At 32.8% G+C, this 72,089-nt stretch overlaps 4 protein-coding genes across 4 annotated transcripts; all 4 read left to right on the forward strand.

Moving 5' to 3' along the window:
• The first annotated feature begins 19,416 nt into the window (after positions 1-19,416).
• LOC25483011 (DNA repair protein RAD5B) lies at positions 19,417-25,856 on the forward strand. Its single transcript, XM_013611651.3, has 18 exons — positions 19,417-20,381; positions 20,589-20,722; positions 21,017-21,152; positions 21,236-21,283; positions 21,456-21,605; positions 21,692-21,843; positions 21,934-22,012; positions 22,104-22,313; positions 22,422-22,565; positions 22,655-22,807; positions 23,021-23,088; positions 23,200-23,322; positions 23,490-23,589; positions 23,747-23,859; positions 23,941-24,592; positions 24,688-24,759; positions 24,852-24,950; positions 25,443-25,856. Exons 1-18 carry the CDS (start codon positions 19,476-19,478, stop codon positions 25,563-25,565), a joined length of 3,462 nt encoding a protein of 1,153 aa, XP_013467105.1. The 5' UTR covers positions 19,417-19,475; the 3' UTR covers positions 25,566-25,856.
• A 6,036-nt stretch (positions 25,857-31,892) lies between these two features.
• On the forward strand, positions 31,893-32,204 carry LOC25483012 (uncharacterized protein At4g14450, chloroplastic). Its single transcript, XM_013611652.2, has one exon. The coding sequence runs from the start codon at positions 31,893-31,895 to the stop codon at positions 32,202-32,204; it is 312 nt and encodes a 103-aa protein (XP_013467106.1).
• An 11,191-nt stretch (positions 32,205-43,395) lies between these two features.
• On the forward strand, positions 43,396-43,773 carry LOC25483013 (60S acidic ribosomal protein P0). The gene has a single exon (XM_039833391.1). It carries the CDS (start codon positions 43,447-43,449, stop codon positions 43,690-43,692), a length of 246 nt encoding a protein of 81 aa, XP_039689325.1. The 5' UTR covers positions 43,396-43,446; the 3' UTR covers positions 43,693-43,773.
• A 14,271-nt stretch (positions 43,774-58,044) lies between these two features.
• On the forward strand, positions 58,045-60,849 carry LOC25483014 (protein PSK SIMULATOR 1). The gene has a single exon (XM_013611654.3). It carries the CDS (start codon positions 58,730-58,732, stop codon positions 60,557-60,559), a length of 1,830 nt encoding a protein of 609 aa, XP_013467108.1. The 5' UTR covers positions 58,045-58,729; the 3' UTR covers positions 60,560-60,849.
• Positions 60,850-72,089: the final 11,240 nt, after the last annotated feature.

The raw sequence follows: 72,089 nt of genomic DNA on the forward strand, positions 1-72,089 counted from the left end.
AAAAATTGCAGCAAAGAGGATGCAACATCTCTTCCATGTGTTCACTTTGCTTATCAAATGTGGAATCCTCTTTTCATCTTTTCTTTGAATGTAAGTTTTCTTTCATGATATGGTGTTGGTTTGCTTCTATTCTTGACACATCTCTTCATTTCCAGTCTATTGAGGATATCTGGACTATTTGTGATCGTCAGTGGTCTCCACAGTGTAAAATAGTGATTCAAGCCACTATTGTTAATATCTTCAGCACAATTTGGTACTCAAGGAATCAATGTAGATTTTATAATGCAAAACCTAACTGGAAGTTAGCAATTAACAACATTATCTCAGCTGTCAATATGTCAGGAAACAACACCTCCAAATCCTCAAACTCTTCCGTTAGGGACTTGATTACATTGAAGAAGTTTAATGTCATTATCCACTCTCCTAAGCCTGTTAGCATTAAGGAAGTTATTTGGTCCCCACCCTACTCAGGATGGATCAAATGCAACACTGACGGTGCAGCCAACACAACCACGTCTTCTTGTGGTGGAATTTTCAGGGACTCCAATGCCAATATTCTTTCTTGCTTTGCAGAAAACCTAGGTGGAGGAAGTGCTTACCATTCAGAGTTATCTGCCATCATGAGAGCCACTGAGATTGCTTTCAGTCGAGGTTGGAGGAATGTATGGATTGAAACAGACTCTTCGTTAGTGGTCATGGCTTTTAATAAGGATTCAATGATTCCTTGTGGCTTTAGAAACAGATGGAGAAACTGCAAACACCTTCTTTATCAGATGAATTTTCTGGTCACTCACGTTTACAGGGAGGGTAATAGATGCGCAGACAAACTAGCTTCTATAGGGCTGGACCTTCATGGGATCACCATTTGGCTTTGCTTGCCTGAGTTTCTTATTAGTCTTTTTTTGCATGATAAACAAGGGATGCCCAACTTTAGGGTTTCCCATGTTTAGGAGGTTTTGGCTTAGTCCCCCTCCTTTTCTTTGTATTTCTCTTCTCTATCTATATATCGTTTTGAGGTAGTAGCACTTTGCTGCTCCTCTTTGTGTTTAAAAAAAAAAAAAACATAAAAGTTAACACAAATACGGTGCGACGCCGTATAACTTCCTTTTTTGGAACATTATTTTGCTTAATAATAAACTTTTTTTTCTTAAAAAATATAATTTAGATAATCATGGAGGGTTACTTTTGCAACACAAATATGGATTTATTTTAGGCTTAATTGCATTTTTGGACCCCTATCTTTTCAAAAGTTGCGGTTATGAACCCCTAACTAATTTAAATACAAAACAGCCCCCTATGTTTTGATTCTTTGACAGTTTTGGACCCCCAAGGCAAAATAAAAATAAAAAATTTGACACGTGGCACCTCACTTAGGGTGCTACGTCAGCGTTGACCGAGTCAACACTGGACTGAGGGTTCAAAACTGCCAAAGAATCAAAACATAGGGGACTGTTTTGTATTTAAATTAGTTAGGGATCCATAACCGCAACTTTTGAAAAGATAAAGGTCCAAAAGTGCAATTAAGCCTTTATTTTATTAACCACTAATATGCAAGTTAGTAACCACTTATTTAACAGTGTTACAAAACGACTGGAGTATATAAATAACTCATTACCTACCTAGAGTACTTCATTAACCACCAAAATACAAATCATTGACCACTAAAATGAAGTATTCTAAGTTGTTAATAACTTATGTTATAGTGGTTAATGAAGCACTCTAAATGGTTAATGAAAAATCAATATATTTTATCATCTTATAACTATGTTAAATAAGAGGTTAGCATTTACATTTTATTGGTTGATGAAGTAATCTATGCGATTAATGAGATGTATTTTTTTTTTTTAGATAGACGAAATGGTAAAGTCATTATAAACTCACGAGATGTATGTTAAATAGGCAGTTAATGACTTATATTTTAGTGTTTAATAAAATATCTAGGAGGTAAATGAGATAACTCCATATTTGTGTAACAAAAACATCTCTCTATGATTATCTAAAAATAGTTTTTTTTTTATTTTATTTTGCTAAATAAAAGAGTGAATTGTGCTGCTAAAATTACGAACACTTAAACAAATAAATATTCAAAGCAAGAATGACATATCTGATGCTACCCTTACCTCGTCAATCACAAAAAGAGGTTGATACGTTGAAATATTGAGCTCATTATTTCGGAAACTTTCTTGTTGTCTCAAATTTTTGGACATTCGAACAAGTAAGTGCTTTTCAGTGACTTACATTGAAGAGAATGTACACCAACAAAGAATGCCTTAAGTTTGGGTAAATGTTCAAGTCTAATGGATGTTAAATGAGAAAACACAAACTGTACTATCTCATCTGTTCCTTCTTCATTGGCGACAATTTCTTCAATTCCAGAATCACTTACTAGAAGATCTTGAAGTAGTATCATATCTCGTGCTACTGAGTGCGGAAAGTTGCTTATCAAGCTTCTGTATTCCTCAACCGATACTTCATTTAAATTTTGAAACCTCATTGTGCTATGTGGATTTTCCTTCCATACATGCTTCAGTTTTGGAAGATTAGATAGTTTTAATTTCTTCAATTGACTAGAATTCTTCACAAGAACTTCTTTTGCAAATTCATCTTCATAATAAAAAACTGCTTCTAATGAATTACAATCTTTGATATCTAATTCTTCCAAGTTCAATAGCAGTTCTAGCAAATTTGATTGAAAGAGAACCTCGGATAAAAAGTTGCATTTATGAACCACTAGACACTCCAAACTCCTAAACATATTATGCTCGAGTGGACCATACCATAATTCTTTTAATTCGGGATATTCAGATAGTTTTAAATGCTTGAAACTACCAAATGCCACCTACAATTGTGTCGCGAGTTTGTTCAAACAGAAGTAGTAATGGATAAAGCATTATCAAATCTATATACATGGTAAAATTATTTGCAAATTTAAAAAAGTATTATTTTCACTTTTATCAGTCTCATTCATTACACTCTAAATAGAAGAGTTTATTGAATATGCTTTTCATATCTCTCACTTTCTAGTTCTATCATGAACACTGCACATTTATCAGTCTCTATTAGGTAAATATCAGAGTATGTTATAGTGTTAAACTTTAATGCATAGGGAAATTAACTTATGATTAAAGAGATAATAAATTTATTTTTTAGAAATACACCAATGAATATATATTATACTTATATGTATTAGGATCTTTATAGCTATATAAAATTTGTTCAGAACTTCAATCTCTGTAGATTCTAATTAACTAAAAATCTATAAAAAAAATTATTTCTTAATCGCATAATCAGTTAAAAACCATTGTAAAAAAATGAATAATTTTGATAACAAAGACATTGCGGGCGTACCTGTTCCACGAACAATTGTTCAATAGTTGTGTTAAGATCATCTTTCCATCGCATATTTTCTTCTCCCTCTCGCACTACATATTCTGCCAGGTATGGTGCTATTGTGACTCCTGATGTGAATATCTTCATTCGAGGGCATTTTTCAACAAGGAAACATATCAATGATGGGAAGATAAATGTTTGTTTTCCATAGCAGAAGCTTCTCAAACTTGGCACATTGTGAAGTTCCAAGTATTCCAAGTTTTTAAACATGACATCTTCCTCTACTTTTTCTTCGTCAATCTTCACAACATCTAACATCAGCTCACAATTTCTTATCTTCAATGTTGTAAGTTGAACTAAGCTTTTAGCTGTGGAAGATGTTATCAAATAAATAAGCTCTTTGCAATTGTCCACCGACAAATTTTTTTATTTTGTGAAAGATGTTGACGATGGAACCAAGTTTATCAAATTTGGACAACTCCACGCTTCTAAAACTTCAAGATCTTGTAGTAGAGGATGATCCAATGGAAAGTCTTCATGCCAAATATACTTGATATTTTCCAATTCATAAAGGCACAAATGTTTTACTTGCTTATAAATTTTCTTATTGAGATTTCCAGTAGTTGCTTTTGAAGTGAATAATATTTCGAAATAACTATTATGCACCATAAGGCTTTTGAGATTAGGAAATAATGCATGGAAATCATTCAAAAAAATAGTTGGAGTTTCATCGAAGCATTGCAAATGAAGAAGTTCTATTTTAAGAAAGATGTTTTCCTGCAAAGAACCATTCAACATTCTGAGGGCATCCATGCCATTTATTGCCACATCCTCCAAGTTGATGCTTAACTAAAAAGGCAAACATCCAAAGATTAAATAAGTACCAGTTTGTGATAGAGAAAAATATATTAAGAAACATGACAGAGATAAGGGTTGATGGGATTTACCTTTTCAATAAAAAACATGGCTTGTTTAAATTGCATATCATGATTTTCATCCACCGGGTCAGGCTGTTGGAAGTCTAAATGGTTATAGGAAAACATTTTTAATTCTTCACAACGATATACATCCAAAATCTTCAATGAAGGGCACTCTAGAGTATGTTTTCTTGGATAGAAACTCTTGAGGTTTGACAAATGATCTAGTATATCAATTTATTCAATTGAGGAAAACAAAAATTACTTTCCATTGATCTCTCTTCCATGGCAATAATTCCCTCAAATCCACAAGAGTCTATTTCAAGCATTTGTAGAAGTTGGAGATCTTGGCAAAGTGAATATGGAAAGATATATGACAAGCTTTGACACATGGAAACATTCACTTTGCGCAAGTTTTCAAAGTTAATAATTTCATAAGGATCCTCATTCCATATGTGTTTCAAGTTTGGTAAGCTAGACAAAGACAAAATTTTCAATTGAGTTCTTTGTTTTATTTGTATTTCATCTGACTTCATACCTCGCACATCAAACACAACTTCTAATTAATCACAATCTCTTACTTCTAGTTCTTCCACTCCATGTAGCGCTTGCAGTACATTTGATGGTAAAAGTACATGTGATACATAATCACATCTTTCCACCACTAAATGTTTCAAATTGCAAAACTTGTGATCAAGTTTGCCATACCACAAATCCTTTAGCTCTAGGTAGTCGGATAAGGCTAGATATTTCAATTCACGAAATGCAACCTGGTCATTGAAATTAATTCATAAACTATATATGAAGTGACAAATCAAAAATATTGAATAATATTTCATATATATAAATATCAATGTTTATTGTGATCCAAAAAGGACTTCAAATCCTTGAAGTCTTTGTTTGGGTATACAGGCTCCATTATATCCTCTTGCAAGGAAGAAACATTTAGCATAGAGATATCCTTAAATTACCAAAAAGTGTTGCATTTAGCATATTTCATTTTTAATTTGATAACTCCAACAATTTGAATTAGATTATACTTTATAATGAGGATTTGTGTTATCTCTCTTTGGTGATATACTTCCAAAATCTAAAAAATAGTTGTTTTTCCCCAAATTTTTAACATTGTGCATTAAAAATCAACTATCATGCTACTAAGTAAAAAACAACAAAAGCACTAATCATGTTATTGTTACACAAGAAACAAATTGGTAAATCAAGTATACCTTATCCTCAAACATGTCGTTTATTGTATCATTTAGGTTTCCCTTCCAAAGCCATTAATGCATCATCATTTTCAGCAATTTTAGTTTTTCAAAGATTTGGTGTACTTGTGTTTCCCTTTGAAAAAGTTTTCATGCGAGGACATTCCCTCACGATTACTTCCTCCAACAACGGAAACTTCAATACGCCATTACTTGAGCAAAATTTGTTGAGGCTCGGCAAACATTCCAACATCAATATTTCTAAACTAATAAATGTAATGCCAACATTTTCTACTCCAGTAATTATTTCTTCAAGTGAATTGCAATCTTTTATCTTCAGTGTTGTGAGCTTGTCCAAACTCCGCGCTGTATGAGATGTAATTAAATATTTTAGCCCATTGCAATTTCCTATCTCGAGATACTCCAAATGATTACGGTTGACGGAGGAAGGAAACAAATTTTTCATACTAGAACAATCATAAACACCTAAGCCTTCAAGGAATTCAAGAATTGGGTCAATTGGAGATCCTTTCTCACATATATGTTGAAGTTTAGGTAATTTGTTCAATGATAGTGTTTTGATCCGTGTATGAGTTTTCTCACTTATTTGTCCCTCACCTTGAAATATTTTCTTGAAACAACTCCATTCAACAACTAGACTCTCAAGAGTATGCACATTTTGAAGATACCAATAAGGAAATGTAGCCTCTTCATTCTTAAAATTAGACAAACGAAGAAATTTCATTTTGCTGAATAAAGAATTTGTGTTATGGACTTGCAATATCATGTTAGCATCCCTCTGGTTTAATGCCACATTCTCCAATTTTGGAATCACCTAAAACGTTGTTAAACAACAATGTTAAATAATTCAACATTATGTAATATTGACATAAAATAAGTATTGTTGACTAAAATTTGTCTTTTTCTTTCTTGTCGTTACGTCTGTACTTTCACAAATATCTCACCTATTGATATTGTCATATATCTCTATAAAGTAAATTTAATATGTTTATGAATAAATTGCTCCAAACATTTTTCTGTCAATCTGGTTTTTCTATTATATTTTCCTGTCACTTTGTTATTTTCATGTTTTTGAATATATTTGCAAATATTTATTTTTTAATTTTTACAAATTTGCAAACAAAAATAGGTTTAACTGCATATTTGATCTCATACGATTATTTGTTGTTTTAAGTTAGTCCCCCACGTTTAAAAAGTTTCAAGTTAGTCTTTCATGTTAGTAACGTTATAATAAGTTAGTCTTTTTAGTCAAATTTTTGTCAAAAACATTGATGTGGCAAATAGAGTCACACACGTGAATAACTTTAAGGATGGCACTCGAACGTTTTAGACGGAAAGGATGAACTTATGTTGACTTCAATAATGTAAGAGATCAACATAAACTTTTTAAACGTAAGGGACCAGCATAAAAAACCTAAATAAGTGTACGGGACAAAATGCAATTTAACCTTATTGTTATCTATTGTTTAGATGATTAAACTCAAATATGGGAGCTGCACTCACCCTATATTCTTTCTCCTCTGCAACAATTTCTTTCATGCTCGCACAATTATTTACACTAAGTTCTTTGAGATGAGAACAACGAGTTGCTATAGAAAGAGGTAATAGATACTCCAATCTTGAACAACTATTTAGTTCAATCTTTATGAGATTTTCAAAATTAAGAATTTCTTGAGGATCTCTACTCCATATCTTTTTCAACTTTGGCAATTCATCTATAGTAAATTCCTTCAGATGTGATGTAACTTCAACATTGCTATTTTGATTGAAATTCAATTCAAATATCTCTTCCACAAGATCACAATATGTAACCTCCAACATCTCTATCATATTGTAGGTTTTTTGCATTGAAGAAGGAAAAACCACCACAATTTGCTTACAATTGTTCACTTCCAATATCTTCGATATTTCAAATTGATGGTACCATATTGTCTTCAAGTTGTCCATGTCCTTCAATATGATTTTCTCCAATTTGAAAAAATGATCCTATGAATTCATAAACAACCATTATCATCATAAAAAATTATTTAAATGCAAATTTAAAATTAATTGGATTGTTTCAATGGGAGAATTAGCATACCTCTTTCAATGCATTGTTTCTCTCTTCTTTAGCTATTATCTTTTCCAAATTGGAGATTGTATCTAAAGAAGCTTTATAACAAAATAACATACTGAGCATTGAAAAATGGTGTAGAAACATAAGGCTCAAAACCTTGATACTTTTGCTTACTTCCAGAATGCGTCAAATAATAATAAGAGAAGAAATTATCAAGTGTCTCCAAATGTTCTAAAGTTAAAGATTGCAATTGAAGAAACTCAATTTTTTCATCATTATTTGCACTTAAATTGTTGTCTTTGAGCACTATCTCCTTCATAGAATTGCATCCACAAACTTCAACCTTAGAAAGGTGGAAAAGTCCTTTAGCCATTGTAAAGGTGAAAATATATTTTAATTGGACACAATTTTTGACTTTGATAGAACTAAGATTTCCAAAAGAAGTAATTAAAAGTGGACCATGACATATATGCTCCATGTCTGTAAGATTATAAAGTACTAGTTTTTCCAAAATGGGAAATGACACGTGGATTTGATTCCTCTCTTTAGAGTCCAAAATTTGCTTCATGTTTGCATTATTTTGGATGTGAAGATGCTTCATCAATGGAAATACCTCCCCATTTAGTTGATAAAGCACATTTTGAATTCCATCTATTTCATCCAAATGAAACTATATAATGAATATTCTAGAACTTGATTTATCTTTGACACATACTTTCTCGAACAAGTAAGCCTTTATATATCATACATTGTTTTTTTCTTTCAAGATAGTATTTAGGCAACACAATATCAATACAATATCTTTTCCAAAGTTTGACATAGTGTATATTATATATATAAAATCACGATCAAATAAATTTAAATAATAAGAAAATATACATATCTGACATGTAATATTTTTGAAGAAATAAAAGGAAATAAATGAAAATTATCAGTCAAGCATTCTAATAATCTTATGGAATAGGAAAGAAGAAAATCAAAATCAAATGTTTGCTCACAGAATAAGGAAGCAATCTTGCAAGATTTGAATTTTGTGACCTTGACGCAAGGCTTCAGTCTATCCTTGATTGAAACTGAAAAAGAGGGTTCACCCACTTATTGAAGAGTATGGGTGATATGATAATCTCTACTAAATCAATTATCATAACCACGACAATGGTTATATAAAATAAATAGTATGATATCTCAATTTTGCTACTTCAAGAGCATATTTGACCGCCATTCACTTTATTTGATTGGATTGTGAGGCTCGAAAGGGTAGTTTAGCTTGTTGTTATTGTTGCAGGGAGTTGATGGTACATGAACTGCCTCCGTCTTGACCCGTCTTGACCAAGGGTTCAATCACTTCTCAGTTGGTTAGAGCGTGCTGATAACGTGTTATAAAACTATGGAAATAAGAACAAGAAAAGAGAATGAGAAGAAGAGAGAGAAATATTCTATTATTCTCTTGTGGTATGCAATTAGGTTACATATGAGCTCTATTTATAGAGAGATACAATGACTTGGAAAACAAGCACCAATGACTTGGGAGCAAGCACAATATGGCCCAATAAGCTAATAGTATAACCTAATAACCCAATTGCTATATGGACATCCACTCGGATTATGAGATTTGATTAATGACATTTAAAACTTTGTATTTTGTCCTTAAAAAAAACTTTGTATTGTGTACATGTACGTATAAATTAATTAACTTATTATTTAAAGCTTAATATATACAAAACATCTTGCTTAACATATAAAGCATCTTTGCTTGTTGTGTTTCATTCACTTCCATTTGTTGTATACGCTGATCCATGTGTCAAAAATATTATTAAAATAGCCGACAAACTTTGATCAAGTTGATAAAAGAACTAATGATTCAAAACATATTTCTATGACATTATTGATCAAGTTGAAAAATATTTGTTTTTTTCCCGAATTCAGAAAATATTCTGTGTAGGTAAGTCCAAATTCCAAAGGCTATTCCAATTAAAAAGGAAATCATAGGTCACTAGTACTACAAGTGAAAAGTAAGAGAAAGGCATGGCAGATTCAGAAAGAGTAAAAGAACTCAAAGCTTTTGATGATACAAAACTTGGTGTTAAAGGACTTGTTGATGCAGGGATTACCAAAATCCCTCATATATTTTATCATCTACCTGATAAAATCAAGAAGGCATCAGAGTCGAGGGAGTCGAGGGACGCATCAAATTATACTATTGCTGTGATAGATCTTGCTAACATTGATGAAGATCCATGTGCATGCAAAAGGGTTGTTGAAAGTGTTAGAGATGCATCAGAAACAATGGGATTTTTTCAGATTGTGAATCATAGCATCCAAGTGAGTATTTTGAAGGAAATGAAAGATGGAGTGGTGAGATTTTTTGAGCAAGATAGTGAGGTCAAGAAGGAATTTTATACTCGTGAGCAAAAACCTTTTATGTATAATAGTAATTTTGCTCTATATACCTCACAAGCTTCAACTAATTGGAAAGATTCTTTCCTCTACAACATGTCTCCTAATCCCCCTAAACCAGAAGATCTCCCAGTTGTATGCAGGTAATTTTTAGCTGAAGTTGTTTTATGTGTTTGATTGTGCAGTGCCAAAAATTTATTTTGAATTGGTTGATTTTGTATAATTGATTCTGACGAAAAGTAAATTAAATTTAAATGGTTTATGTTTGAGATATATACATTCATATAAAATTAAGTTGAATAGCGAATTCAAGTCAAAAAAACAAATTCAAGGCTCAAAATCGCTTTATGTAGAAGGTCAACAGCCTCTAATGCTAGGAAGTCAAAAGTGTCAAAAGCAAATAGTATAAAGGCATGTTAATTGTTAGAACATGTTTTCTTATATTTGGCCACTTTACGTGACGCAACTTTTAGGATTGTCTGTCCTACCGTAAAAGCCCCGGGCCCTAATATCACCTATTAAACATGCACAAAATTTGACTTCAAGTTAGAATCAATTTTAAATGTAAAATAATTTCTATTTCAGAATATTCAAACATATTAAAATCAATTTTACATTTCTAGAATAAATTTCGTCTTCACTAAAGATAGACTTTGTCTATATGCTAATGAATCCTTAATTTATCTATGAACATGTGGAATATTTGGTCACGTTGCTATAATTAAATAAAATATTAATTTTTCTGCCGACTTGGACTTGCCAATCAACATAAAAATGCCACTTGACGGCCACATTGGTATTTTTTAACGAATACTTACCGTAGGGGTAACAATGTAATAAATTAACAACTTAAAAGATTTATCTCAAACTTAAAGGACTAATCCAAGATTTTTGTCAAACTTAAATGACTAAAAAAGATATTTGACTGTTAAACAATTATGCCATTTGTTACGAAGACGCCAAGAGACTAAATCAAAATTCCTGAATACCAACAATGCACCGGTAGAGTCTCCATCAGTCCATAAATTATTCCAACCATGAATAAAAGCATGTTCCATCACCCAAGTTACTAGCAAAAGAGCCAAGTAAAGGTCTCGTGTGACCATGGAAAATACCTCCAGTCGAGGCATGAGAACCCAAGACCAAGCCATCGGTATTAGCTTTTGTCGAGGTTGACGTAGGTGACTGCCAACAAACAGGAACGATGTCCTTAAAACAATGATTCCTAGGGTTAATATGGGATGTATCTAACATTCTACGATCAAAATTGGAACGCAAACAACAACCGTGAGAGTTGTTACTAGTCAAGGCTACATCATCAATAATTCAAGTCTTGGTAGCATGAATAAAAGATTTAGAATTATTGCATTTTATACCATTCATGGAGATCCAAATATCACGAAGAATATGAATAATTATAGAGATGAAGATATCACAAATATGAGAGCTGCAATTTATGGGAATGCAAGAAAGAAGAGTCGCCACATAGGTGGTATCGATGGAACAACGCGATAAACAGCCCAACCATATCCAAAGAGATGCGACAAAAGAACAAGTGGGAAATAGATAGTCGGATGATTCGACATCAGCAAAGTACATAACATAGACAACACACAATAGTGCAACCTCTCCTGCGCAATTGCTCATCTGTTTTAATAGGTTTCTTTGTCTCTAATCCTATAGTATAAATAGGACGACTACCTTGTACTTGAAATATTCATTCAGAAAATATTCAAATGTCTATTCAGTATATATCTTCCTGAGTTTCTACATGGTATCAAGAGCTTAGGCTTTCGATTCTTTTTTTCTTCCTTCCTGTGGGGTTTACGTTATTTTTCTCTCTCGTTCACCATCTCCGCTGTTTCGTCAATTTGTGTGATTCACTCCACTGTTCCACTTTTGTAAATTGCAAATTGGCTGATTTCATCCCATAGCATCACATGTGTGTTTTATTGAACCTTGGTGAGAACTTCTCATTTTGTTTTCTTTTCTTTTCCCGTTGATTTTTTCAATTCAAGTCGAGTGGTTTACCTTCTTGAATATTATTGTTCTATAATGGAGAAATATTGTCGAGGTTGTTGTAAGTATGGACATTTTTTCTCTAATTGTCCGACCGTTGAATGTTATAATTGCTTGAAAAAGGGTCATATTGCTTCAAATTGTTGTCGATACTGCAAGACAGCCAAACATTTGATTCAAAATTGTCCCACTCATCCTCCACGATTTGATCAAAATAGGAATCAACTTCGTCCCGACTCTTCAATTGCTGCTGCCAATGGATCTCTAGAATCTTCCCAGCCTACATTTTCTATCACAAACATTGAGTCTCTTCTCAGACAACTTCTTCCTTCTGGTAATACTCTGGCCGCTCTTTCTACCACACCAGGTAATTCTAAATGGTATTTTGACTCTACATGTTGTAACCATATGACATCTGCGTCTCATTTATTTAACTGTTCTATCCACACTGCTGATGGATCTCTTATGCATGTAAGTCATACAGGTTCTATCTCCCTATCTAATTTAAGCCTACCTAATACATATCTAATCCCTAAACTAAATTTTAAACTTATCTCTGTTGGCCAATTATGTGACCTTGGTTATGAAATTATTTTCTCTTCCTCTGGATGTCGTGTGCAGGATCCACGAACCAGACAACTCATAGGGACTTGGCGTAAGATCGGGAGGTTATATGAGCTCACTGAACTGCATATTCCTCATGAGTTAAACATTTGTGCAGCTTCCACACATTCGTCAATTCAACTCTGGCATCGTCGTCCAGCTCATAATTCAATTGGTAAGTTGCGTTCTCTAGTGTCTCAAGGTTATCTAGGATCTGTCGCCAGTGAGTCTTTTAATTGTAGTGCTTGTGAAACTTCTAAACAACCAGCCTTGTCTTTCAATAAAAGTACTTCCATTTCAGTTTCACCATTTGATCTTGTGCATTCTGATATTTGGGGTCATGCTCCCACACCTACGATGGGAGGTTCTAGATATTTTGTTATATTTATTGATGATTATTCTCGCTTTACATGGATATATATGATGAAAAATAGACATGAGCTTCCTCAAATTTACATCAATTTTGCCAAAATGATTCAAACATAATTTTCTAAAGTCATTAAAGTTTTTCGGCGAGATAATGTCATGGAATATCGTGATTCTAAACTCTTGACATTTCTTAGTGATCAGGGTACCTTGTTTGAATTTTCATGTCCATATACATCTCAACAGAATGGTCGCGCTGAGAGAAAGCATCGTTACATTCTTGACTCAGTCTGTGCCATGCATATCTCAGCCTCATGTTCAGAACGCGCTTGGGGTGAAGCCGCTCTTACCGCTGTCCATATAATCAATCGCCTCTCTTCCTCTGTCCTTGGTAATGTCTCTCCTTTTGAGCGTCTTTATTTCACTACACAAGATTATAACTCACTTAAGGTGTTTGGTTGTGCTTGTTTTGTCCTTCTTCAGACCCAAGAGTATACTAAACTTTAGCATGGTACTCGTTTGTGTTGTTTTCTTGGTTATGGTACTGAACACAAAGGTCATCGATGTTGGGACCCGATATCTCAACGCATTCGTGTCTCTCAACATGTTGTCTTTTGGGAACATATAATGTTCTCTTCCTTGTCAAAGTTTAAGTCAATTCCGTCTACTTCGACTCCTCTCTTTACTAACCCTGATTCTGACCTTTTTCCCATTGACACACATGCAGGTTCTAAGACATATGCAGATTCTTCTAGTGAGCTTCCAACCTCTTCTGATGTTCAACCGACCCTGATGTTGTTCCAGATGTTGATCCTCCACCGCCCACTATTGAGCTTCCTGAAAGTGTAAGAAATCCACCTCCCTACCTTCGTGATTACCATTGTTATTCCAATATGCTTCACTATCATGTACCACAATCCTATAAGGAAGCCTCCGCAAATCCTCATTGGCAGCAAACTATGCAGGAAGAATTACATGCATTAGAGAAAAGCCACACCTGGGACCTTGTTGATCCTCCTTCTAATAAGACTCTTGTAGGATGCAAGTGGGTTTATAAAATAAAGACTCTCTCTGATGGATCTATTGAGCGATACAAAGGTCGTCTTATGGCAAAAGGGTTCACTCAAGAGTATGGTATTGATTATGAAGAAACATTTGCTCTTGTTGCTCGCATCACTTCTGTTCGAACTCTTCTTACCATTGCCGCCACTCGCAAATGGAAACTCACTCAAATGGATGTTAAAAATGCATTCCTCAATGGCGAGTTAGAAGAAGAGGTTTACATGCATCCTCCTCCAAGATATACTTGTCAGGATAACAAAGTTTGTCGACTTCGTAAGGCTCTCTATGGTCTCAAACTAGCACCTAGAGCTTGTTTTACTAAATTCCACATAGCTATCACACAGTTGAATTTCTCTTATAGTGGTCATGATTCTGCTCTTTTTACTCGAAAAACTGATAACGGTACCGTCATCTTGCTTCTTTATGTCGATGATATCATTATCACTGGATATGACTCAGTTGGAATTAAAGAGCTCACGAAATTCTTGAGTCAACATTTTGAGATGAAGGATCTTGGACCATTAAGTTATTTTCTAGGGCTTGAAGTATTATCTTCGAGTGATGGTTTGTTCCTCTCACAGGCTAAGTATGCTTCTGATCTTGTCTCTCGAGCAGGTTTCATTGATTGTAAAATCGAACACACTCCTCTTGAATCCGACGTTTGATTTACTCCTCAAGATGGTACTTTACTTAATGATGCTACTCTTTATCGGCAACTCGTAGGTAGTCTGATATACCGCACTGTTACTCGGCCGGATATTTCATATGTTATTCATCTTGTTAGCCAATTCATGGCTTCTCCACGTACCACACATTATGATGTTGTCCTTCGGATTATATGGTATATCAAGGGTACCTTATTTTATGGTCTTCATTACTCAGCTACATCCTCGCTGATTCTTAGAGCATATTCTGATGTCGATTGGGCCGGTGATCCTAGTTACCGTCGTTCCACCACTAGTTTTTGTATTTTTCTTGGAGATTCTCTTATATCGTGGCATAGCAAGAAACAAACCTTGGCAGCTCGCTCTAGCACTGAAGATGAATATCGTGCTCTCGCTAATATTACTTCAGAGATTTTGTGGCTTCGTTGGCTTCTTGAAGATTTAGAGACATCACAGTCTTCACCAACTGATCTATATTGTGACAATCGCATTGCCATTCAAATTGCCCACAATGATGTTTTCCACGAGCGAACCAAACATATTGAAATTGATTGCCACTTCATTCGTCAACATCTTCTCCGTGGTGAACTTCATCTTATCTCCATTGGCACTCTTGATCAGCCGGCTGATTTGTTCACAAAACCTCATTCTCCAGGACGTTTCCGCACTTTAGTTTCCAAACTCAAGTTGGTTGCAGTTCTACCCACTTGAGTTTGAGGGGGGATGTTATGATATATTATTGGTCAAATGCATCTAAAGATCCTTTAAGTTTTTAGTTTTTCCCGAAGTCGTCCTATAAGTTTCAAAAGTCCCAAACAAGTCCTTTTAGTTTTTGAATTGTTTCAAACTCATACTTTCCGTCAGTCTCCGTTTTTGAATCGTTAACTTGCTTTGTTGGTTCAAAACGCATCGTTTTGCATTGCCAGCATGTTACAACAGTGTGTGTCTTCTTGCATCACCCATTTTCCCCCAAATTGATAACCCTAAACGCTATTGTTCCCCAATTTCAAATTTTAGAACTTCAATCCAGTTTCCATGGCCTCCTTTCGCTCCAATTCTTCCAATTCTCGTAACAAAGTAGATGGGTCCTCTCACAGTAACGTTGTTCTTCGCAACAGAAGTGAGGATCAAGATTTGATAGAATGTTGGTGCAAAGAACCATCTATTCTTCGCACAGTAACAAAGATGGGGCCAAATAGGGAAAGGAAATTTTGGGGATGTCGAGAATGGATGGTAAGTCTTGTAACTTTGATGTTCTGATTGATAAATTGTTAAGTTGGTTACTAACAAGTCTGTTCAATTTTTTATTTTTTAGCCTAACGATGATGTTGTTGGGTGTGGCTACTTCAATTGGCTTTCTAAGTCAAAGAGTGATGAAACACAAGAACAAACACAACAGTTGGGGACACAATGTGTGGAATGCTACAAGAAAGAAATGGTATTAATGAGCATTACAAGGAAACTATCCAAGAAAAAGAATGAAGAAAAATCAACCAAATATATGTTGAAAATGGTTGTTGTTATCTGTTTGTTTTTAGTTGTGATTTGTATCATCACTACAATAGGTTTGATAGTCAATAGTCTATAGTGATGTAATGTGTTGTGTTTAACTCTAGTGTTTATGTATATCATGTGTTTTGTTGAAGAATCAAGTTGATGTAATGTGTTGAATTGTGGTTACTTAATTTGTTGACAAGTTAATGAAAGTTGTTCACCAAAATTTGGCAGCATATAACTTAAAAATTTGGCAGCATATACCTTAAAATTTGGCAGCATTTGTTCGTTTGGATCCCTGCCAACAGCTGCAAGAATCATACCACCGTAATATCCCTTCAAAAAGAAACCATCAAGCCCAGTAAACTATCTGCACTTTGAGAAACTTTTTCTACACCCATCAATACATACATAGAACCTATGAAAGCTAGGCAACAATGGTCTATGAATAAACTCTTCTTCATTACCTTCTTCACTTTGTTCAGTTGGTTGAACTTTGATCTGCACTGTGCTATGAGGATTTGATCTAATCAACTCATGACCATAATCATGAAGCCTTCTAAACTGCTCCTTAAATGATCTATCAACCAGTTCAATTGCAGCCTTTCTAGCCCTATAAGCTTTCATTTTACTAACCCCAGCATTCCAGTTGTTATGTGCTCTTTCACTTATCTTTCTTCCTCTTATATTAGGATTTTCTCTAACACTAGGAACAAGCTTCTTTCCCAACCAATCTGAATGCATTAATCTTACACTGTACTCTGTAGTGCAATTATGGAAATCTACCAATTTTCTCAACTACCATGTTTCCTCATCCTTCCATTTTGAACACATTGCAACCCAGGGACAACCAGTTTTGCAACCTACTCTGAATCTTTCTTTGTCATCTTTTATATATCTCAAATCTCTCGCATTGTAGATAGCATAGTTGGTAATTGCTTCCTTGAACTCAACCTTGGTACCAAATCTGGCTCCTAACACCCACTTAAAATCAGCCATCTTTTTAAGCATGGCAAATGGTGGATAATGATCTTTGTTGCTATCATCTGAATCATCACCATCATCCTCTGTATCCAATTCACTTGAATCATGTTCTTCATCTGAACCTTTCACATTTCTTTTTCTCTTTTTTTCAATTGTCAGGGACATATCATCGCTAGACTCATGATGAATTTGAAGCTCTTTAGATGCACTACTTTGTCCCCTTTCATTTGAAATAAGCATAAGCCTTTTCCTAGGCCTCCCTCCTTTATTTTTCTTTTTTGGCTCTGATTGAACTTCCTCATTTATCAACAACTCATCCTCCAATAAATTCTCATCATCAGAATCATCAAACCTATGATCACTAAAGTAATAATCCTCTTCAAATGATCCCCCATCATTGATTACATCCTCATCATATTCATTAGGTATAGTTTCTGGCTCAACAGCTTGGTGAATAATTTCTGGGTCAACAGTTTCTGACTCAACATCATGGGCCACAGTTTGTGACTCAACTGTTTGGTGAACTATTTCAGGTTGAGATATAGAGTGCATTAAAAACAACTGTTTGGTCATGCCACCTGCTGTAAAGTAAAATCCAACAAGAAAAAATTAAACAATGTCCGACATGGGGACCATATACATCCGGGACCACAGACAAAATAACAAAAAACAATTCATATTCTAAAACCTAGCCAATCTCATTGGATGTGGGACTTCAAACACCCAATAAACAAACAATAATCACTACAGTAATGGGACAAAATATATGTAAACACACATATAAAGCATGGACACTTTTCATATGAACAGGAAAAAGAACAAAAAGCATGAACAGGTAAAGCATGAAGGAAGCAGCAACCTTGTAAAGCAAAAACGAAATTTTTTTAACAAACTTTGATCCATTGTATTGCAGAAGCCTTGCGATTTTGTTTCCCCTATTCGTGTTTCAGATTGTTGATTTCGTTTCCCCCAATTACATAACCCTAATTGAACCTGCGTTTTTCGTTTTCCCCAATTCTAGAACCTTAATCGTTTTTCGTTTTCCCCAATTGCAGATTGCTAATCGTTTTCCCCATTTTCCTTGCGCTAATCGTAAGTCGTTTTCCTTTCTAATTGAGTTTCTACATGAACAGACGTTGCTAACCGTTTTCCTTTATAACACGTGCAAATGCAAAATGGTGCGTTTTGAACCTACAAAGCAAGTTAACGGCCGTGTTAAACGGACGGAAAGTATGAGTTTGAAACAATTCAAAACTAAAAGGACTTGTTTGGGACTTTTGAAACTTAAAGGACGACTTTGGGAAAAACTAAAAACTTAAAGGACCTTTAGATGCATTTGACCTATATTATTATTCTCTAATTTTGTAATTGATATTGTAATTATGCTAGGAGTAATTAGTCTTTATGTGTAGTTATTTAATATGTTTTTTTGTCGCTAGTATAAATATGACTACCTTGTACTTGAAATATTCATTCAGAAAATATACAAATGTCTATTTAGTCTATATCTTCCTGAGTTTCTACAGCACTAATGACGAGTTTTCTAGTAGTTAACATGCTTCGTCGAAAGAGTCCCATTAGTTGAACGCCTCCACAAAAATTTGTCCGACAGTGGAGTCGACGATAAATATAATTAATGAAATAAACTACACGGCATAAAAATTAATCTCATCAAATATATATTTAAATTGTATGCATCAACAATATATTTTTATTTATACATGTATCAAAATAAATACTACTAGTATCACTTTTTTAGGTTAATTCCCATTTCTTCCCATTGATTTAACTATAGAATATGTTCCTCTAAAAAAACTTTGGAATATGTTTAATTAATTAATTAATACGAAAAATAGTTATCGTGATTTAACTTAGTCGGTAGAAATATTGCATGATACATGCAATTGCAATATCTAACAACTAGATTTTTTTCTGTTTACATTGTCTAACGACTATTTATTTTTTTGTTTGAAGGAGTTGTCTGGCACACAACAAAAAAGTTAATGCGAGAAAGAAATGGGACGTTACTTATCAATAAAAAACGGAAATGATTTTTTTTTTCTCTATAGAATCATCAATCACGGTGTTTTCGTCGTATATAAAATTAAAACTATTCCATTTTCAAAACAATTACATTAATTTCCGAAACGAAATTTACACCACTAATTATTACAGTTACCGAAACATCAGAACCAAAAATATTAGCGCGTAAAAAATGAAACATATTTCGCGCCATTCTCACTGAAAAAACTCGCGCTTCTTTCACCATATATAAACCCCCCTTTCACTCTCTTCACTTTCTCTTCCTCAAAAGTTTTCTATTTTTTTTTTCTTTTTCATTAATTTCTTCCGCAAAATGGAAAACGACAATGTCGTTTTTAGAAACGGAAACCCCGTTCTCGTCGCTCAGCCTCTCACCGTCGTCCGCGCCCGAACCAGCACCGGCGGCGGCGCTCGTGTTCTTGCAACGCCGCCGAATCAAAACCCTAACTCCGACGAGTCTGATGCATGCAAAGCTTCGATCATCAAAGTCAAAGACGAACCGCGCGAATTTGAAGATGAGGCAAAATCTGTCACCGTCGCTTTTCAACCTCCGGCGGCGGAGACGGTGGTGGAGTGTAAGACGGAATCTGATGAACGACGTTCGATGCTTGCGTTCGATGATTTTTTGAAAGCTACGAACACGAAAGTTGCTTCTGTTGATGAATCGTTGAAATCAATGGAAGCTGAATCAACGATTCAAATGAAGGTAGAAAGTTCTGATGTTGATGTAGTTTTTGAGACGCAAGAATCGGTGAAATCAATGGAAGAAGTTCCTAATCTCAATGTGGTTTGCGATACACAAGAATCGGTTATGGCTGAACCGGTTAAGGTTGAACCGGTTAAGGTTGGACCGGTTAAACAACCAACATTGGCTGAACCGGTTTGTGCAGAGAAGAAAACCGTTTGTGATGATGAAGTGGAAGTGTTGAAGGTGGTGAAGGGGAAAGAAGCTGTGAGTGATGAAGTTAGGGTTTTGAAGGTGGTGAAGAAGGAGGTAGTTGAAGAGAAGAAGATCCAGATTCCGAATCTTGAGGATGGTGAGTTTCCTGTTGAGCCTGGGTGGTCATTGTTGGGAAGGAAGATTGAGATTGCTACTTCTACTGCTAAAGGAGTGAGAAGATTGGTGGATAATGAGATTATTTATTTTGATTTTCCGAATCCGCATACGTCGTATAAGTTTCAATGGATCGTTCGTGTCTCCACAAAGCGTTCTGGAGTGGTATGAATTTTATCCATAAAAAGTTACATTTTTGTTATGGTTAAAGTTTAAAGTATGTTATTTTCTTGATTGCAATGTTTAGAATTTAAAGTATTTTATTTTATTGATTGCAATGTTTAAAATGCAATGTGAAATTATTTTGATGTTTTTGTTGGAAGGAATTGAAAGTGATATATTTTTGTTATGTTGGTGTGTTTAACTCTAAAGGTTGGGAGGCTGCCAATGGAATGGGCTAAATCTGTGATTCCCCTTGTGCAATCTGGAAATGTTAAGGTTCGAGGACGATGCATTGCTACACCGTATAAGCTTGAAATGATGCAGGAAATAATGTTGTTAGTGAGGTATAAATTTCTGGTTTATTTTGTCAGTTTAGTTGGAATGATATCGATGAAAGCTTTCACTTTTATTTGGTTTTTTGTGTTCTTTTGGATATTTCATTTGAATTTCGTGTCTGAGTTTATGACAAAACTCAAGTGCATTCCCTTAAGTGCTTTTTGTATGGTTAAATGAAACAAACTTTTGAGAAATTTAAGGATTTAAAAAATCATAGCTAGTTAATGACCATAGGTAATGCATCAAAGTTTTGTTTGATGAGTTTATTGGTTGATGAACCTAATTGATACATTTTTTGGCAGTTTTTATGTTCATCACTCTGTATTTTCCGAGTCTGTTGATACCTCTTGGAGACTAGAGGCTTGTGGTAATGTTAACTCTGCTGCATATCCACTGCTTACACTGTTAAATATGCTAGAGATTGAGCCATATAGGAAGGTAATGAATCTCTATTTTGAAATTGTTTTGCTCTGTAGGTTTGTTAATGTTGCATTTGTAATGAGTTTGTTATTTCTAACTAGGCTGATTTCACCCCTGAGGAAATGAAGGCTCGAAAGCGGGTGCTTAAAGTATGTTCAACTATTTTCATTCTTTTTTCCCTTTTTAATAGTTTGTAGCTTTCATGATATTGCTGTTTAAAATTGTGTATTGAATTGAATGTCATTATTGTAAATGTTTCTATATTCTTTGTTAAGCAATATGTGCATATTAGAGGACTAATTTTTCTGTTCATATTACCAGCTTGACTCAGATGAAGTTTCAGTAATTCCTGTCAATAAGCGAAGAAAAGGTGTCAGTGAGCCACTTCCAGCAACAACTGAGGATGAACAAGCACTTTCGGAGTCAGCTTTGAACAAACTTGTTGGAGCTGCAGAAGTCTTTGACCTGGAGGTATATAAAATGTGTTCCAATTTCAATTGTTTGGCTGCGACTTCTCTATTGTGTAACTGACCTTTTTATGTCTTTCACATCTTTAGGAGAAGGAAGCCCCAAAGACACTGATGTGTAGTCTAAAGCCTTACCAGAGTCAAGCTCTGTATTGGATGACAAAAATTGAGAAGGGAGGTGATGATGAAAATGCTGAGAGAAATCTACATCCTTGCTGGTCAGCCTACAATATATGCAATGGGTTAGTACAGATAGTACATGGTTCTCCAAGCAAAGTTAAGCTTTTACCTGGATTTCATTATAGAACTAAACTTGCCATACTTTTTAACAGGAGGTCAATATACGTCAACATATTTACTGGAGAGGCAGCAAAGAAATTTCCACAAGCAACACAGATGGCAAGAGGAGGAGTGAGTTTGTTTAAAGCCCTCAAATTTTTGAACTCTACATGTTACATTCAGTTTGAAGAGTTTATCTAATTTGTATTTTTTTTCATTATAGATTTTGGCAGATGCAATGGGACTTGGAAAGACCGTTATGACAATTGCACTGATTCTTAGTAATCCAGGCAGGTTGAAGTCAGAAGACAGTGATGGAGAGAGCGTATATGACAATATTTTTTCAGCTAAGAGGAGAAATGTTGACCCATCGTCTAATTTAGAAGGTGGCACTTTAATTGTTTGTCCTATGGCGTTGTTGGGTCAGTGGAAGGTAAGATTCCTCTCTAACTAGGCCAATTAGAAAAGCATAGTTGTTTTTTGTATATATCTCAACTAATATTTATGTAAAAGGTAATTTACAAGTATTCAAAATCTTCAGGATGAACTTGAAACGCACTCAAAACCAGGCAGCATATCCATATTTGTTCATTATGGTGGGGGAAGAACCAGTAATCCTGATTTGCTGTTAGACTATGATGTTGTCTTGACAACTTATGGTGTCCTATCAGCTTCTTATAAAAGTGTAAGGAAATGTTTCACTGTATTTTATTTTCGTCGTCAATTTGCACAGTGAAGTTTCTTTACATTGGGTTTCCTGTTTTTTGAAACCAGGAAAGAGAGAATAGCATCTACCACAGGGTCCAATGGTACAGAGTGGTACTAGACGAAGCTCATCATATAAAATCCCATAAAAGCCAGGTTGCTGAGGCTGCTATTGCTCTATCGTCGCACTGCCGCTGGTGTCTAACTGGAACACCACTTCAGGTTAATTACCAGGAACAATTGCGTGTAAATTATAAAATTGCTATGAGAAAAGTACTCGCCCCCACAATCTGAAAATATTTCTTTCATCAGCATTTTAGTACTAACTAGTTTATTACTATAACGAACTTATAGTTTATTAAGCAAAAGAGTTAATTGTCTGGAACTCTCGTTTCTGGAACTATCATTCTGAAATTGGGATGCTTTCTATTCCAGAATAGCTTGGAAGATCTATTCAGTCTCTTGTCTTTCTTGCGTGTGCAACCTTGGTGCAGCTGGCAGTGGTATGTCAAATGTTATGCTAATTTGTAACTAGTCTAAATTTGATCATTGTTTATTTAAGACCTTTATTTCACAGTTCTGATTGTTACTTTTTTTAATTTGCTTCTATATAGGTGGACTAAGTTGGTTCAAAAGCCCTATGAGCAGGGTGATCAAAGAGCCCTAAAATTGGTCAAGGGAATTTTGAGGACATTGATGTTAAGGAGAACTAAGGAAACAAAGGATAAAGAAGGAAGGTAGTCATTCTCACTTCATGTGCACTGTGTCTCTTTCAATATGCATGCCTGAATTTATTTATAATGATATATATCAGTTATAATGATATTTAGGTATTCAATTAATTGTGTGTGAATCTATTTATTTATTTATAGTGATATTTATCGGTTATGCCATGTTATTATAGGCCTATACTTGTCCTGCCACCAACTGATATTCAATTGATTGAGTGTGAGCAGTCAGAATCTGAACGGGACTTCTATGATGCTCTCTTCCTGAGAGCTAAAGTAAGTTGTCATTGCTATCTGTAAAAAATATTTGAATAGCAATTTATTTCACTTTTGTCGTAGGTTTTACTAGAAACTTGTTCTCCCTTTAATTACTGGGTTTTTATAGGTAACTATTTGTGTTTGACATATAAACCGTTTTATACAATTCAAACAGGTCCAATTTGAGCAGTATGTTGCACAAGGAAAGGTTCTTAACCACTATGCAAATATCCTTGACTTACTAATGCAGTTGAGACGGTGCTGCAACCATCCGTTTTTGGTCATGAGGTCGGTGTAGCAAACACATTAAACTATTCTTTCCATTCCTAATTCTTCTACCAATAATAATTAATTTTGCAATGTTTGCAGTGGAAGTGATACTGCCAAGTATGCAGACTTGAGCAGACTTGCAAGAAAATTCCTCGAGTCTCATACTGAATCATCTGATATGTGCTGCGAAAGTGATGCACCACAAAATGCAGAATTGAATAAACTTGCTAGTAATTTCCTACAGAATTCTGCTTCTACTTCAAACCCTATCCAATCTCGTGGATACATCGATGAGGTTTTGGGGCATATTCAAAAGGGTGAAAGTGTCGAATGTGCTATATGCATGGAATCACCAGATGATCCTGTTTTTACACCATGTGCACATCAGTTTTGCAGAGAATGCCTATTCAATTGTTGGGGTACCTCAATGGGTGGTAAGTGCCCAATCTGCCGTCAAATACTCAAGAAAAATGATCTTATTGTACTTCCATCGGAAAGCCCGTTCAAGGTTGATATTGAGAATAATTTGACGGAGTCCTCAAAGGTTTCTAAGCTCTTTGATTTCTTAGAAAATAGTCAGAAATATTCTGATGAAAAAAGTATTGTTTTTAGTCAATGGACTTCATTTTTTGATCTGTTGGAGAATCCATTGAGGAGGAGAGGGATAGGATTCTTAAGATTTGATGGAAAGTTGACTCAGAAGCAGAGAGAAAAAGTTCTGAAAGAATTTAACGAAACAAAAGAGAAAAGGGTAAGTAAAATCAAGTTGAACTGTATCATTTTCAATGAACTTTAGCACAACCTGTGTAGCTGATGTTTTCACTTTTTCCCATTGATCTTTTTTAGGTTTTGTTGATGTCACTAAAAGCTGGTGGTGTAGGCTTGAACTTGACTGCAGCCTCAAATGTTTTCCTAATGGTATGTATACTCATTACATAATACCCCCACTGATCAACTTTTGAATGTGATGTGGGACTACAATTTTCTGAGTTTTTGTAATGAAAATGTAGGATCCATGGTGGAATCCTGCAGTTGAGGAGCAAGCAATAATGAGGATTCATCGTATTGGGCAAAAGCGAAGGGTTACTGTAAGAAGATTCATTGTGAAGGTTAGCTAATTCATTTGCTCATCTTCCCTATAACTATTATAGCTCATGCAATAATCCTATTCACCTTCACATGCTCAAAACACTACATCTTTGTTAGTAAAATGTTCTTGGATTGAACATGTTAATTAAACATTATTTTACTAGTTTTCTTATCAAACTACATGGCTGGCTGGCTTCTTACTAGTTTTCATATCAAACTACATGGGTGGCTGGCTTCTATGATATTTTATGCTGCTTATCTTGACTTTGCAACAAAAGTTCTTGAGCAGCCATATTTTATGCACTTCTCATTTATTTTGTATTTGATGTCTTTAGTTAGTTTGTTGGATAAAAAAAACGCATTTTTCTAACATTGACCACGTTTTTCTTAAGCAATCTCCTGTATCCTTTTAGGGGGTCACATGTCCTAAAAAAAGGTCCTCAAATACTGTTTTGTTGACTTCCCCTTATTTCTGGTTGACTAATGAAAACAATCGTTGGTTTTGTGAACAGGGAACAGTGGAAGATCGGTTGCAACAAGTGCAAGCCAAGAAACAGAAGATGATATCTGGTGCTCTCACTGATGATGAAGTTCGAACTTCCAGGATTCAAGACCTCAAAATGCTTTTCTCATGAAGCTGATCTATCATTTAGTATTTTTTTTCTTAATTTATTTAAGTCTTATTGTCTTTTAGATCTAGAACTAGAATGAAGCTCACATTGTATAGGTGGTAGCATTCAACTTAATGGCTTCATTATCATTTTGAGTACTTTTTTATGTTATGGTGTGTGATCCAAATTCTGGGAAAAAACAAAGCACACAGTTTTGGAATTTTGGCGGTACTACCGGTTAAAGTAAAAGCGGGTACTTTTGCTTGTTTTTGTAAATGCAGCCTATCGTTAATGAAAGAGTATGTTTTGGTTTAAGAAGTTTTTTTTTTTGGCAAAATTACATTTTTAGTCCCTTAATTTAATTTCAGGTAATAGTTTGGTCCTTTATCTTTTTTTCATTTCAATTTGGACCTTTTTGTCCATTTTCATATGAATTTTTAAGCTTAAAATTCATGATTTTATTTTCTTATGGTCTTTCAGTTTTCAAATCTATGATCCTCGTCTATATTTGCATACGAATATTAGATTTGAACCTTGAAAATGTATATGAAAATGGACAAAAAGGATCAAATTGAAATGAAAAAAAGATAAAGAACCAAACTGTTACCTGAAATTAAGTTAAGGGACTAAAAATGTAATTTTACCTTTTTTTTTTTTTTTTTAGAGAATGTTTTGGTTTAAGACGTTAAAGAAGTGACTAGATCCTCTTTGGTGGAGGGTGTAGCGAAATCCTATCCATTGAAAAATAAATACATTTGAAAAATTAAATGTTACAATCAAGAGATAAGGTGCTTAATGGCTTAGATTTTTTTTTTTTTTACGGAAGACAATCTATTCTTGTTAAAGAAAAGGTTGAATGCATGTTAAAGCCACTAAATTAATTGTGAGGGATTCAACATAAAATTTCATCTTTAGATTTTTATAACAATTGACTTCAGATGTTCGTTGACATTTTCTCTTTATAAAAATTAGGATTAATTAAGTTTTTAGTCCCTATAAATAAATATTCACAGCTTTTTTTAGTTCCTACAAAATAAAATTATATTTTTTAGTTCCTGTGACATTTTCCTTAAGCATTTTAAAGATAAAAAATATTGATGAAAATTTTTAACAAAAACTTAAAATGCTGATGGAAAATTTTATAGGAACTAAAGAGTAGACTCCTCTCTTGAGAGGAGCCGATACAAAGTTTTAGTAGAAAGATGTGAACATTCTTAATAAAGAAGAAAAGTGATGTGCTTGAAGTGTTCAAGAAATTCAAGTCATTGGTTGAAAGGCAAAGTGGTCAAAAAATAAAACTCTGAACATATGGTGGAGGGAATATGTATCACATTAGTTGGCTAAGTGAATAAGTGTTTGTTTTCTTTCTTCTAACACAAGAGTTTGTGTGTTCATAAAAAGAGGGTTGCAACGGTTATTGATATTTGTCTCGAACAGAACACTAAATCTAGTAATATAGTAAGGGTCTTATTAACGAGTGCTCTAAATTTGGTTAAGAAATCTTTTAATAGAAAATTTGTCTTTGAAATATAAGACTTTATTTTTGTCTTTACAATAATTATACCAATTTTTAATACAAACTTACTCATTTTAAAACTTTAATCAATGCTCCAAAGACACCGGTTAGCATTCCCCGTATAGTAGTGTAGTGGTCATCCAATTCATCACACTAAAATATGCTCTAATATGTCACTTTATTTGTTAAGGAAAAAAAGAGTGTAAAAACTAACGAGTATATGTTTATGAATTAAGAGTATGTTTGGTGGCCACGATAAGAAAAAGAATGTTATGTTAACTTATTATGTCATATCTCTATTTAGTTAAAATTTCACCTTGAGGTAAGATTTCAGTTCAAAATTAGCAAACAAGATGTGAAATTTATTTCTAATTTACACTCAAACGTAATTTTACATGTATAAATAAATATATATTTTTTAAATTAAGTATATTTTTTTTAAAAAAAAAAAGGGATCATTAGTGATCGTACCTGATCAGAAGATGGTTGTCGGCGCTGGATTGAATGTGGTGGTTCACGGTGGTAGTGTGTACTTCCGGTGAGCGTTGGACTGAATGGGGGGTGTGCATCTGTAGACATTCTGACGCTCAAGTCAGTAGAGTTCAGAATGGGGGTTTTAGAGTAAGAGAGATTCTACCTTGGAGGTAGCGAGGAGCCTCCTATTTGTAGAGGTGGGTAAATGCAGAGCCGTTGTAAGGCACACGTGTGACCAGCGGTTACGAAATCAGCAGAAGTGTAACCGCCGATAAGATATTCGTCGGAATGTGGGTAAAGAGACGTTACTGTTCGTTTGAACAGGTCTCAGTTGCTCCGAGCCCCCTCGCGGAGAAGAGGTGTGTTGCGAGTAATTTGTCAAATGTAGCATTTGGGCTTGGTTTGTTATTGGGCCTAAGCAGTTAACCTCAGATCTTTGATCGGTCCAGAACAATTAATATTCTTCACTTCTCTCTTTCATGACTCGACTCAAACCCATATCTTGGGGGTAAATGAAGGGTTTTTCCGACAAAATTGTGTATAAAATTGAATCATTCCTTTTATGTCAGTTTACCTAATTTATTACCACACATTAAATTAGATCATCAATTTTTTTTTTTTGACAAATATATCATCAAATTTTTTAAAATGGAGGATCAAAACTGCACAATTAAAATTGTGGAAGCCAAAATTGCAGCTTGATTAAAAGAGGAGGGAAAAAATGCCTAGTATTTTTGGATCCTTCACTCGTAATGAGCGAAAAAGATATGTAAAGGTAGCATATTCTTTTTTGACGAAAAAGGTAAAGCATAAACAATATCAAATATGGTCAAAAGCTCAAGGTTTGGGTAAGGGTTAGTCAAGTAGAATCCTATCCGATTTTGATATAAAAACTTCCATTCATTTTTTAAAAAGTGTTTCTATAAAGTAGTAGGCTCCATTCAAAATTAAATATTAGATTGATAACTTTAAGTAATTGATATTTATATATTTTTTTAAAACACACAAAACTTAGGTGCAATTTCTTAGGTGCTTTTGGTATGGTTTTTAACTAAATATTCACCATAATTTTCTCAATTACATAATTTTCTCATAGTTTGTTGTATCCAAAAAAGATCTATTTTTTTATTAAGAACCATACGAAAAGTATCTAAAGAATTGCACCTAAGTTTTGTCATATATATATATGAGGGGATATATTTTGACTCCAAGAGTAAGTGTAATAACTTACTCCAAATCTTGACATTTAATTACAATTTTGATTGATGACTTAGATTAATTGATATGGTAGGCTTTAATTCTATTTTCTATTGTAGTCAACACTTATCACCACAAAATAAGAAAACAATAATTGTCATTAAATTGATTGATTTTTTTTTTTTTTGCTCTTCTCCCATTGCTTGTTATGTTATGTTGGATTCACATGTTGCTTTACTGTTATGTTGAACTCCTAAACTTTTTCTCAAATAACTTCATCATCTATATATGTTCATGACAACAAAAACTAATTAAAATGGAGATGATTATTTTAATTTGTCTTTATTTATATAAGAAAATACACCAATTTATTTATTTTTTATGCAATTATTGTAAATGAATTGGATATAAGAAAAGACGGGGTTACTTCCTCAATCGATTTTTTTTTTCATGACAGATTAGTACAAAAATGTGTGTTTACAAAAAATATAAGAAAAGATTAGGATTATAATGAAGAAACCAAATAAAATATGTCGTATAAAAAATAGTAAAGAGAGAAGAATAAATATACAATTCTTTAAATTTTACAATTGTTTTCTTTAAAAAAAAAAATATGCATTTTTTTAGCGTAAAAAAAAATAAAGGGTGAAGAAAAAAAATTGTGGTCAAATTACAATTTGATGCTTATTTTACCATTAACCCTAAAAAATTCTTTTAACGTGAAAAAAAAAAAGCAATGGGAGAAGAACAAAAAAAAATCAATTAATAAATGAGAATTATTGTTTTCTTATTTTATGGTGATAATTGTTGACTACAATAGAAAATGGAATTAAAGCCTACCATATCAATTAATCTAAGCCATTAATTAAAATTGCAATTAAAGGTTAAGATTTGGAGTAAGTTATTACACTTACTCTTGGAGTCAAAATATCCTCCCTCTATATATATATATATATATATATATATATATTAATTAGGTTACATTTTTATTTAACATTTAGTTAAAAGAAATATTATTATAATATATGTTTCTTAATTAATTAGATTTAACTTTTAATAAATATTCATTAATTAAATTGGGATAAGAAATATTTTTAGTCTATATTTTTTTTTGTTCATTAATCCCAAAATAATTTGTAAAAGAAAAACTATAATCCCACAAAACTGTATTAAATTTAGTTTTTGTATTTAATAAAAAAATATGTATTTTCTTAGTATGTGTTTTTAGTCTATATTCGATTTTAAAGATGAGCACCAGCAACATCATGCATATGAGGGTAATAATAATGCACAAGAAAAGGAGCAGGAGCAGAATCATGTATCTGAAAGCTCTGTTGAATTTGTATCTTTACCAACAACCCAAAGTCCATGACAACATCCTCCTGGCTTGGTTTTGCAAAGAGTGATTCTAAAAGATATAGAGAAAATTTAGAAAGTTTGGGCAGCGCCTAATGGATCATCTTCGACTCTGGAAACAGATGGGGGGAGCATCCTTTTTGTATTGAAGAAGATGCAAGTTCGATTGGCGTGAGCTGATGGGACTCACAATACCCGTTCTAAAGGTCGCCTCCCTTCATGTTCTCAATGAAGTTCTTTTATTGGAATACTTGGGGGATAAGCAACCCCGATTTCAAGATGGATGACGATTTTTTTTATCAGGTTCAATATTGATTTTGGAGAGATATTCGCAACAGACGGAACAATAGTCTTCTATTCTCCCACATTTATAACGAACGTAATGTTTGTGCTAACAAATTTGATGACATGGTCATAGTTCTTTAAAATTTACCTGGTGGAAAATTTATCGCCCTACTTTGTTTTTCTTTTGAGATAAGGGTATGCTCCTCCGTTTTTTGTATACTTTTTCACCTTTTTAATCTATATATGAACTCTTGACATAAGATTAAAAACTACAATGAATGCCAACATATTTGAAATATCTTATATCTTTTTGATGTCATTATTATCCTAGTTTAGCAATAAAAAAATAGTCACGTAGAATATCTTGCATATATTTGGCTCCAGATCTTGTTGAGGTGTCTCTTTCCCCCAAAATTTTAGTTATGCTTTCTTTTAATCTTTTTACCCTTTTACCCGCCTTAAAACTAAAAAAATGCTTGAATAATTTGTTTTTACATTTATAAGATAAATTTTAATTAAAAAAATGAAATTATGATAAACGTGAAATAACAAGTAAATAGAATAAAAATTGGTCAAAAGAACACTCTGTATGGTCAAGGTCACTTTTATGATTCTGCATCTAATTGAAAGGTGCATGGCTCATGATGATAGAATAGCCTTTTAATTATTTGAACTAATGCTTTGTGTTGTTCCTGTCTCCTTCTCCACCGCTAACCCCTCGCACTGGCTACTCGGTTTGGCTCCTGCTTCCTTTATTTTATTAATCTATGTTTCAAAAATATTAATTTTTTAAGATCAAGTTTCTTAAATTAAAAATATTAATCTGATTGAATCGAATCAAATTAATAAGTTGAATATACGAGAAAAGTGACGGAGATGATGCATTAACTTCTTTTATCTGCAGAAGTGACAAAAATCACATAAAATAAATATTTTTTAAAAAAAAAAATCGCATAAAACAAACATACAACTTTAAAATTCTTTGTTCAAACTCGAATGAATATGTTCAACTAACAATATCACTATCATTAGTTTTATGGCAAGAAAAAAATTATAGACTATTGTTAATTGCTATTTTTTATTTTTTATTTTGGAAAGAAATAAACTAATTAATTCCAAAAGATATTTTTTTACTTGCTATTTATAAATCCAGAAGATATTTGCTATTTATTTTTGTTAACCGTTATTAATTTTTTTGGCAACTTCATAATTACAATAATTAATTCCTTTCTTAAAAAAATAATTAATTCCCTAGAAAAAATAACAAAAATTAATATGAAATTAAAAAAAGATTTGGAGCCTTTTAGCCGAGCCACAAAATGAAGCCATTCAAAATTCAATAATTTCAGATTCCGAACGTGTGCACCGCACGCCCCCTTTGCTTCTATTTATAATCAACCCCTCATACCAACCTTCTTATTTTCTCTCACTACTTCTCTCTCTCTCTCTCTCTCTCTCTCTCTCTCTCTCTCATAGTCATAACCTACAACATTTTCTCTCTCTTCACCGTTAACCTCCGTCACATGGCAGACACTCAGAGAAACAGAAACCGTCCCACCGCCGTCACCAACCACCGGCAGCCAAATCGCCTCCAAAGCCGCGCTCCGTCGTCACTTCAAATCAACCGCACCGTCGAATGGAACGTTGCGATTCCGCTTCTGTCGCCGGTGGCTTCGTCACCGCCGCCACCTCCGCAAGGGAAAAAGGAGGAGATGAAACCGCAGCAGCAACGGCGGCAGATCGGAGAACAGGAAAAGATAGTTTTCAAAAAGTGGCAGCATCCTGCACAACCGTTTTGCTATGAACATGCTTCGGTTGTTCCACCCTTCTGTTAATTTAACATGTAAATTGAAATTAAAGAAAAAAATAATAATAATTAGAATGATCTAACATTTTTCTTTTTAATTTGTATACGTATAATCGATATTTATATTTGACACACTTTCAATTTCACATTTATTTATTTATTCATTTATTTTTGTAGAACTCAATTTAATTTACTTATAGAAATGCATCAATTTTTCTCTTGAGCAGTGTGAGGGTTTGAATTGTAATTTATTTAAATAATCTTAGATATTTCTTTGTCTGATTTTTTTTTTTTTTTTTGTGTGTGATAGTATGATTAATCGAGTGTATATGATTAGGGTTATGAACTATTTTTCATTTTCAATTTACAGAATTTTGTTAAATGATATTTTTATTGTTTAAACCATAATTTCAAAAATCGAACCAAACCTGATAGTTTAAAATCGTAAATGGACTCATATTTGATTTTGTATTTATGCGATTTAACTGCATTTTTATTCATATTAAGACTGGTTTGTGAATTTTAGATTTAAGACTAGTTGTATAGATTCAATTTGGCATCAACCTTAGATTTAAGACGGGAAGCATAGAAGAAGAGACCATCTTTTTTGCACGTGTGTGTTGACATCTTTACTGTGGTACTGAACATTTAATTTAATTGGGTGGGAACATGAATGATTTTGCACGTTACAATTCTTTCCCTCTTTGATTATTTTTCTGTCTTCTTTGAATGCCAAGTGATCTGTTCGATGAGGATGGATGAGATGTAACAGTGGCGGAAAATGTTTCGGTACGGTGATGACGAGTCTTCACTATGGAACGAAAGGTGTCTGAAGGCACGTTAGCACTTCAACGTTCAAGTCAATAAAGGAATTGAGAAAGAGTGATCCTCGCGCCGAGGCGTGCTTGGATGCGATGCGGTGCACTAGAGTTGGCATGTTCCTTCAGGCGCAAAGCCTTAACACAGTGCAAGTTTGGGCCACGTGTCAACGTGAGATTGGTCTTCTGATTGGTCCAGAACACCAAGCATCAGAAAGGTTGAATGCTTTCTTCCTAAAAAACTAATGCATATAACCTATATTATGAGTGATTGGGAGATGTGTAATGGGGTAATTTTTGACGCATGAGAAGTTTTAGTTATAGTTTGCAACGGTTTGAAAAAATTGAAAGGCGCGTAATGGAGTTATTTTCTCCAAAAAAAAAAGAACGATAGAGAAAGTGGTTGATGATATTAAAGTCACACATCTTAGAAGTGGGTTCTCGCTAGTAAGAAAGGGATGCCTTGTTTATATTATGCGTGACCTCCAAACCCTCTTTCGGTTTGTTTTTTTAGCTTCGTTTCATATTGTTTTCGATGAGGTCGAGTACTCCTTATACATTTTCTATTCTTGTTAATATAATTCATTTTACCGTTTAAAAAAAAAACTATACTATGAATATTATAGAATAAATCTTTTTGTATATTTTCTGTTTTGAAGTGAGACATCGTTCGTTCTCCCACCCTAAATTTTTCTTGTAAAAAATGTCAATATTAATAAAGAAATGCATTGGTATCATTACGATTATACAATTAATATTGATTAAAGTATGTAATAAAAAATGTATAAAATTAACAATATCTCATCGAATGTAAGAGTTAAAAATTATTGTTATTCAAGAATTCAAATGCGTTCTTTGAATGTGTAGTTGTATATAATTGAAATTTGTGGCAGTGAAGTTGACAGGTCTTGTGTCCATTTGGAATGGAATTGAAATCATGTTTTGATGGTGAATTATTTTTAATTTGAGCTCTATAATATGCTGTGAGTATTGAGTGGTTGCAAAATTTATAGGACGTACCACTGAATTATTATTATTATTAATTTGAGCTCCATAGTTGAGAGTGGTTGCAAAATTAATGTAGGACCACTATATGAAGAAATCGAGTTTCGTTCCGTCACATACTATCCGATTGAAATCAAACAATTCATGGTTTAAAGTTTATATATTGGGAAGAGGAAAATAAAGTTAAAGTTGAAAAATTAATTTTTTAAAAATCTAAATAAGTTTTGTCCCTTGATTTCAATTGGACGATCACAAGTTATCTGAGACCGAGAGTATGACTGCATTAAATCTATAATTATTAGATCATTCAAATTCAATATTGAACATATTATCACATATATCATCCGATCACAATTATAAACAAATATCATTTTTTTAGATTCATGCAATAAATAGTGCATGGTCTATAATATAGATTATGTATATCTCTTAATCAATGAACCGTAATTTTTGAGTAGCACTTGCATCTGGCTTGTGCATTAGCCATTAACATCCCATGCGTTAGATTTGGTCAAACAAGTCCCATGTGGCATATGGTATTCAGAACAAGACTGATAGATACATGCAGAAAGGTGTCTATCACACGTGTGAAAAGGACAAAAGGGGACAATAACGTTAATGGAGCCTAGCTATCGGTATTACTAGTTTCTATCATCGCCCTCATAGGTCACAACGATGGATACCTTGAATTTGATATTATCATTATGAAATAATTTAATTATTATTGTAGTAATGTAAAATTTGGTGCTTAGTCGACTAGATATATGTGATCAACTAATTATTTGAAGCTTGCTTGATTTGTTGTTTGTTCAGCTGATAAGATGATATACAAGTTAACTTGTACCGTTCACAATGATTCTCTATTTGATCAACCGATCATACTGAGAAATAATAGATAATGTTTTTCAAGTGTAAGTTTCTAGACTACTCTAAAGAACGTTTAATGTTAAAGGGTAAACTACAATCTAAGATTACATGTAAAATGAAGAAAAACAATAAAGGAAAATAAAAAAGAGACGTAAAGACTTGTTTGATAAAATGTGTGTTGAATAATAATTTTTTCTAAACAAAGAGTGCAACTAGATATTGCTACTCAACATATTGAAGAAAATGAAATACAAAAAGAGAGGCGGGAAAAACCAAACCCTCTCAGAATGATGTAAACAAAAAATTACGCAACCCTAGTTTGTTCTTGACAAATTGCTCACGAAGTTCTAAGGGTACATCATTCCAAAAAGTATAATTTTGAAGGGATAGTCTCAATTTGCTAGACTATCTACACATTGACTACCTTCTATAAAAATATGAGATACAAAAAAGTTCATGTGTCGAATAGTTACTCCACCTTTTTCTTAGCCTCCAATACACTAAAGGCGTTGAAGAAAAAGCTAAAACGACTAACTTTGAGTATGTTTCCATCCATAGATTGAACAAATTTCTGTGATAGGCTTGCTTCATAGCTGTCGTGGCACCAACAAGTACAGGCTGGTAAGCAAATGAGCCTAAACGATGGAATTTTAAATTTCGACGGGGTAGAGTCATGTAAGAAGTCTCTTTTACGGATATCTTGTTCCTTGCTTTTTTCAGAGAAATCCGATCAATTAGCATGAAAACATGATTTTCGACAGGGACACTGGGGGAGAAGAGAAGCTAACAATGCACTAAAACACAAGGATGGGTGTTAGAATGGTTAGTATGATTTTTAAACTGATTATTCATGTCAAAAACAGGTTCAATCGTTATTATGATACAATTTGGATTGTATAATCCAATATATTTTCCATGAATTCTTGGCATAAGAGGGTGTATAGGGGGTTTCTGGATTTTATTATGATATGAAGCAAGAAGCATTTTTAGATTTTATAATCCAAAATCCCCCTATACATGCTTTGAAGTATGGTGTATATGGAGTGTTTGGATTATAAAATCTAAAGCACTTATGTTTTTGGATTTTACAATCTGAATTGGTGAAAAATGCAATCTTTCACCCAAAAAATAGAGGAAAAACCCGAATATCACAAAAGACCATTTTGAAGGGAAAAAAAGACATGTGAGAAGAGCATAAGATGAAAAAAGTAATAATCATATATATTAAAGTCGAGAGCTTGGACAAAATTATGTTGGGTTCAATGTAGTTGTCCCATATGAACTATGAATGATATAATTGTTGAGTTGAGATGTAGTGTCTCTCTTGCACATATATAAACATATATAATTAGGGTAAAAGAGTGTAAAATCTTGCATTACGTGAAAATATCAATTGTGACTAGTCATAATATTTAGAATCAAATAGTTAATTGAGAATCCAAGTATTAAAACAAATTGTTTTTCATATGTCTAAATTTTTATTTTTTTTGTCAAGTAGCCTAGTGGTTAGAGCTCACACAATTTAATTGTGGAGAAGTGGAGTGTCCGGGGTTCGAACCCCGGCTCCTGCATATAATATGCAATATCCCTACCAATTGAGCTAAGCTCACGGGGATTCATATGTCTAAATTTAATGGTGACTCATTTGATCTAATTGAGAATCCAAATATTAACACAAATCGTTTTTCATATATCTAAATTTAATTAATATAGTCACTCATGCGATCTTATCCAATTCAAGTGATTAATCTTTGTGGTTGCGCATAATACCTCATTCACCCAAACAAATTTATTTAGCATGGCTACTGCCAACGCTTCAAATGACCATCAACATCTTTTCCTACAACATCATACTTCTTTGAACTTTTCAAAAAAACAAAAAAAAAAACTATATGTCACTACCATTTCGCTATCATTGCAGCTACCATCACAATCAACACTATATCAGTGTGTTTTTGCTACAATTATTATCGTTCTTATGACTATACTATTGACGTTGCCATAACCACTACGACAACAAATAAAGTATATGTATCAAGGAAAGTGGAAAAATAAGAATAGAAGATTAAAAATTAAAAGCAGTCCTCTAAGTTGCTGTACAGTCAAAGACAATATCTTGTAGCACTAACTTTTCAAGACATGATGGTGTAGAGATTGATCCCATTTGAATGGTTAAACTGAAAGATCCGAAAAGAAATTAAAGTATACTGAAGGAATATTTCATTGCTCTTTTTTCTTATCGTTTGCCCATTTTATGTGCAAGCAAGCTATATTCTTTATTATATACATCAAATGAAACTAGTAATTTTTTGATGAGCAATCGGCTCTTTGATGTGAAATCCGCAAGCAAACGGTTCTATCGAAGTAGTAAAATATCGTTCCATAAGTTGTTGTAATTACCGATTTCCTTTCTAATTATGATTAGCTAAAAGGTTTAAAGTTTAGAAGTTTAACGAAGTGATTGATATAAAATTCAGATAATAAAAAGCGTCTCAGAGATTATTGGTTCATCCTAATGACAAATTACTCACAATCCAAACATATATTTTCCTCTTAAATTAAATCCGTTTATAAAGACAAGTTTCTCTAACGTATTTCCTGGTTCCTTTCAGAATCCATGAGTGTGTTTCAATAACAATCACACCTATTCTCATGGGCGAAACTTATTGCCTCAATACTTCACAAAACTATTTATTTGGGATGTTCCCATCAAGTTCTGTGTCGTCTTGTCTAATTTCATTTGTTCCAAAATCAAACTTCATCTTTCGATCATTCGTTTGATATTTGAGATGATGAAATAACAATTATTAAACTTCACCTTTCGGTCCTTCGTTTAATACTTGTTATTGAGTTTGAAAACAATGAAATTAGATTAGAAAATAGATTTAAATAAGATTAGGGTTCTAGGCTTGATTTGATATGAATTAAGTTATTAGACTCATCCAACAATCCAAAGACAAAGAGATCTATTCACTCATGTTCATCGTAGACAAAGAGGTTAAGGCGACGGAATAGAAAGACATTAAAGTAGATGGCTGAATGTAAAGTTGCAAAATTGTAAAGAGCAAGGAATTAAAGAACAAGAAAATAAAGCTTTGATCAATTTGATTCAATGGAAAACAACAGTCACAAATATTCCAAGTTTCAAAGATGATTTACAAGTCTGATTGCTCTCTCTCTATATAGCAAAAGCCAGCCTCTAGAAAAGGAAATAGTTCCACATTATAAGGCACTAAAATCGGTCATAAAAATAGCTCAAACCAGAACATAATTTTGCAGTAAATCAGCACAGAAATATGCACCAAATCATCACATAAATATGCACCAAATCAGCACATAAATATGCATCAAATCAGCACATAGATATGCATCTTAATCCATTCTTTTGCTCAAACATCATTTGTGATCTTGAAAATAAAACGAACAAATTGCAGTAAAATAGTTCTAAAAAGAAATTTAAACAAACATAGTTCTATTAAAATAAACACTTAAAAACCATCTAAATTACGACTTATCACTATTGCGTATAAAAAAAATTGAGAATGAACTCATCTTGTACGTGAGTTACATAGGTTTTTTGACCGATATTAGTCTCACTAGTAAGTGGCGACAAAAATTTCATACCAATAAAATGGTAATAAAAAAAATGTTTTTCTTTTTACATAAAAAAAAGAGTGGTTTTAATTGTTTACACTCATTTGAGGTTAATAAAATGTATTACATTTTGAAGAATGAACAGTCTTACATATTATAAACTATTTTTATGCTTATGTTAAAAGAATTGTATATTTTGTACAAGTTAAAAAAAATTATATTTAAGGAACCTATTATAGTTTTTTTTGCCAACACTACAAAAAGTTTTGGAATTGTTAGAATTGGTATGTGTTTCTAATACTTCTCCTTTTTGTTGTCGATCAGGAGCAGGTTACTTTCCATGGCACATGTGTGGATGGAACAATTGACTTCAAACTTAGGAACATCACATATGATAAGATATAATAATGAGATGGGACCAGAGATAAATACCAATTACCAACCAAAACAACAACAAGAAGTTTGAAATTAAAGGGAGAAAATTCCAAATGAAATCAACAAATTATGGATGAGTGAAGTCTAATATTCGGCGTAATTCAAAGATCATATTATTCTGCAATCTTTAATATTGTTGTCACTTTTAGACTAGCACAATAAGCTAATATTAAACGGTTCAAAATGTTTGATTAGTGTTTCTTTAATCAAATGTTGGATGTGACTGGATTCTAACCTTTGCAAATTTGTACATATCCGAAAGCAAGCTGTGGAAAGCGATCTTTAATTAAACTAATATAGTTAGAAGTGTTCAAAACCAAACTAACTCAATAGAAAAACTGCAAACTAAACAATCCAAATCGAAACTGCAAAAAACTGCACTTGGTTCGTATGAATTCGGATGGCTTTTGCACTGAACAGCGCAGTTCGGTTTAGTATGCGGTTTGCATCTCAGCAACCAAACCAAACCAAACCAAACCGCAAGAATAGTGAATATTACTTAAACATGTAATAGCCCAATTACATAGCCCAAGAATAATCTCTTTTGATTCGAATTTTTCATTGTTGCACCATCAGGTTCGATTCTAATTCCTTTCCATCTCTTTCAATTCATTTCCAGGGATCAATTTGTTTCCTTTTCTTCCAAATAATTTGTTTCATGCTTATGTTTCTTTTTCTTAATTTTACCTATTATGATATAAGTTTTATCTAATATTTTATCATATAAACAACAAAGTAAAATGTCCTATGTTTATTTTGTAACAAGTTGACAATATTAGAGTTAATGTCATATTTTTTTTATCTTGCGATAAACCGCACAAACCGAACCAATTCAAGCCGCATTGGTTTGGTTTGGTTTGGTTTGAATGACTTTTTAAAAATCAACCGAACCAAACCAAACGGCATGCTTTTTTATCTCGCAGTTTGGATGACTTTTATGCTCAAAACCGAACCAAACCGCACCGCGAACACCCCTAAATATAGTTATATAGTTTTTTATTGAAAGAATATATAGTTATAGTTATACAGTTGAAATCAATTAATTGAGTTCAAGCGATTAATGAGTACCATTAAAAGACGAATTGTTTACCAAAATCTGAGTTTGATTTATAAATTAAACAATTCTTCTTAACCAGATTTTAGTTACCTCTCATACGAACGTTTCATAAAAAAAAAATATCCACGGCAGATTATAAAAGAAAAAAAATTCAACTGTGAGCAATCCTTGTACAAATTAAACTTGTATGCATGGCGTGTTAATTGTGAAACTTGAGTTTGATTCAAGAATAAACAATTCTTTTTAAGCAGACTTTATTTACCTCTCGATCGAACTTCGGATTACTATGACCCCTTTTCATAATAACAAGAGGTTTAACAAACAAACAAAAGAATCCCACTGCATGAGTAAAAAAAAAAGGATTCATCTGCAAGCAATCCTAGTCTAAACTAAACTTGTATGTATGGCGTGTAAATTGTGTCGCTTTGTCCAACACTAGTGTGTTAACCCATGCCATGCACCGGTGATGAGCTATTATTTTTTGGTCTCTAAAAATATATTATTATTATTATTATTATTATTATTATTATTTTTGAAGAAGTTAAACTAACTATCCCAAGCCTATACCACTAGGCCAAGCGAAGTGGGTTTATTTATTATTATTATCATCAAGACGATAGTCTTTCAAATATTTTATGCTCCATATTGCTGCGAGTACACCCCCCTCATAGAAGGATGGTGTGAAAAGTGTTGTTAGTACAATGTATGATTGGGCCTCTTTATTGGGCCTTGGATTGCAAGTATACACTTTTGAGTATTCCAGAATAGGAAACTTGTTGTTCTGACATACAATACTTCTTAATAACACATGAAAATTCCTTAAATGCCCCCAACGATAATTAACTACCGTTGAGCATTCTGGAAGCAGTTAACTGCTGCTGGTGTCAACGGTAGTTAACTGCCGCTCATCTGTTATAAAAACGGAACAGACATAGGAGTTTCCAAAACTCCATTGTTGCGGATTGAAGTTCAAGAGGTGCCAAATTTCCCAATTGTTGCGGATTCAACGTCAATTACGCTCACAAAATCATGTAAGTTGTTACCATCCTATTACATTGCTATTTTGTGATTGATTTGTTAGTTTTTTTTGGTTAAATTCTCACATAATTTGGTTTTGTTGATTTTATGATTAGATGTTAGATTAGAGTTGAATATAATATTGTTGTATAATTGTTAGGTTTAGATATTGATTTTATGATAGTTTAGGTTTAGGTAAGAATTGTTAGAATTGATTAGGTTTAGGTTTAAGTTTTGATGATAGTTGATGGCATTGTTGTTTAGTTTAGGATTTGATCATCAATTTCTTTATGTAGATATGTCTCAGAATCATGTTCAGTTGAACAAAAAGGAGGGTGATGACAAGAAGAAAGCAAAATCGTTTATGACATGGCAAAGAATCGAATGTGATGGTTCCGTAAAAAAGAAGGATTTGAAGGTGCCGGTGTACAATTATTCTAGGCTGAGGAGGAGTGGGAGGACATGCTATTTTGATCCTCAACCAAAAGCAGGTGCCCCAAGGACTGTCGAGGACAACCCAATTGAGTTCAGTGACGAGGAAGATAATTGAATGTAACGGCTTGTAATGCCTAATTGTTTTGGATCTTTTTTTTATGTTTTTTATATGTCGCGCACATTTTGCTACATTTTCCTTGACATTATGGTGCTTTGAATAAAAACGTGTTTTGAATAATTTCGATTAAAGTCGCATTTTGAATAATTGCATGTTCGAATAAAGACTAATTAAATCTAACGTGAATTCGAATAATTAAAATTGCGTAATGAATAAATAAATTCGAAAAGTGAATAAATTAATTATTGTTCCATTCAAAATAACATGTATTATACAAAATCAACTATATATGTTATCACATCAAATTCCCTCATATAAGATGGGCCATCACATAAAGAATGAGGTGCATTCTGTGGCACTCATCTTATATCAAGGAATTCGATATCATAATTTATATAGCTGATTCTCAATAATACATGTTCCTAAAAATAGTCTATCATTACATTACATTACATTCGGGTTACACCTTTAAACTACAACAATTGTCTTACTTCTAAAATGGTAAATTCAAACTGGCTAAACACCAGGACTCAAACATTCACCCGAAAGTTTTATTATTCTATTCAAAAGATTAAATTCTTGTTAGGCTTGGTTTAAATGATGATATTCAAGTGTCAAAAGAATGAGGTGCATTCCTTGACACTTCAATACCTTCATCTAAACTAGCCTAAAATGAATTTAATCTTTTGAATGGAACAATAGAACTGCTGGGTGAAAAGTTTGGGAACTGGTGTTTAACAAGTTTGAATTTCCATTTCAGGGTAAGACAATTGTTGTAGTTGGAAGATGCATTCCATACCTAATCACGATCTTCTAGCGAAATCAGACTATTGATAATATCTTCAGTTGATCTCAGCAACGTTACACGCATATCAATCCATTAGAGCATGCTCTGCTCCCATAATATGCTCATCACATTTTCGTCGTTCGTTAATTCCACCCAACTTAATGATATTCTCTCCTCATCGAGCGTTGTACGTTTATATCGAACGTATTCCATCCTCCTTGTGTCTCCGGAGTTGACTCCTTGGTTGAATTCATTTAATTGATCCTTGAGATCTCTTAACGTTACACCAAGGCACCGAACATATCGGTCATTGCTTCAAATCTACACAATAAGAAATTAAAAACAATCAATGAAAAACTCAGTCAAACATTTCATCAAACACTTGGAGTGCAAATTATACATAAACCCTAAAAAATTTATAAAACTTGAAAAAAATATATAAATTTAAGCAATATAACTTCATTACAACAAATATTCATAATATTTGTTAATAACATTTCAGATCTATGACATAACTCTATTAAAATAAATAAATCAAAAATTAAAAATTAAACTACAAGTAAAATTATAAAAATATATACTAACTAAAAATTATAACAATAGCCTAAGTGATTACTTACTTGTGATTTAGTGAAATTTTTTTTTTGGATAATTTGGTAGAGTTTTTTTAGAGAGAGAGTGAAAGAAAATTGAAATTTTGAGAGAGAATGAGTGATGAAAGAGTGTCTCAAAGCTGGGTTCTGACTTAAATATGTAACTGCTGCCGGAATGCTCAACAGTAGTAAATTACCGCTGAGGGCATTTAAGGGATGTCCATGTGTTATTAGGAAGTATTGTATGTTAGAACATCAATTTTTCAAGAATAGAGAAAAAAAATTATTTGAACTAAACTTTTGTCCCTATAAATGTATTATATTTCGTGTTTAGTTTTTTTTTTTTTTTTTTTTGAGGCCGGGGTTTGAATCCTAGACCTTGCATATATTATGCATTGTTCCTACCAACCGAGCTAAACTCACGAGTACAGTGTTTAGTTCCTTTATAACAAAGAAGAACATATTTGCGTATGGAAAATCTTAAAGGACAAAAAACAAAAAATGGTATATTATCTCTTACCCAACACTTGCCGCTGCTCCTCATATGTTTGTCAATGCCTACAAGAACGTTCTTGCTTTTGCCGTTGCTACCGAATATTCTTTCCCTGAGGCAGACAAGGTTAAGGAGTACCTGAAGGACCCAAGTAAATTTGCTGTAGCTGTTGCTGCCCCAGCTGCTGCTGCATCTGGCGGTGCCCCTGCTGCCGCTGCCAAGGAGGAGGCTAAGAAGGAAGAGCCTGAAGAAGAGTCTGATGAAGACATTGGTTTCGGTCTATTTGGTGATGATTAGATTCTTTAGTTTTGCTATTAGTGGAGTTAAATTTTGCTTTATTAGATTTCATGAGATCATACTTGGTTCATTCTCAGAGTACACTGCTGTTTTTCCATTCCATGTTATATTTCGACTTTATCAAAAAAAATAGAAATAAAAAAAAATTGAATACCACTGTGCTCTCTCTCTCTATATATATATATATATATATATATATTTTGTTTAGTGAGTCATCGCCTATAACTCTAGTCTCTTCTCCTTAATCCATAAAAAATGAATGATTATTAACCCAAAATCACCCATCTAAATAGTTGAGAGAGAGAGACAGAGATTTATACGAGTTTCTCTCACAAACCGAGTAGTCTAGTCCCCTTGGACTTCCAAGAGATTTTCATTATAATCACTAAAGAATACAAATGTTCAAGCACACAAGCAAGATACTTCAAATGCTCAATCACACGAGAAAAAGACTTCCAATGCTCAAGCACAAAAACAAGAAACTTCTACAATCTAACTTAATCAAATAAAAAATTATTTGTGTTTTACACTTGATATACAATCAGAGGTGTAATCAAATACAAAATAGAGTTGAACTTGATGTTAAAATTTCTAAGATATAAAGTTTGTATGAAATTCTAAGTCCTACCTAACCCCTATATATACCCAGGTTTTAGCATTGAGACATGTATGACACTTCTTACCCACAACTCGCGACCTCTCCTCTTGAACCCCGCACTAACTTTGGCGTTGGAGCAAGTGCAGGTGCACAACCCCCCTCCGACTCACCGAGGGCTGACGATCAATACCAGCAAAGTCATCTTCTCACTGCAGCTCAACAGAACCAGTGTGACGGACAGACTGGCGGATCAACCCATGCAGGTGGCAGATCCAAGCAGCTCAACCATCTTATTTGGTCCAACTGGATCAGTATGTTTGAATACAAGACAAGTATTTTCTAGTTATCGGAACAATATTCCAATCAAGTAATGAACTTGAGTTTCATGATCTTAATAAGCTCATCTACAACAGATGATAAGATGAGATTTGACTCTAATGTATGTCATTAGCATTATTGTTTAGAACAAACAAGTGTGATTCACATTTCTTGAGTCCATCTCTATGGACTATTGGGCTTATTTGATTCACACACTAAAGACCAAATAAACAGCTTACTAATCGTGTCATGGCAAAGAAACCACCACTCGATAAAAACTTTATTTCCCCTTCTTTGTTTGATCATTGATGCGCAAGCCATTTCATGTTTTTGTGGTTAGAACTGTGAATATTACTCTAAGAATTCATCAAAATTAAAATCCAACAAAATTAGGATTTTGTGGTTTTATAACTTAACGACAAAAATTAACACGCGTATTAGGATAAATTTAGATTTTGAATCAAAACAATGCTAATGTGAAGGAAGAAGTTCATGTTTGGTGGATGGTTGATTCAAGATAAAACTCCATAAATATGTAAAGTGTGAAAAAAATTTGAACAAATCCAAGTAAAATTAAAAAATCCAGATAAAAACAGTAACGACTATAAAGAAATTATGTAGAAAGATTGAAGAAATTATGTAGAGAGATTGTAGAAAGATTTATTCACTGACATTTTTTTTGTGGTGGTCGGGATTCGAACCCCAAACATTTGATTTAACATAATAGATTTTCATTGAAGAATGGAATCATATACGATAATCGAAATTGAACTAAACAAATTACTCAAATTTTGTCTTAATTGTTTTCAATCACAATTTAGAGTTTAAAATGTTTTCAATTGCAAGAGTAAACAAAATGCTTAAATAAACATGTAAATATAGTTGACTCGAATTTATTAACTTTATTTTCATATGTTGTTACATTTAATCTAGAATAACTTGTAATTTTTTTTCTTCTTCTAGGGAGGGCAAGCACATATGAATTTAGGAATGAAGCCTCCCCTTGGTTGGCAAAATCCGACACCGTCGAATTTATCATAGCACAATTTTTGAAACACTGCAATGATGCAATTATCACCTTTTATGTAGGTCAAACATCCATTTGTCGTAGCTATAACTGTAAAAATAAAAAGCATAATTTTCATAAAAAAAAAACTATGAAAAACAAAGTGTAATCATATAAATTAGATATTACTAAACTATATACAAAATGAAATATTAATTTAGAAAAAATAGCAGAGTTTAGTTATTGATGTTATTTGTTTTGTGTAGTAGTTCACGTGAATGAACCGCAAACCCTACAAACGAAAAAGCAAGGTTATGACTCCTACAAGAACATATAAATGTTTAAAGCCAAATAAAATAACATCAAAATGGTCGAGAGATAATGACCCATATATCAAACTCTAAAGTCATTGTTATTTTAAAAACTTATAGTATATTTTAGAAATAACATCAATAACATCACGTGAACTTAGATCCCAAATAATATAACATCAATATCAACAATATTTGCTAGAAAAAAGAATATGAATACTTTGTATAGAATTCAATGTGAAATAATGTAATCATTTCAAATAGGTCAATTATATATATTATAATTATATATTAGCAGCACACTTATAGATACTACGAAGTTTGATATAAAAATTAGTATACCTGTAAAAATTAAAGCAAGGATGATAATTGGCATGAAGGAAAATTTAGCCATTTTAAATAGCTTCAATATAATCTAGTAAAAAAAAATAGCTTCAATATAACAAACAGTTATAAGATGTATTGTTGCTCCCTTCAAAAAAAGATGTATTGTTGCTAGAACAAAAGCAAGGGTTTATATAGGAACAACCAATATCAAATAATTAATAAACAAAAGGATAAATTGTTGGTCAAAAAAGTAAAGAGTAAATTACACTCCCCTCCCCTCAAAGATGCTTGAATTACACTCCCCTCCCCTCTTATGTTAAAATATACACTCCCCTCCCTTGAAAAGTAAATTTGATACTCCCCTCCCTTATGAGATGCTTGAATTTCAAACTTCTCCCTTAATAATTAAATATACACTACACTTTAATTTATTTTAATATAAATAAATATTTTTATAATATATACTAATTTTGAATCACAATTTAAAAAACATAAATCCATTTTTTTATAATTTAAATGTCAATTATAATTAAATTTATAATTTGGAGTATAAAATTCACATTTAAATAAGAATTACTTAATTGACTTTAGTTTTTTTTCACATATTTTAATTTTATTTTGAGTTGTTTCATATTTTATAATAGGGTTTAAAACTACAAGTTAATGAAATTGTGAATAAAAAATAGCGAAAAAAATGTATTCAAATTTTGATTATATTTAAATGAACCTCTAATACTATTTTTTTCAAAGTGTGTTAAACTATTTTTTTTGCTAGATTATTAGAAGTAAAAAAAAAAATATTGAGGGAGTAAAGAGTAGATTTTAACATAAGAGGGGAGGGGAATGTAATTCAAGCTTCTCTCAAGGGAGGGGAGTGAAATATTTTTTAAAATGTTTTGAATAAGAGGGGAGGAAAGTGTATATTTTAACATAAGAGGGGAGGGAAGTGTAATTCAAGCATCTTTGAGGGAGAGGAGTGTAATTTACTCAAAATTAAAGCATAAATTAATACATAATTTAGGAAAGTCAACTACTTTAATATGGTCAAATTCTCCAAATTTTCGAAATTTATATCGTCAAATCAACTAGTACATTTTTTTTGGTTACAAAATCAACGTACTTTATTTTTGTCACAAGTTATTTTATAGCATTATAGTAGCGTTAGCGGGTTTAAAACCAAACCAATCCAATAAAAAAACAGTAAATCGAACCAACTCAAATTAAAATCGCAAAAAACCACATTTAGTTAGGATGTATTCGGATCATTATTTTCCTCAACCGCATGATTTGGTTTGGTTTGCGGTTTTTATTTTACCAACCAAACCGCACCATAAAAAAACACTAATTAAACATATGCAATGTAGACCAATACTCGTAGAAAGTCAATGAAAACTTTTGTAAAATGACATATTTTTTTCTAAGTTTTTTCTTTGGTTTTTATTTCAAAAATGTATTTACGGGATACTTGAAACTTTAGTAAATGATAAAATCATAGCCTTTTTTTTTTGCATTTCTTACGAAATGAAATTACTTTTTGACCATGCTTTTAATTTGGTCTATGTATTTAAAAACATTGTTAGATGAAAATAAAATTGTAATGTCAGATAAAACTTAAAATATTGTTGGAAACATTGCTTGAAATATGTTGTGTTTTAGGTTTTTAACTTGGCTTTAGCGTTGGAAACAAAAAAAATTGTATTGTCTCGAAAAAAACCGCATCAACAGATCCAACCCAAACTGCATTGGTTTGGTTCGGATTTTATTTTAAAAGTGAACCAAACCAAATCAAACCGCATGTTTTTTTATCTTGCGGTTTAGATGACTTTTACCTTCAAAATCGAACCAAATAAATTGGAAACACCCCAAAGTGACATCGTAAAATTTATGATATTACTGAATGTAAGAAATTTAACTTATATGCATGATTTTCTAAATAAAAAATTGATACGAATAATTATTAAAGTTATTGATGAATAATTATTTTAAAGTTATTGATTAAATTTACCAACGACTGTTTTGTCAAAAAATAAATAAATACCAACGACTGCATAACAACTATCATTTAACGATATGTGTCATGCATGCAAAACTTTAATTAGTTTATTCTATTTTATTATTAAGTAAAGATTCACTCTTTATACAAAGAAGTTCATTTTAGTTCGGTATAATAGTCCAATACATACATATTTGTCCACATAGGATAACATGTCTTACTGTTTTATTTGAGCGATCAATTTATGTAACTCATTCATTTCTTATTCCATCTTCGACTTTTCTTTGTTCTTTTTCTACATTTCAATGTTCTTGTTGTTGCAAAAATATGAGTTATTTGTCCATTTTTGTTTTTTCATATGCTCTTCTTCGACCGGAAACAAAGACTTGAGTCATTAAACCTATCAATTAAGAACCTTTTAAGAGTCCAACTTGTACTCTAGATATTCTCATATGCTCTTCTTGAATTATATTCTCATGAATTAGCTTCTTTACTTGCACCCGTTCACGAAGATGTGGGAACCCTTGCTTATTTTTCACTACATTCAGGCAGCGATGAAGTGACCCTTGTTCATTTGACATTGTACTCTAGATATACAGCGCGTTGCTTCAGGGCAATGATCTAACATTCACACTATTTCGTATTTGATTCATCTCATGGAGATTCAACTAAGTTTTTGTTGGTTGTCGAGGTCTAACACAACCATCTCCTTTTACCAGAGCTTGGGACCGACCTTGGCAGGATTATATGCAAAATTTGAATAATTGTTTTCAAATCAACGAACATGTCAGATAGAAAACATTTAGGCTACTCTTTGAAGGGTAACATGCATTCGAGGCAAGGGTGAGATTCAAATTGACTTATATACTCCAAGAATATTCTCAAGATTTATCGAATAAGCGCTCGAGATAGGCCATTTGTATGTGTATTTAAAGATTCAAAATCACTCCCATTCTAAAGTTGGTTACAGTTGATGTCATTATTTCGTAGAAATCATCAAATGTCATAATTCATTATTTCGTAGAAATCATGCATGCAAAACTTGAGTTAATTTATTTTAATTTTTTTATAAAGTAAAGATTCACTCTTCCCACAAAATGCTTCATTTTCGTTCGGTATATAGTCCACTACATACATGTTCGTCCACATAGGATAACATGTCTTACTATTTTATTCGAACGATCAATTTATGTAGCTCATTAATTTCTTATTCCATCTTACTTCAACTTTTCTTTGCACTTTTTCTACATTTCAATGTTCTTGTTATTGCAATAATATGAGTTATATGTCCATTTTTGTCAGTTCATATGCTCTTCTTCAACTACAAAGAAAGACTTGAGACATTAAACCTATCAATTAAGAACCTTTTAAGAGTTCAACTTAAGTCCTAAATTGACCTTAAAATTTATTTGTCAGAGACTTATTTTTTGTGTCAACACTACTCAATGAAAAACATTCTTCCTTCTTCGAGTTGATTAACGATTTAACGTCTACTAACTAATTAGGTAACAACCCATTTGGGGTTGGTTTGGGATCTTGGAGTGAGCTCCTTGCAAGGTCTCAGGTTTGATTCCCTCTGGTGCCAATTTTGGTGGGCAAGTCCATACAGAGCTTTGCGCTGGCTTAGAACGGGGCCCTGTAAGTGGGTGGTGGGATTGGTCCCCTCAAATTAGTCGATACTTGTATCGGATACCGAATTTTTAGAAAAATATAAAATTAATATTGATTAGTTAACAATCGAGATTAGGTGCTTTCATCATCCTTAGAAAAAATGGAAACAACAAAGAGAAGTTGAACATGATTTAGCTGTTTTAAATCAATAGCATAACCTCTTTTTATCTGTTTATTGAAAGTAACACAAACAAGAAAAGCACAATGATTTGAAACAAAAACAAAGGAAAATCAAATATACTGTATGTGATAAGTTCGATAAATCAGGCTCACTTTCTTGACAAAAACAACTTTGTTGGAACATTTGTCCAAATGATTAGAGGAACATGGGACCCATTCATGGTCCTCATCTTTTTGGATTTTACTTACCATTAATAATAATAATACTATTTTTTTTCTTTATGGAAATAATACTCTTGTTCGTACATGGCATGTTTATGCTATCCATGCATGCGACTGTACTAAAAAGCTTGAACCCATTTATATTAACTGATGATGATTCTGCACCCATCTTCCACAAACATTAACACATGAAAAATGGCCAACTGGCCATGTTCTACCTAGGTGAAAGTGGTTTACTAGTGACTCTGTTGTGAGGTCTAGCTACACACATGATCAATTAAATGATTAATTTAATATTTTTTAAAAATAAAAAATAATTTATTTTTATTTAGTTATGGAGCCTCATGTATTAGTCCCTCAGGTTTTAGTCCATTGTTAGAGACTATAACATCTTATTTGTAATTTGCGATCGTGTTTAAATTAACAGTGAGATTCATAGAATTATGGTGAATCGCTGTGATTTTGATAAAAAACAATAAAAAAAAAATACACTTTGAAGCTTCACTAAATTTCGGTGTTATGTGTTTTTTTTCAAACTCTGTTAATCTAAATATATAGAAAATGAAAATAAAATTAAGATAATTAAATAGATTAAAATATATTTTTACCTTTTATTTGTTATATTGGATATTCAAAAATTAAATAATTGTGTGTCAAAAATATTTCTACAGAAATATTAACACTTCCCTCAAAAAAAGAAATATTAACACTTCCCCCAACACTCGTAAGGGATATTTAAACTTTTTTTTTTTTTGAAAAAGCTAAAATAAAATATATTACTGAAATACTAGAAAAATCGATCGGCACAAGAAGTGCCAAAAAACTAGTTGAAAGAGTATCAAGTTACATCGGAATAAACGAAAGTAACAAAACAAAAAAGGGGCCAAGTGCCAAGACCCTATTACAGATAAACCCAAACAAGGTAAGGGATTCAACCACAAAAAATGATAAGAGAAACAAAGTTAGGACGATTCACATTCAGTCACCAATATGATTGAAGCTTAGTTTTATCGAGTAATTGATCAACCGAGGCCTTCTTTTTGTTAAAGACTCCAACGTCTCTTTTGATCCAAATCACCCACACACAAGAAAGCCATATGGAGTTCAAAGTTAAATTGATGTAAATAGTCTAACACTGAATACAAAATATTAACGCAAACTTTCTTTGCAAGTGGAAAAAAAATATTAACGCACAAATATTTTTACAAAATGGTTAAAAGAGACGAAAAAAGGCTTTGGCTAATCATAGAGTAAATATTTTTTTGAAGAATAATCATACAGTACATGTTATACAGTGATGAATGATGATCCTTTTCTTACTAGAAAAAAGATATGATAAGTCTTTATTCCAGTCTATACCCCTTTTTCTTTTGTGCTTTCTTCCCTTCCTAACAACTTCATGAGCCTTTTGTGTTTTCTATTTTTTCGTCATTCTATTTTTTTGATATTAGGGTTGTTCCCTAGCTTATGCAAAAATAAAAAAATAAAAAATCACTATATATGTATACCCAAATAAATTCCTTCCAACTCTCTAAGTTACAACTATTGATGATGCTACATACTTGAATTTAAATTTAATTTAATCAAAAAGATTAGACCCAACAAAAAATATAGGAAAAGTAAGAATTTTTCAACAAATAGAGCCTTTTTTATATTAATTGTTGTATCATTTTTAAGTAGTGAGACTTTTTACTTTGTGTACTTCAAATTATTTTAGGTCTGTATATATATATGGTTAAATCATTTTTTTTTAACCTAAAGATTTGCATTACCAACTGGGGCCTAGAGAAAAGAGAACAAATATCTCTCAAACCCTAATTTTTTTTTTATGAAACTTGAATTCAAGACTTTACTCTGGAAAAGAAAAACCAAATTCTTTATTCCTTAAAAAAAAAAAAGTGAGATCTCTAAATAAATTTGAAGTAAGATACCATGAGAGATGACATGATTAATATTATTTTTTTGTGAATAATTAATATTTTGTTTTGGTCAATATAAGTCAAGCATATAATGAGATGCACACAAACGAAAGCCGAAAGCATTATAGAAAAATGTATTAGGTCCAACTTTCTTTTTGTCATTATTTGCTTGCCTTTTTGCAGTATGAATATCCATTTAGATGAAGGATGATTATTTTGGTTTTGGCCCATAAATCAAATACCAAATCCCACTATATCATATACTTTTCATCAATTTCTTTCGTTTAGTCTTTGTCTAGTTTATTATTTTATTAGTTTTCATCAAGAACACTATTCTTAACAAATCAAAAACCACTTCAAAATGTCATATACCAGCCTACAGGAATGAAATTGAAAAGGACATTGGATTAGATATATATGGAAAATTTAATTGTTTCTCATTTTCACATTGCTACAAAGACATATACCTAGTATTACTTTTTGTAAACTATAGTATTATATGTTAAGAGGGGTAACATTGACGCAACAGATAAAGTTTTTATTATGTGACTAAAAAGTTATGTGTTCAAGTTCTGAAAACAACTTTTTATGTAAAAAAAATAAGGTAAAACTGCATGCGTACAATACACTAAAAATGGTGAGATTCCTTCCCAAACTCTACGTATCCAGGAGTTTTAGTACATCTGGTTGGTTTTTTTTATAGTATGGGATGTTAAGATTCCATCTAATCCCAATGTGAAATCATTCCCTATACACGTTTCTTGCTAGCGGGAATTAGCATGATGAATTCTTTTTCATCAAAAAGAAAAGGGTTGGAAAGAATGTGGAAAAGTAAAAGTTGGTAAAAAGAAAAAGTGGTATAAATACAATATCATGATTGATGTAGTGTGGTAGTGGAGAAGTTATAATAAGTATAACCAGCTGACCATAAAATAATCAACTCAATGGAGTGTAAGAAATGCAGTTAATTAAGGCTACTCCCATCCAAAATTCATGAATAAAATATACTAAGAATAATTTTGTTGCAATGTTTTACTAATTAAAAAAATTTGCTCATTAATCTTGAGACATTTTATCAACAAAAGAAAGTAAAGTAGTAATTATTGGGGCACGCAACCTGCACCTTGCTTATTTGCACTTAGTATATATGTATGAATTATACTGTCAAACCCATTGAACAAAATTTAGTGGGAAAAATTTTGAGAAGAAAATATGCATCTTTCTAATTCCGTTATTAAATTTTACAATAAAAAAATTAATAAAAAATTTTATTTTTTTTTGTTAATTTTATTTTTTCTAGTAGATGTCAGGTTATGGGAGTGAGTTTTCTAATGCTTTGATTAGTTTCCAAAACAAAAAATAAAAAAGTGAAAGGGATAAAGGAAAATAATAGAAATAGTATAAAAAATGAGAATGTTATATTGTTTGATATGACAGAAAATGGAAGAAAAGAAATATATATAGTATCTTATTGAATGCAGTACTGATACGATTAGGGGTGGTAAAAATACTCATACCCACGGGTATCTGTGGGTAAAATCCGTCATCAGCACAGGGGCAGGTAGTTAAACGGGTTTCACGGATATAGTAAACAGGTATTTGACTATCCATTATTATATAGATACGGACACGAATTTGACTGTATCCATACACATGGGTACTCATACCCGATAATAAATTAAGTAAATTACTACAATATCGTTATATATCTTATCTTATTACCTAAAGTTGTTACCTTATTGAAGGAAATTTTATGGTCCACCTAAGATTCATCATTAATAACCTATTTTTAGTTTGAGTTTCTTTTTAATTCATCTTATTAAGTTTACCGTTTCCACTTCATTCAAATCATAAAACATATCCTATGGATTATGTAAGAATCATGAATTTTCTATGTGTAATGTGTGATTTATGAAATTTTGAATGGATTATGTATGGATGTTTAAAATGTAAAGTTTTTTGGTAATTAAAAAAAGTTATTATATGTAAAAAAAAATTAAAAAATTAAAAAATTCATGGGTATCCATGAATACCCATGAATATCTTAATATCCATGGGTACCCGTATAGTGGATACCCACAAGGGTACGGGGCGGATACGGGTATCATATCTATACAACGGGGCGGGGACGGGTATCATACTATCTGTACCCATGGGAACCCATTGACATCCCTAGATACGATCATAAGAAGAAGTCACAAAGAGCATACAAGTCTGAAGAGAGGTTCATAAGTGACTCGTCTCATTCTAGTAAAAGAAGAACGACTCAAGTAGTTTTTAGAAGGATCTTTTAGGCATACTCTACTAGTTAGTTACTAAGAAGCGCTATTATGTGGCCATTGTAGTTATCTTACGATGAAGATCCACAAGCATATAAAAGCCTTGTATGCATCATTATAATCAATGAAAAATAACGAATTTCCTTTCTTTTATCTTTAGTTTTCTTCTTTAATTTCTGAAGTGTGATCGCTATTCAAATTAGGCCGTATCAAGTACTCAAATCCTTTTTTTGGTCAAGCTGTTTGATGACTAAAATTTCACATATAAGATTAATAAGTGGAGTATACGGAGTTCTAACCCTGACCTTTATATATATTATACAATTTCCCAATCAACTGAGTTAACCTCACGCGACATTAATTTTTTTTATAAAATACCAAACAAATGAACAAAAATTAAATTTCGTTGCGTATATTGGATCTAGAGGGAGTACACCATTAAACTTTTTTGTTAGAACTTGTTTTGGATCTGTCTGTCATGGTCATTAATTAGTTCACCAATGTTATGTCCATAGTTGTTTTACAAAACCAAATTTGGTTGCTTATACGGATTGAAATCCATTTTTAAGACCAAAAAGTCACATCTGTTTCAACGTTAATGGATTGTTTGTTTCGTTGGATTAGAAGTACCAAGCAAGCACTAAATACGTTTTTCCATAGTGGGTGTCCTAATTTCTTCCTTTTTGCTCTAATCATTCAATTTGTCTACCAACTTTTCACAACCTTTCAATATCAAAGTTCCCATTCCTTGGGATTTTGTGGGAAGGAAATTACATACACATTATTTCATGTGGTACAACTTTTGTCCATCACTATAAAATTTCGTTAAATTAAAAAAAATATATAGTAGTATAAAGTTTATTAATAAATGATATTATTTTATAAATGTAATACAATTGAATAAATGACTTGTTCATATGATTTATTACAGGTTGCATAAAAAATGTAATGTAATTAAATTTAATAGTTATTATAGTACTGAAAGAATATTATTTTATATAGGGTAAATATGTTTTTAGTCCCTATAAAATTACAAGTTTTTAAGTTTAGTCTGTACAAAAAATTTATTCACTTTTACTACCAATTTGCATTTTGTAAGGACTATTTTGGAGGACTAAAAATATCCATTTTTTGTATAAAGTTTTCAAAATAGGGACCATTTTTAAAACTACAATATTTTGGAGGAGTAAATTTATCATTAAAATTTTATAGGGATTAAACTTAAAAACTCAAAATTTTGTAGGGATTAAAAACATATTTAACTTTTTTATCTTAGCGTAATAGCAGTTTTAACCCCCAAGAAAAAAAAATACAAAATTGCCCCTTAAGTTTTGCATCTATGACAGTTTTTGCCCCCAATGGTAATTTTGACTCGGTCTATGCTGACGTAGCACCCTAAGTGAGGTGCCTATTATTATTTTTTTTTACCAAAAATTGTCCTTGGATGTCAAAACTGCTACAGTTGCAAAATTTAGGGGACGGTTTTGTAGTTTTTTTTTCTTTAGGAGGCTAAAATCGCAACTTCGTAAAAGTTAAGAAGCGAAAACTATTATTAAACCTTTTATCTAACATTTCGCTTTCAAAAAAGATGAAATTAAATTATGAAATACAATCGATTGTCTTGTTCCACTATATTCCTTTCACTTTACAAATTCCAAACATAAAAACATGACTTGTTCAATAACTTCAAAATTTTAACACGTAAGTCAAAGCTCATACGTGAAGCCATAATGCCGTATAGAGAATTTATTTTAATTTATTCTTCACGATTAAAAATATAATTAATTTGTTCCTAAATTTTCCTTGTTTCGACTTTTAAGACTTGGGTGTATTATTCACCCAACTAAGCAAAATCAACACATCTCTTTCACTTTCTATATTTCCATGTTTTGAATTGAAATTTCAAGTATAGGTCAGTGTCTTAAAAGGGTAGGTGGTCACCATTCAAAACTAACTCTTCATAGCTAGATAAAATGGGTTGAAATATAGTACCGTTTAATAATGATACATTGAAGCTGTAAATAAATTTTACTTTTATGATTATTTTTGTTTCATTATCGGTATATCAAAAGTAAAAAAAACATATTTCATTATCATTTTTTTTAGGGAATTATCATTTTTAAGAAGCCAAAGAAATTATATTAAAAATAAGGTGGATGTTAAGTTAAGCACAAGATGTGTCTAACAAAAAATAAAAAAAAACAAAAATCGACGAACGATATTACATGGTGGAATAACCAAGCATGAAAATCATAAAAAGAATTAGGCATGCACACCTTAAGTCACGACCAAGAATAAAGTTTTACCCAGTTAACAATCTGAGCAATAGAAAACTCTTTGTTTTGAAAAATCAAAAAGTTTCGCTCCTTTCACATAATCTAAACATAAGCTAGCCATATTATTTGAAAAATACACAAATATCCTTCTTCAAAAATGAGATCCCAAAAATGGGAAGCATGTGATACAATATCATAAGGAAGCACGCTAAATACCCCCGCCATCGCAAAGTAGAAGTACAGATATTCTAACAAAAAAAAAATACACTCCAAAAACAAGTGACTAACTGATTCCTCCTGTCCGAACTCAGCCGAGCATAAGTAAGTCAAATTATCCTTAGTTATTAATCTTTGTTTCATTAATCTTCATGCAAGAAGGGAAACTTTTAGAGGCACCACCACTTTATTCTAGATGATGTCTGTGAATGGTGCTTTGACTTGTTGATCATCATAAGTCAATAGTTTGTAAACTTCTTTTATCAAATAACCTTGAGCTAGGTCTAGTTTCTAATACCAAGTATCCGCAACATATCATCAAAACAATATTATCCAACAAAGAACATCACTCCACAACCATTTCTTCCTCCATCTCCAACTGTCACCCTCAAACCCTCAACCTAATCGCCTCATCTAACCACTGAAATATTAGTATCAACATGAAGATAAAAAAATTCGGTCAAATCTAACTCGTAACAACCCTCCTTCCAGTCAAGTATCGTTCTAAAAGGAAGAGCATTCTCCATTACCTAGATGACGTCCTATACCTGCCTCAAACCAATTGTCCTCATGCACTCCTACACACTCTCTGACACCAAATAAGTATTTCAACCAACCAGACGCCTTGAAACCACCCCTTCTAATACGCCCACACAAATCACTTAAAATTCAATTTTAACCAAAATCATCCTATTCAAAATCAATTTTAAACATGGTAAAACCAAACACATTTAACTTTAATCAAATTATATTTTCCAAAATAAAAAAAAAAAATAGCATTCAACACTTAGTACAACTCAAACACTCATCCTCCAACATTAGTTCACTGTTCCCTTAGTTTGGTTCCATCTTGATCATCATTAATTACAGTTTCCTTGTTTCTCACTCTACCTTCAACACTTCAATTCAATGCCAGCAACTTTACCCAAAATAAAAAAAGAATACAATAACATCATAAAAGAAACAGATTAAAATTAAATTGAATGGAGCAGCTACACCAATACTACTTCCAAAAACCCAAAATTAAAAAATGTAAAAATTCTAAATACCCCCCTTTATATTCCACAGTCCACATTCAAAAATTCTAATACCTCTTTTTAATAAATCAAACACTAATCACAGAATTTTCAAACATAATGTAAAAAACAAACAACACAGCTTCATACTCTTCCAACAAACAACACAGCTTCATACTCTTCCAACAAACAACACTACTTGTCTCTTCCATTCATTCCTTCCACACATAAAATAATCTCTCTCTCTCTCTCTCTCTCTCTCTCTCTCTCTCTCTCTCTCTCTCTCTCTCTCTCTCCAGCTTATAATCAATTACACCCATCATCCTTCTTTTACACACGCCTACTCAATTTGTGGCGCATGCTATGTCTCATTTTGCATATGTTTGAATTTTCTGTAACACTCTCTGACTTCTCCACTATCTTCCATTTTAATATTCAAGTGTAAATTTCAATCTTTAAGTACTCTTGAGTATTAAAGCTTCAAACTTTAACATTTTTTTGTGTTTTCCTTCTTGTATTCTCAAATGGGTCAGTTCCAATTCTCTAAAAAATTCACTCTTCAAGTATAGTTCAGAATTAAAGCTTCAAACTTTGATAAGTTTTTTGTGTTTTTCTTCATGTTTTTTCAAATGGGTTTGTTCCAATTTCTCTGAAAAAGCTTGTTATGGTTTCTTTGGAGTTATATAAGTCTCAAAGTGATTGAATTTTGAGGCCTCATTTGGATTCTGCAGAAGATTTTTTTTTTGAAGGAAATTTGTAGCAGATATGGTAGCAGAAGCTTGGATTGTAAAAATGGGAAACCAAGTAAGTTCAAATCTGAAACATGCTCTTCTTCTTGAAACTTTAACAAAGAAAAAGCATAATCAAAAGAGAACAGAGAATAAAGAAACTATAGGTATTCTTTCTTTTGAAGTAGCAAATGTGATGTCAAAAATTGTTCATCTTCATAAATCACTTTCAGAGTCTGAGATCTCAAGGCTTAAAAATGAGATCTTGAACACTGAAGGTGTTAAGAATTTGGTTTCTTCTGATGAAGGTTATCTTCTTGAGCTTGCTATGGTAGAGAAGCTTGAAGAGTTGAACCGTGTTGCTAGTGTTGTTTCTAGGTTAGGTAAGAAGTGTTCTGAGCCTGCTTTGCAAGGGTTTGAGCATGTTTATAGTGACATTGTTGGTGGTGTTATTGATGTGAAGGAGTTAGGGTTTTTGGTTAAGCATATGGAAGGAATGGTGAGGAAAATGGATAGGTATGTTAATGTTACTATGAGTTTGTATAGTGAATTGGAGGTGTTGAATGAGTTGGAACAAGCAGTGAAGAAGTTTCAGAATAATCAGCATGTGGAGAGTAAGAAAGCTTTTGAGCAGAAACTTTTATGGCAGAGACAAGATGTGAGACATTTGAAGGATGTTTCTCTTTGGAATCAGACTTTTGATAAGGTTGTTGAGTTGTTGGCTAGGACAGTTTGTACTATTTATGCTAGAATTTCTGTTATCTTCGGTGAAACCGCTCTAAAGAACAATAGTTTTGGGGTTGGTGTTGGTGGTGGATCGCCGGTTATGCAAAATGAATGTGGATTTTTTTCTGGTAATATTAATGTTCAGACGAATTCAGGGAACTTGAAGCGCAATCCAAGCAAGAGAAATGGATCTCATCCAGGTTCAGTTGCAAGAATGCCTGCAGTGCAGAGAAGGGGAGGAGCTACTAGTAAGCCGCGGATCGACATGAGAAGTGGCGAATTAGCTTCTCTTCGGCCTGAGGATTTTGGTTTTCCTTGTGGAACAAGTCCGGGGAGACTTTTTATGGAGTGTCTAAGTTTGAGTAGCTCGGTTGCAAGATTTGATGATGCCGATGATGGTTATGTTATCAATCACGAGGATCAATACAGTCATGTATCTAGCAGTCGCAGTGGTGCCATGGTGAATAGTAGTATGAAAAGGGAGCATTTGTTCCATTCGGGCGTCCTAAGTCATGTTCAGAGTGGCGTTTCGTTTACCGGAGAACTAAGACAAGCCAAATCCGGCGTACAAAGTTGCTCAACGTTTAGTCCGAAAAGTAGGTTAGCTGTTTATGCTCCTCCTTCAACACTTGGTGGCTCAGCTCTTGCATTGCACTATGCCAATGTCATAATTGTCATAGAGAAGCTTCTTCGCTATCCTCATTTAGTTGGTGAGGAAGCCAGGGATGATCTATATCAGATGCTACCAACAAGCCTAAGGTTATCTCTCAAAGCGAAACTGAAGTTGTATGTCAAAAATTTAGCCATCTACGACGCCCCTCTTGCCCATGATTGGAAGGAAAATCTTGATGGTATGCTTCGGTGGCTTGCGCCTCTTGCACATAATATGATGAGATGGCAGAGTGAGCGTAATTTCGAGCAACACCAGATAGTTAGCAGGACAAATGTTCTACTACTTCAGACGTTATATTTCGCCGACCGTGAGAAGACCGAGGAGTCAATTTGCGATCTTCTTGTTGGGTTAAATTACATATGTCGTTACGAACAACAACAAAATGCATTGTTGGATTGTGCAAGCAGTTTTGATTTTGAAGATTGTATGGAGTGGCAATTGCAATGTGGATCTTCTTTTCTCAATTGAGTATATAGACTCTAAATTTTTGAAAATCTTCAATTTGGTGAGCATTTTATTCGTTTTGAAATATTTTATCATGAGGGTATCATCTCAAAATTCTCAATACAATGTGGAATTCTGAACTTAGCTACATGAAAAGTATTATTGTATTTAATTAAAATTATAATTTTACTTTGTGCAATACATAAGCTGTCATTTATATAGGGACATAAATGTTCATGCTGAACTTGTAAATAAGTTTATTGTACAGATTGCATAATGCTTAGAGTTTGTTTTATTAGAATTGTTGTCATGAATAGCATTGGTGAGCATTGGTGTTTTAAGTTAATCCTCAACCTTGTGTGACCATTGATTATCATACTACTATTTAATATGGTTTTTCCTGTTATAGAATCTTGAATTAAATCATAGATATTGGATTCATAGCATCTTTGATTAATATGCTTAAGAATCTACTGTATTTGAACTCCTGCAGTTGGTAATTTTGATTTTTTTAACTTGCAATATCATTTAGGGTATGATTTATAGGCTAGATCATTGTTGCTGTCTATACAAGTTATCTTAAAAAAAGACTAAAAGGTCATTTTGGTCGAAAAATGTGTGATGCGATGCCATTATGGTTCTTGATCGTATCGAAAGTTGAAAAATATTCCTTCTGTTAGTAATTTTATGGACCAAACTGACATACAAAAGACACATTCGAAGATCAAACTAACTAACTGACTAGTAAGTAATTCATTTGAGAATGTTTTTGTAATTTTGATAGATTTTGGGATCATAGTAACACCATTTGACATTTTTATGTTACTCAACATAAAATTGAATGCTGAACCAGCAGCCACATTTCACAATCATGGAAAGATATACACACAAGTAATTGTGCAATATCTAACAATCAATTGATTGGGATCTTTATCTGTACATGTGTTAGAGAGTTGACATACATTAAAAATCTTTCCTATCTCTTCACTCTGATCAAACATCTCAATTTGTTTCCTTTCTGGTGATAGACAAGGCTGGCCTCTAATGCTGTAGAAGCCAAAAAGAGCTTAGTATATTGATGAAATGAGGGGCCTATGGTGTAATTTTGTGATTAAACTTCTTTAGTAAAATAGGAAATAAAATACAGTACTGTGTTGACTTGAAGTGATACAGCATAGCTACCATTCTGTCATATGTGATATTCATTTATAACTATAAGCTGAAACAAAACGTTATTTTACATTTTTAGCTAATCTGCACTTTTCGCCCTCTAAGTTTCAAAATGTTGCAATTTTGGCCCCCTATTAAAAAAATGGTAATTTTGGCACCTTTCGTCCCAAAATTGCTGAGAAGACGCCACGTGTCCCAAAACAAGGGCCATAATCGCAACTTTTTGAGAAGATAAGGGGTCAAAAGATCATATTTGTCTGATGTTAGGGGGTCAAAAGAGCATATTTCCCTAAACATTGGGGGTCACTTTTGCCATTTTGTTTAATAGGGGGCGAAAAGTGCAGTTTAACCTATATTTTATTAAAAAAGATTCTTAATTCTTAATTAAAATAAAGTGATATTTTATATTTTATCAAAAAATAAATATGGAATGAAAACAAAAAAATTCTTCAACTAAATAACAAATCTTTGTGTTGTAGTATATATGTGGACCATGTTATTTCTTGTTTAAGCCAAAATTGACAGGATCAAAAGTCAAAATATTATCTTCATTTAGTATTTTTCCCTAGTAAGAACACAACAAAGAAAAAGATGGGGAGGTTTTAAGATGGCAAACTACCTTGTCAGTTTAATTAATAATATTACTAAATCCAGCTAGGAAAGTAGGCGCAATGATGTGGCATAAACATAGAGGTAGAAGAGGTGCATTCACTTTGGCAATAAAGGGCTTCTAAGTATTGTGTGTGTTAGTTGGATGCTATTAATCTTTTGTGGGGAGTGTTTGTGGGTGGTTTTTCCCTTTCTTTATGAGTTATTTAGTACTTGCTTTTGATTGTGTGGCTCATAAAATTAAGGTCCACACCATTAGACTCTATGAACCAATAATATGATAGGTTAATGTTGTTACTTTATAACCGAAGAACACTTAGATGAGATGACACAGATCTCTTATAGCTTAATCAAGATTATGGATTCAAATTCAACATTGGACATACAGCTGCGTTAAAACTCTTAGAAAGAGTTTGTCACTTTACACCAAAATTAAAACTCTTACGGAGAGTTTGCCGTTTACAATGAAGGGATTACGTATTGAGCAGGGAAGCATAAAAACAAAAATTAAAGGGGTTTCAAAAGCTTCTTTGCAAATTTATTGTTTATGTTAGCCAATTTGAGTAAATTAACTCAGTGTTGAATACTAAAATTGTAGATGAGTGAAATCATTTTTTTTTAGGGTATAGGCTTGGGAAACACTTATAATTCGTCCCCCAATTTGGTTTCTAGTCAAATTTGAATTAATGTTTTCTTTGCAAAAACTACTCTATAGCTATGACTCACTCTAACAATTTGTTGGTTGCACAAAAGTTTAGCCATTGAAGATGAACCCTTGTAGTAAAGTAAGAGACAAACTTTTATTTAAAGTTGATCTATAAAGGGGACCAATTTTAATTAAGACTTTGATCAGACATTATAGACTGGATTTTTAGTAGTTAATACTAAGTTATATGCCTATACTTGGTTTTAGAAGAGTTAATTGAAATTCTTAAAATGTCTTGCACAATTCACTTTTATTGTCCAAATATCATTCAGTTGGAAGTCAAAGATTAATGCATAAATTTATTTAAGAGATTAACCTTTTTCTCTGACTATATGCTTAAATAATCTAATTATTTGTCAACAATATCACACCACATCATTCTTAACAAAATAATTGTATCACACCATATGGTTAGAAGTCTTTCACTAAAAGATAAATTGTTCAAGAGAATCCGAATTCGACTTATGATGAAACAATTTTTGACTAAACTTGATTTATTTCTCCTTTAAACTTCGAACAACCAGGACCTCTTTCTCCCGAGAATCATGAGATCAACGCTAAAAAATAAAAAAATAAAAGCCTTCCACAAAATAGTGTGCTTGAATGAAAATATGTTAAACATGATTTCAAATAAAGTTTGAATAAGAGTTAGTCATATTTTAAGGATTTTATATGTTGAAACCGTAGTTTCTTTTTCAAATATATTCAATGATGTGTTGCTACATCATTTAACATTAAATTTGGTGATAGATACATGATTTGATATAAAATATTTACATTTTTTATGATAGATGTAAATGTTCCTAACACTAAAATAATATATAAATTAATCTCATATTTTAAATACTTTATATTCTAGAAATAATAGTTTGAATGAAAATTCATATTTATAAAGTTACTTTTTATCACTCTTAGTTAAAAACTTAAAACTGAAATCTAAAGTCAAAATCACTTTTGACATGATGAAATATTGAGAACTCAAATGCTGATCTAAACATGCCATGAAAAAAGGAAAATGAGGACCATCGAACACAAGTTTATGGTACAATGCTTTATGATATATGTCAGATAAATCTATGTGTGTACTATAAAAATACTTATTAGGGAACTATGGTATGCATGCTTTTGGTCCCCACTATGATAGAAACAGACACTGGTCTAGTTCTTCTAGCCACTCGAAGAAATTGCATGTGCAGGCTTTGTGATCATTATCAAGCTTGGAATTTCAGTTCCTTCCAACTCCCTTGGTTGTGCACATTCATGGAGGCTCTGGCTCCGTACGCAAGCTAAATGGGTCATGCACCGTGCATGACCTTAATTTTTTTATTTTTTGCAAAGCTCTTGAATTTTGACCTGCTAGCATTTTATTATTTAAATATATATTGATTTTAACAAATGCAATTGAATTTAATAAAAGAGTGTTTTAAGTTATTTAATTGTAATAAATTGGTCCTTTAAGTTTTTTTGGTACCACTTAAGTCATTTAAGTTAATCAATTGTAACAAGTTGGTCCTTCAAAAATATAAGTTATTCGGAGCCTAAAAGTCATAATTAAATAATTTAAAAACCTAAATGATACGAAAAATATTTAAAGGACTAAATTGTTACAATTAAATATCTTAAGGCTTAATCGTTCTTGAAAAAGGATTTTTTTTTTAATTTTTTTTTTATGAGAAATGTTTTATAATTATTCTCAATAAAAACAATGAACAAAATAATAATGAGAATCTTCCTAAAACTAAGATTCCATTATTCTTCAAAAAAAATGAGAATCTTCCTAAGAACTAAGATTCCATTCTCTAAGAATCTTCCTAATACTAACTTCTGTTCAAGGGAAATCTTCCTAGGAACTAAGATTTCATTCAATGAGAATCTTGTTAAGAATTAAGATTTCGATCTTTGAGAATCTTCCTAAGACTAACTTCTGTTCAATGAGAATCTTTTTAAGAACTAAGATTCCGTTCTCTGAGAATCTTCCTAAGAACTAAGGTTCCGTTCCCTAAGAATCCTCAACAGACTAACTTCCGTTCTATGAGTCTTCCTAAGAACTAAGATTTCGTTATATGATAATCTTTCAAATACTAACTTCCATTCTTTGAGAATCTTCTTAAGATTAACATCTGTTCTATAAGAATCTTCTAAAGACTAACTATTGTTCTATAAGAATCTTTCAAAGACTAACCTCCATTCTATGAGAATCTTTCAAAGACAAACTTTTGTTCTATGAGAATCTTACAAAGACTAACTATCCTAATATGAGAATCTTCTAAAGACTAACTATCATTTTCTGAGAATTTTCTAAAGACTAGCTACCATTTTATGTTTCAAATTTTTCTTTATACAAAATATTTTATTTAAAGGTGATTAATATGGAATTAAATACATACAAACTATTACTTGACGAAATATATACAAACTAGTGATCATTTAATTATAAATACTAGGGTTAATGGTGCTTTACCCCCTGTAATATAGGTCATTTTTTATTTTCACTCTGTAAATTTTTTTTTTTGGAATATCCCCCCTAATAGGTCATAAAAAAACGACTTTATTTTTTTTTTTTTGCAAAATTTTTTCGTTTTTTTATGACCTATTAGGGGGGTATTCCAAATTTTTTTTTTACAGGGGGTAAATCAAAAAAAATATTTTACAGGGGGGAAAACAAAAAATGACCTATATTACAGGGAGTAAAGCACCATTAACCCTAAATACTATTGTTAAAAAAAATAATTATAAATACTATTTTTTTATTATTTTCTTGGTGCATTTCGAATGAATTAATATGTTCAAATAGGCCGTGCACATAACAATTAATAAAAGAAGTGGCTTTTATAATTGTTTAATAGCTATCAACCGGCTCGAACAGGCAGTTCACAGTAAAGCAACCTACAAACTTTGGCAATCCACTCCAAAAAAAAAAAATTTGGTAATTCACATCTCCCAGCGTGTGAGACCCATCAGCATAGTGCACGCTAAACGGAGCCATTCATGAATAGGATTTCCGGTTGTAACTACGTGATACAATTACAAAACTATAAGTGGTTTGATTAAAATTAATGATCGAGATCGTTTAACTGTGTAAAATTGAGTTCTTAAATCAATAGACGAGATATGTTACAGTGTAAAATCACGTGCAAACTCTACAACAGTGAATTCAGATCCGGCTAATTGCTCGTTTGGTTATGTGTTTTATGTAGCCAAACACGAGTCACTACTCAAACGTGATTTGAACCAATTTTTGTGTTGTTTGGAAATCGGAAAATCGAATCTCTACAGTGTGAATCTATGTCCATACTTGAGTTCATTCAAAGCTACAAATTGAAGCTTCCACCGCAAAGCAAAAACAATTTCGGATAATAATTTTCTATGATTTGTATCCTTTAACAATTGGTAAATCTTTTTTAGTGTAAACTTATCCAAACATAAATCACTTCATCTCAATTCACTTTTAACCAAAATCAATTATGTCAAATTCAATTCTCAACACCGCAGAATCAAACATGTACTTAGAAGTATTTTTCAAATGTCAAAATCAATCATAACTTTATAAAATTTTATACTTAACATTTTTTTAAGAAATCAGTTTTGGAGACTAAAAACAACTCGACTCGAAACTACTATTTACAACTTTTGATTCTAGAATTGATTCTGACACACAAATTCATAATTCAACTCACCAAATACAAATCACATTATCTCCAAATCACCTTTAGCCATAATCAATTTTACGATTTAGTTCATTCAAAATCAATTTTTGTCGAAGTAGAACCAAACATACACTAACTCTACTCTTGAATCTCTATTTCCTAGTTAGAACTTAGATGCGACTCATTTTTGATCCATAGTATCAACCTAAAGTTGAAGTTTGTGGCTCATCTGATCTCCGAAACACCACACCAAGCATTTCATAGATAATAAGCCCTTTTTATTGCTCTGAAACACCAAACCAAGTCACCAAAGATTTCATAGATACACTTTCTGGATTGGTCAACCTTTAAAATAAGTTAATTAGAAGTTATGAACTGATTCAATAAACAACAGTTGAGTCGTAACTCCTGATATGTTTTATGCAATCGGGAGTTACGATCCAATAAATCCGATACACTTTCGAGCAAACTAAAAGACTCGTAAAACAATTCTCTTGAATATGACATCCTCACTTAATAGTTCCAATTGTACCTGTTATCATGGTTTTTGGGTGCCAAGCCATTAATTGGACTTGAACCTTTCGACCGTTGATATCTCTTTTTTCTTGGGAAGGGTAAAAGGAGAAAAAACCCTTAGATTCTAAGTTCGGGGGTCGTTTTCGCTACGGGAAGGTGTTAGGCACCCGGAGCGATTATGGTATTCCATAAGAACCGCTCTCCTAAGTTTATTTCTACGCTTTAATTTTATTGTTTATTGGTAAAAAAAAGGGAGGTGTGATTAGTCAAGAATGGGGGTGAGAAGAAATGGAATTTTATTTTTATTTCGGCTTGGATGAGTTTTGACTCATTGCCTACGTACCCTTTTAAGGGATCAAAACCGTTCGTAGTTCATTCTCAAAAAAGCTTTGTTTTTGTTGGTTGATTTTAAGTTTGAAAAGAGATTTTGAAGAATAGAGATGAGAGGCCTCAAGGGCATGAGATTTGAAAAAAAAAGTGAGGTGGAATTAGTCATTTTGCAAAAATAAAGTCCAAGGAGGATTAAGATTTATTGAAACAATTTACTTAAGAAAATAAAGGGAAATAAGGAGTTTTGACTCCATTTTTTATGAAAATATTTGAAGTGAATTTATTTGCATATTTTTTGGAAAAAATTGGATTTTCTCTAAGTGTTCAAAACTAAACGTTCATCTAATCATGCAATCCTAGCCATACATCTATGCATACAATCCTAAGCATACATCTAAAGTGAGTGTGTGCGTGTCGGTGCGTCATAGTGTCCATAGTCCATATTACAAAAATTCCCTAAATACATTCTATGGCCTCTTTGCCAAGCTACAAACCAATGATAACAAATTACATCACCAAATACATCACCAAATGAATTAAAACTTGCAAAAAATAAATGCTAGGCTTAAAGAAAGTGGAGAGTGGAGAGGGTGGTGGAATGCTATGAAATATATGGCACATGAGATGAAATGGTTAGTAATCATAAAGCACAAAATAGTAGGAAATAATCAAAAGGAAATGCATAAAAAGCAAAAGAAAGTAATAAAGTGGTAAAAGCCTAAAAATTTTTGATATGATACCTAAAGGTGCTTGTGACCCATAATTGTCATTTCATGGCAATTTTGAAAGAGATTTTGTGTCAAGCCATGACATGAAATTAATAGGGACACATGCAAGCAAAGTACCATACCAAATTCATAGAGAAATTTGACACTTTATTCCTTAGGACTAAACTTGTTGCTTGCAAAACAAGAAATTCATAAAATCATGTTCAAAAACAGCAAACAAAAGCACATTTCCAGGGGCATATTCATCATCATATTAGGCATCATTCATTCATATCATAATATCAAAATGTCAAGAACAAAACATAGCAAAATGCATACCAAAAGTGTAAAAACACATGGAATTAGTTCATGTCATTTTAACATTTTTTGTTATGCAAGAAACACCATAGAAATACCAAAAAATGTATCAAGAAATCACCAGGATTTTTTAGGAATTTTCATAAAAAAAAAATGTGAGCAAGCAACAGGTGCAGATAGCAAGGAAATATGGTGCAAATAGCACAAAAAAGCAAAAAACGTGAAAGCAGACTAGGCCCAAACCCAAAGCCCATACTCAAAAAACAGATTGTACAGGAGCCACACGATTGATCTAGGATTCTGAAACCCTAGATCAAACGGCCAGGAACAAGGGGGACTGGACCGGAAATAAACCGGTCCGGTTCACTGGCTATATAAACACAATTGGCACCGGTTTTTCATTTTTACACTCTTCTTCCTCTCTCTAAACCCTTCTCTCTCTAAACTTTTCTCTCTTCTCTCACCTCCCACCGGATTCTGGAAAAATGGAAGATCTTCATCTTCCCCGGTGAGGTTTGCTCCTCCGGCGTGGTGGCCGGCCGCCCAAGGGTGGCGGCGCCGCCGCCGGAGTTGAACGAACTTCACCGTTTTCAAAAAAACTTACATTTTCAGATATCCTTTTTCATCCTAAACACGAATATGGCACTGGATTTTACATGCAAGGCGTGAATCAACGTAGATCTACGTTTTTATGTTACGGTCTTGAGAAAAAAAATTTTAGGTTTTCAAAGAATTTTGAAAGAAACTTGCAAAACTTTAAGATCTACATTGATTCGGTGTTCGCTATCTCTCTGACACGCGCTCTTGCTTACAACTTCTGGATTTCTATGGATCTATGTTTTGCTTACGGTTATGATTTTTATGATTCTGGAAACTTCTTGGATTCTGTTTGCAGGTTTAACTATGATTAACACTTTTTGAGAGAGGAAATGAGTTTTACGTGTTTTACCTGCGGTTTCAGACGGAGATTTCGAACTGGAATCTTTGAGAAACTTGAATTCTGGTGCTGTTTGTTGATTTTGCTCTTGAATCCGAAAATGAAACGGTGCTTTCCTACTGGTTTGCTTTCTTTATCTTCTTCGCCGGTTCAGAACCTTGCTTCTTTCCCTCTTCTTCTCACTGAACCTTCTTCGTGATCGGTACTGGAATTTGCTGCTTCTGCAGTGAATCCGTGCCTTGAATTGCGAAGGAGATGATTCAATGATGATGATTCCTTAGGAGTCTCTGAGAATCAATGGAAAATCCAACGAATTTTGATGATTTTTGCTTTCTGGAAAACGGTTAGGGTTACGCCATTGATGAATGTTGAAGCTTTTTCTGTTTTGATTTGTAACTGACAAGAGAGAGAGTGTGACTCTTTGTTTATGAGTTGGCACTTGGTGAATGGAAAAACCTCCGAAATTCATTGCCACTGTGTTGCTTTTATAGCTGACAAGTGTACTGTCTGGCCAATGGAAAACTGACACATGTCCTGGACTTGTGATTTGGGCGCTGCCTTGTAATTTTGGACTTTGAGGACCTCCCTGCAATTTTGTAAAATATGGAACTGGACTGCAATTTTAAAAACAGAACTAAAAAATATAAAAATTGGACAATTTGGACTTAAATGCAATTTTAACAAAATTAAGGGACTAAAATGCAAAGTAAAAATAAAATGAATTAAAATTTGTAATTTTGACCAAACGTAAAGTGAACCTAAAATAAAATCAACAAACGGACTAAAACGAACCAATGGCCTAAATGAGGTACTTCAAAGTAACCTCTCTATGCCAAAATTTTGGGTGAAATGACCAAAATGCCCCTAGGGCTAAAAATGACCTAAACTGACTCAAACAGACTCTGACACTGACTCAGATGCAAACTTGAGATGAAATGTTAAAAATGAATTTGAAAAGACTCAGAGACAGTCACAAGGATGAAAATGGGTCCCACTGCAGGAAATGACCAAAATACCCTTCTGTATGACTTTTTGCAAATTTTGAAATAAACTGAGGTAAAAACAATGTAATGATTCAGAGACACTTTTGAATGACTTACAAGACAAGTAAAGACATTTCAAAAGGTTTTATGCAAGAAAAACACAAGTAAAATTGTGATTGAAAATACTGCGAGGCAGAGACAATTTGAACTATGCAGTTGAAATCTGATATTTGACAAAGTTTGAAATGAAATTGGGCCCAGTATTTTTAGGTCCAAAAACAGGGTATAACAGCTGCCCCTATTTAAGTTTCTTTGTCTGGAGAGTCAAGAGACGGAGTCTTTGGCTTGACAGGACGAAGATACTTAAATATTAGCATTTGCACTGTGTTTGTACGTAAAAATACGCCTTCCCATTTTCAAATAATATGCATGCCATGCATCATTTGGATTATGAATGCAAGACCTCATGGGGATTGGAATTAACAAAATATGTCGTATCCATTGCGGGATTGGTAGACATTGACAAAGATAGTGAATAGCAGAGTAACGGGAAACTGGAAACAAGTTGGACAGGTACAAGCTGTTCTTGGATTCAAACTAGCCACTTGACCGGGGATGAAATAAACAGACAACTGCGAGTTGTTCTTATGGATTCGAACTGGTCACTTCACAGGGGATAGAGGTTACTGGACAAACATGAGTTGTTCTTATGGATTCGAACTGGTAACTCACTTGGGGATATTGGAAAGTGCGAGTTGTTCTTATGGATTCGAACTGGTGACCCGACTGGAAAAAAGAGAAAATTGGCAAGTACGAGTTGTTCTTATGGACTCGAACTAGTGACTCGACTGAAAACATGTAAAATTGACAAGTACGAGTGGTTCTTATGGATTCGAACTGGTGACTCGACTGGAAGCAAGGCAAATAGACAGGTGTGAGCTTGTTCTTGGATGCGAACTGGTTACTCCACCGGAGAGAAACAGATAAACAGGTACAAGCTGCTCTTGGATTGAGCTAGTCACTTGACCAAACGGAAACATATTGACAGGTACAAGCTGCTCTTGGATTGAGCTGGGCACTCGACCGATAACATAAGCAAATTGATAGGTACAAGCTGTTCTTGGACTTGAACTAGCCACTTGACCAAACAGAAACATATTCACTGGGGATTAGTTTTTTGACAAAATATAGATTGAGATTGACTTAACGTCGATTTGATTTGAAAGGTAGAAATTGAGACTGATGTTGACATTGGAAATGCGATATGCACGGATGATATAACAGTTTCATTAAATGCATGGGTACGCAATATGCATGATTATGCATGTATGAATGCTTGTAATGCATGACTGTTGGCAGTTTGTAGGCACGACTTCACGGGGAAGACAAGACATTAGAGTATTGGGCACGTAGTGGCTCGTGCTATATTACACATTCTTGGAAATCCTCTTTGGAGATGACGTCGTTGGGAGACGTGTCGGAACCATAGCTGAGGGCAGGTAGATATGCAACTTGCTGGAGATAGAATCTTGGAAGACCTGACTGGGGAAAATGCCGTTGTGCTGGGCATTTCAGTGCTGGGTATGTTGTAGACATTGCATCTGTGGTCAATGCTTTTTGCATGTTATATT

Source organism: Medicago truncatula, chromosome 1 (genome assembly GCF_003473485.1).
Source record: "Medicago truncatula cultivar Jemalong A17 chromosome 1, MtrunA17r5.0-ANR, whole genome shotgun sequence".
Classification (NCBI taxonomy): Eukaryota; Viridiplantae; Streptophyta; class Magnoliopsida; order Fabales; family Fabaceae; genus Medicago; species Medicago truncatula.

Coding starts and splice junctions, on each gene's coding strand:
- LOC25483011 (XM_013611651.3), top strand. CDS start 19,476: ATGGAAAACGACAATGTCGTTTTTAGAAACGGAAACCCCGTTCTCGTC. Junction 22,314..22,421: donor CGTTGTTGGGTCAGTGGAAG/GTAAGATTCCTC, acceptor CAAAATCTTCAG/GATGAACTTGAAACGCACTC. Junction 23,860..23,940: donor CATCCGTTTTTGGTCATGAG/GTCGGTGTAGCA, acceptor CAATGTTTGCAG/TGGAAGTGATACTGCCAAGT.
- LOC25483014 (XM_013611654.3), top strand. CDS start 58,730: ATGGTAGCAGAAGCTTGGATTGTAAAAATGGGAAACCAAGTAAGTTCA.
- LOC25483012 (XM_013611652.2), top strand. CDS start 31,893: ATGGCAGACACTCAGAGAAACAGAAACCGTCCCACCGCCGTCACCAAC.
- LOC25483013 (XM_039833391.1), top strand. CDS start 43,447: ATGTTTGTCAATGCCTACAAGAACGTTCTTGCTTTTGCCGTTGCTACC.